This window comes from Dermacentor albipictus, chromosome 9, assembly GCF_038994185.2.
Source record: "Dermacentor albipictus isolate Rhodes 1998 colony chromosome 9, USDA_Dalb.pri_finalv2, whole genome shotgun sequence".
Taxonomy (NCBI): domain Eukaryota; kingdom Metazoa; phylum Arthropoda; class Arachnida; order Ixodida; family Ixodidae; genus Dermacentor; species Dermacentor albipictus.
Window position 1 is genome coordinate 72977288 of NC_091829.1, and position 72089 is coordinate 73049376.

The window sequence follows — 72089 nt, forward strand, 5'->3', positions numbered from 1 at the left end:
CCTGGTAAACACCTTTGGAGCGCCAAATGCGGAATCCGATATTTGCTATATTCATTTAGAAAGGTGAATTGCCAGACATACCACTCAGGTTTACGACAGTACTAAAGAATACCTACACATCTGAAAATTCCACACTTGAAGAACGTTCAAACGCTTGCCTCAATTGAGCAGCAACATAATCAGTGCTGAACGAGCTTACTTATGCAAAGATGACTCTTCGTTCATGCGATTGGTTCGTATATTAACTCCCCGTGGACCACAAAAGTCGAAACTTATTTTTCGAATCTAGAAGATCCAATAATCTGCGCCATAGAAAATGCGACAGAGGTTTAAGGAGCACTTTTACTGTACTTATGTAATTTTTTCGAGGATCAGTACTCAAACATTTTTGGAGAATCATCTTACGGGGTGCCTCACCAGGCAGGGGCATGGCAAATTGAGAAGGAAGAAGCTGAGATCTCTAATTGCTTATTGCGCATACAAAATTTGGAGTGGCTGTACACCGCCAGAACAGCTTGAATTTGCATATGAGCCCCCGCATTTTTTTTTTATTGCGATAAGGTCTTGCCCCGATAACATCATTCTTGTTGTGTATATCTGTATTATATCTGTGCTGTGAGGTCTGTGTTCGGTATTATTTGCAGTACGGTTTTGTAAAATATATCATTACGTATCTAGCAGACATAGCTGGTTGCGACATTGTAGCGGAAGCAGGCTTCCAGTAGTGACGCGAGCGTTCCAATTGTAAGCGCGGACTTGTACACATTAGGTGGCGTGCACCTGCCTATCCACCACTAGGAGTACGGAGTATGGACACGTAGCAGCCAGTGGTAAATGCGAACAGTTCACTTTCAGACCTGAGCCGCTGTAAGGGTGACCCGAGCCCGAAGCCACCTAACCCCTTTCTCCGCCATGGTAAGGTTAAGTGGAAGGGAGCAGGTGCAGGGTGAGATAACAGCACTTGTGCACGCAATCTTTAGAGTGTCTGAAACTGACGCATTTGAAACTTTGCTCGCTCGTCACGCTAGAAATGGCAATGTTGGGTTTTACGCACAGAAAGCCCGTTTTTCTCATGAGGAACGCTAGAATGAAGGACTCGTATTGACTTCTTCAATTGGGGGTTGTTTAACGTGCACCTAAATTCAAGTACCCGAGCGTTTTTTTTCTTTGTCCTCTCTTCTCATTTTTTCTCTTTTTTTAAAATTTCGCTTACATAAAAATTTGGCCTCTGTAGCCGTGACTGAATGGATGACCTTGAGCTCAGCAGCGAAACGCCTTAAGCAGTAAGCTAGCGTGGCTGGTATCCCATTATTAGAAGTCTGTAATGATGAACTATAAAGTTAATGTAACCATCTCCAGATGGAACGCTCGCCATAGCACCCATGCATTGAAATCTCCAACTGCAAGGACGCCGCCATGTTGCTACTTTGCACCACCGCGCATGCGTGGACGACGGTATGCGATTCAGGTGAGACGGGCAATCAACACGACACTGAGCCTCCCTTCATCATGGTTCAAGTTGTTGAAGTTTATTCCAAATAGGAAAACTACACATGAAATTTTGTACAAATATTGTAAATGTATGGTTGGCACGATCTAATTCGGGCGCCTGCAACAACATCCATTAACGCAGGATCAAAATTAGAGAAATATTTTATAAATTGCCGTCCGATATTTTTCCCAAATACGCGGAATGAGCTTTACACATTATCAATAGGGGACGTGCTCGTGGAAGTGTTGGTTTTGGCATGATATACTGAATTTGTTAGACTGACACCAATTGGAAGCAGCAATTTTTTGGCGCTATTACGGTTGCCCCCCCTTACACAAATTTACTCTGGTGTGTTTAGCGGTAAAATCATTACGTTGTAGTGCCTTACTGCAACATCAAGCTCAGTAGTGCACAGACACAGTTACTCGATCAAGCGAAACGAGAAAGCTATAGCTCTGTTCGTAAGCAGAAAAGGAGATATCCGTATAAAGACGCGGGTTGCGGATATTTTAATTAAACAATATGTGATCGCCGTGTGCATTTGCCCAGAAACCTTTGAGATGTGAAGAAAAACTTACGTAGATTTCCCAGTGCACCTTTGAAGTTTGTCTAGCATACAGAGAGTACGGTTTTTGTAGGCTGATGGCTCCATGAACAGTCGTGCATTGTGAACGATTCGCTCTTTGCGTCGCTTTCAACAAAACCATCTGAACTGTCCGCCCAGCGTCGGCTGCGGCTTGTGCGGTGGCTTGTCCTGCACAGTGCTCTGCTGGTGTTGCCTGGTTGCAGCCGCGCGCGTAGCTCTGCGATCAGCTTCGGCAGCGGTTCGTACCTTGCGAGGAGGTGCCATAACCGGTAGCGAAGGGTAAACAGAGGTATCCAAACTACGCAGCGCATATGTCACATCCCTTGACCTGTGGCACCGTACGTTCCTGTTGTTGGTGTTGATAACATTGGTGGTTTATTGGCATCCCCTTCAAAACGGTGTGGTGATAAATAGCCACCTAGCCTGCTTGACTTAACCAGTACAAGATACATGCAGATGCAACTGTTGCACTGCGGGATACCTGGTGGAATATAGCGAAACCGCAGTGCAAGCTTTGCGCATATCAACGCTACGCTTCGCGCAGGTCACATCGCGTGTGAAATGGCATGATACGATGCTAATGATGATGATGAAAATTAATGACATTCCCTATGAAACGGGACAGCCACAGTCACCTAGCCTGCGTGACTTAATCAGGCATATCATACATGTTTTTCATTACATCAATATCTATACTCTGAATGATTTCCTTTTGTTCTTCAAGAGTTAACTATCTACCTTGTACCGCTACCTAAGCAATTTCTACGTGGCGTGCTACCTGGAGTAATAATATCCAACTGCAATCCCATGCAGTTGCATTGCATTGAAATGCATAGGGTGTACGCATAGACACTACGCGGCCCGCATCTCACGACGGGAGGAAATTGCCACGATACGATGCTAATGGCGGTAATTATTATGATGATGATTTATTGGCATCCGCTTTTCAACGTGGCAGTGAAATAGTCATGTCCCCGGGTTGATTTATTTACTTAGTATTACTTTATTTAGCACATACTGCAGACATTTCGGTCCAAGCAGAGGGGCAATAGAGTGCATACAAACAAAAGAGAACAAATTAGGAACAAGCAAATGCAAATTTATACATTTTTAGTCACACTGTGTCTGTAAACTGTCATTCCAGTCTGATATTGTTCCCGGAAAAAAAGAAAACTTAAACGTATCAGTTCGAGCGTAGTAGGGTGTTAGTGAGTCCGGATGATTGTGTCTTGTGTGCCGCGTTATTGCAGGCGTTACGTAAGTCGATGGTTTAATTTCAAGCCTGTAGTTTAGAAGAAGGGAAACGAATTCAAGCCTTAGCAGCTTTCGGCGTGATTCAAGAATGAGTATGGAATTTTCTGGCATAATTTTAGAGGGATTTTCCAGTCTTGCAAAGTTATGAAATATAAACCTAACTGCCTTTCTTTGAAATTTTTCGAGGCGCGCGATATTTGACGTAGTTTGAGGATCCCATGATATACATCCATATTCTAACTTTGGTCTAATAAATTTAAAATAACAGTAATGTCAAATTACCAGGGGCATTTTTCAGTTTGTGCCTCAGGAAACAGAATTTGCGGAAAGCAGAACAAATATCCTTAATATGCATGTTTCACGACAATGTGGAAGTCAAAGTAGCACCTAAGTATTTGTAATTGTTAGTCTCATGCAGAGCTGAAGAACCTAGGGTATAATAAAAGGTTAGTTGTTTTTTTACGAATAATACGAAGAAATACGGATTTATCAGGGTTAATAAACGTACCCCATTCATTACACTTCTTCAATATGTTATTTAAATTCTTTTCGTGGACAATCTGATCATTCTAACAGGTTATATCACTGTACAAAATACAATCATCGGCGAACAGTCTAATTTGCACACCTGGAGTTATCGTTTTAACAATGTCATTTATATACGTTAGAAACAGTAAAGGCCCCAAGACGCTACCTTGGGGCACTTCTGATGGGACTGGAAAAGTGGCCGAGCTATGTTCATCAATTCTAAGGTACTGAATGCCTTTGCTCAGGTAAGCTATAATCCAGTTTACGAAAATGTGAGGTATGCCAGTAATTCTGAGTTTGATGATTAATTTGTCGTGCGGAACCTTATCGAAAGCTTTCCTGAAATCTAAAAAAATATTACAGCCGTTTGGCCATTATTGTATAGAGAAAAAGCAAACGAATGAATCACTGCTACCAATTGCGTTACAGTCGAATAACCCTTTCTGAAGGCATGCTGAAACTCCGTGAGCAGATTGTTTTTAGCCAAGAATTATTTTATATAGTTTGCCATGATGTGTTCCAAGAGCTTGCAGCATTGTGATGTCAGAGAAATGCGACGATAATTTTGTAATCTTATTCGATCGCCTTTTTAAAATCTTTTAACCACTCGGGCCACTTTCCATTCATCGGGCAGTTGTGCCGACAGCACAGAAGCAGAAAAAAATTCATACAAGAAAGCTGACAATAAGTTCAGGATAACGTTTCGGAAAGATGTTTGGGATGTCGTCAGAGCCACAAGAAGCTTTGGTTTTCAGGTTTACCAACATGTTGCCAATTCGAGCATAAGAAATAGAATCCACATCAAATACCTCTTTCATTGGAAGCATAGTAATGCAACCATCTGACACTGCAAATACATTTTGAAATTGCTCATTAAAATGCTATGCTATGTCGTCGTCATTAGTTATTTATGTGACCGCAATTAATATCTGTGAAATCGGTTTCTTTCTTTTCCTTCATATGTTTACAGAATATTTTAGGATCCTTTTTGATCAAGTTAGGCAGAGAGTGGTTATAATAGTAACTCTTTGAAGCAGTCAGCTTCTGTTCGAGAGAGTTCTGCGGCTGTTTTATTTTGACAGGATACCCATGCTTTTTTTAACCTTTTTACCTTGCGTGTAATGTATGAATAAGATGGCGTGTCGTCCAAGGTGTATGTTTTCAAACTTTCTTATTTTTACTAGGGATGAATTTGTTCATGCAGTACTGGCACATAATTTTGACGTGATTCCACAGAGAACAGGCATCAGTACTGGTAAAAATCAACAAGACAGTTTTCCATGTGCTCTACGATGGACACAGCGTCGGCATGAGAATTATCTTTGTAGCTAAGCACTTGGGAACAGTTTTGCGCCATCTGTAGAACTGGTAAGGTAATGCTTACCAGGCGGTAGTCGGAAAGTCCTTCTTCAATACAAACAAAATATTCCAAAAATCCTGGCCAAGAAATACCAAGTCGAGAATGGAACTGGAAGTGCCCTGTACGCGTGTCGGCTCGCGTATACCACCTGCTTCAGGTTAAACCTAGCTTAATACTATAGACAATGTTGGTAAAGCTTGCTGAACGTGTTTTTACTATTAAGGCACTCCCATTCGATTTTGGTGCATTAAAATCACCCGCAAAAATGGTATCCTTTCTGTGCCTGTTCATTACATCCTCTAGCTTTTGTAAGTATTCGGGAGTAGCTTCCGGCGGTCTGTATATGGCGTAAACATTACAGCTGTTACCCCAAAAGCTTATCTTGACGCTCAATATTCAATCTCAGGGATATCTTCGAAGAGGTGGGCAGAAATTCCATTTTTGATCAGGATTGCAACACCACCACCCCTGGTACACCTGTCTTTTCGGAGCACTGTATAGGAAGCAGGAAATATATCGTCTCTTATTTCATCATGTAGCCAAGTCTCCGTCAAGACAGTAATATGAGGATCATGCTTCAGTAATAAAATTTCCAACGCATCAGTTTTATTTTCAATACTGCTGTCATTGACAATAATCAGTCTGGGCTGCTTATGTCACCCTTGGGGAGCACGTCAATCCTTTGAGTTTGAGGAATTGTTTAGTTCGTTCGTTTTGAGAGTCCGAAGGGAGCTTTGTGGAATTTGTACGCGTCTGTATAGGTATTAAACCCAACAAAAAGTATCGCTGCCAATCTTAAGCTTATCGTGGATCGACGAAGCTCTTTTTGGGAAGCAGCGTGTCTTCTTTACAGCTGTCCCAGAGGAGTTTTCTTTTTTTTTATTTTATAAGGGGAATAATCGTTCTGAATGTAGATGTCAGACGCTTTGAATTTCTTGCAGTTTGCAAAAATTGCCTTCTTTTCACTCTAATCCTGAAGGTAAATTACGACCTGTGGTTTCTTTTGTTTTTTCCTAGCCTATGTATTCGAACAATAGACTCACATTTCACACCCAGCATGCCTTGAAATACTTTCTTGAAATCTTTTCCTTCATTATAGATTCGGTTTCGTCGGCTAACTCCTTTATCCCGTAAATGATCACATTGGAACGCCTGCTATGGTCCTCCAAATTAGTCAATTTGTTTGTCTGGAAAGTCTTCACTTTCTCTAAAAATTTTAGCGTCGTTTCTACTTGACCGGCCTGAACTAGGTTTGCAGAAGAATCAGGGAGATTAGTTTGCACGTCCTCTAGAGTACGTTGTAAGCTGGCAAGCACATTGTTTATGTTGCATAACTGCACTTTCATTTCAGTTACATCTGTAAGGGTAGCTTTTTGGCCTTCAAGCAGTTGGCCTTACAGTTCCTTTTGTGTCGGTCCAGGATTTGTTTATATATCACCACAAAAAATTAACTTGCACACCTGTAAGCACTCATAAGCAAGGATAATATACCGTTGTGGGCATGGTAGGACGACAATGCAACGATGGTTACTGCAAATTCTGCTAAATGTCACAGAGGGGCCAACCTGCACAGCGAAGACCAAGTGCCTGGTCAGCATCGTTGTAGCTAGGGTCGGGTCCTCCGTGCCCACTGATCAGGTACACAATGTATATTTTTTCTCGCATTGCTGTATGCGTCAATTTTTCCTTAACTGTCTTGCGCCGCTCCTGCGCATGTGCTACATGGCGGAATACCTCGTGTAATAACGTAATGAAAAATGTGCACACATCGATGGTACGAGGCGCGCATGACATATCGCCTGTCTACTTCCTTGCAGGCTAGGCCGCATTTATAGGGCATTTTCCCGCTGCTCACTAGGCAGGGCTGGCTTGGCTCACTGGTAGAGTAGCTGACTCCCGCTCAGCAGTCCCGGGTTCTACACCGGCAGGAGCTGGAATTTCTTTTGTAATTCACTGTGATCGCTGCTACGGACACCGGACACCGCCGGAGGACACCATCACTAACCGGAACGGCTACTGGTACGAGCCCATGAGAGCTTCAGCTGTAAAAAAAAAAGAGTAATCGCTTGCAATCACTTCTCTGCAAAATATTTTGCTTGAGGTTACAAGTTACAGCCCTGCGAAAATATTTCATCAAAAACAAAAGGGTAATTGATTAATTTTAAATTACTTTTCTCCCTTTTTACAGGGTAGGCTGATATGCGATCGTCCCAATAGCAGCTGGCGAAAGTGTCCGTAGCCGCTTAAAACTGACGGCACACTAACACTGTAGTGTCTGTGAGCGCTTATACGTGGCATGGTTTTTCTGGTGCGTGTTTGTTTTTTGCTAATTCTTTGGCGAGCCTCTATCCAGTTTGCCCGCCCGATCGAAAGGACCCTTCCGTATTTGTTGATCTTCATCATTATCATCAAAAAATGAAACACGGTACGATAGTAATGATGTTGTTGATGATGAATATTGCCACTTTCTTGAAACGCGATGGTGACATCGTCACCTAGGCAGCTTGATTTATGCAGGTAGGCAATGTATATTTTTCTAGCATTTTTCCATACATCTATTTAAACCTATTTTTCCATTTAAACATTCTTTACTTACCTGTCACAATTGATCTACATATACGTACGTATTTGCCTCAACCTGTGCATCTCCAGCATTGCGTTCTACCTGGTGCAAAAATTCACGGCGTCTTTTCTGTAATGCCTATGATCACCTGAAGGCGAAAGCCCAAGGTGATCAGACACCATGACTTCCTTAAATCGCCTATTCTACTTCGTTTAGAAATCCCTCCTACTTCCCTTACTCAACCCCTAATTCGCATAGTTATCCGCCTAATTCACTTACACTACTTCGCATAATCATGCCGCTTATTTCGCTGAGTCGTCCTCTTAAAGCGCCTCGTCATCAATCTATATTATAATTCCCATGACTCGCCTGAGCAATCCCCTTAATTCTCATAGTGCACCCATCTTATTTGCCTTAAAATCCATTTTTCTCATCCATCTTGCATCCTTATGGGGCTATAGTCCAGTGATGATGATAGTGTTTGCACGTTTCTTTTAATCGGTGCGTTTATCTCCTCATGACCGCGCTTTACCTGCCTACGTACGTAAGCGGGCGAGCGTTGTTAAGCGCCCGGGCGCGTCAGAACGCGTTGGCCGCGGCCGCATCGGTCGGACTATAGACGCTGTTGATCTCGCCACATGATGTAGAGGCAGGCCCGTCAATACTCCGACGTTACAGGCGCGCGGGCGAGCGTCAATCGACGCCGGACGCGTCAGGACGCGTTGGTCGCGTCCGGTTATGTTGGCTGCGCCAAGGCGTCGAACCACCGGTCGAACACTGTTTTTCTTTTTAACGTGATGTAACGTGTGCGCGTGCTCCCGCTACGTCGGACTATATTTAGCCCTTAACCTGTGCGCGCGTTCACGCTACGTCGAACTCTATTTAGGTTTTTAAAAGAGCCTACATTTAATACGGATGCAATACACGAATCGTGTCGAGAAATATAAAAACTGTGTTCTCGCTATCTTGGGTTGGCACGGTCATTTGCGACGAACTGCGCCCACTGGAAGTCGAGCCTTCCGCGCAAACAGCGCACACTGAACACTTTCTCACAAACAAAGCTCCTATTTTTGCTTCGCATTCCCAACGAGGAAGATCCGGGATTGGCTTCTGCGCGTTGAGTTCAGGCAGCAAAGCCACATTGTAGGCCATTGAAAAGTACAGCATTCCGCTGGTTGCCTTTGACGCCACCATTTTGCGAAACTCTTTTGTCTCGCGCTGTCCCGAACAGACAGGAACCACGAAAGCAGCACGCAAGCCTCCCCACGTCCGCACGCAAGAATCAGTATGCGTGCGTACGCAGCGGTCGCGTACGCATCACGTACCGTTCGTGTTGCATTCTGCCCATGCGCACTTTTCACAACGTAGCGATCTTACGTACGCAACGCCGTCGCTTACGCAACGTGCGCAATACTAAAACTGTCTAGCATAACCAACTCTAGCGCCCATGCAATGAAATCTGCAACTGCAAGGCCGCTGCCAATGCGGCTACTCTGCGCCGCCCCGCATGCGCCGATGACGAGATGCAATTCAGATGAGACGCGCAATCAACGCGATACGGAGCCTCCCTTCATTATGGTGGCGCAATCTGGTTCAGGCGCCTGCAAAAACTTCTTTTGACGCAAGATCAAAATTAACTAAATTTCTTTTGTAAACGGCCATTCAATATTTCTCAAAAATACGCGGAATGAGCTTTACACGTAGTCCGTATGGACGTCCTCGTGTAAATTCTATAGCTTGTGTATCATATATTGAATATTGTTCGCCTGACAGCAATGGGAGGCAGGAACTTGCGGCGCCTTTGCGGTTGCCACATCGCGCTGATTTCTTCTAAAGTGTTTAGCGGTAAAATCATTACGAGTCATGCCTTAGTGCGCAATCAAGCTACGTAATGGACAGGCAAATATACTCCACTTTGCGAAGCGAGAAGTCTAGAAGTTCTCAATAGTAGAAAAGAAGCTCGCCATAGAAAGACACGGGCTGCGGGTATTTTACGTAAATTGTATTTGATCACTATACGCGTATACCCAGTTCCATTCGGGAACTGAAGAGAAACTTATGTGGACATTGCAGGGCACCTATGCAGTTTGTCTAACGTACCAAGAGCGTGCTTTTCGTTAGGCAGCTGGCTCCATTGACCGTTCTGACTTTCTTTGCGCCTTCTTACATACGAAAACTTATTCATTTTTCTAGGCTTACGCGTTGAATCACAGACAGGTAAATTCAACAAGAACTGGCAACAGGAAATACGTCGTCCCTACTGTTAAACGCGTCCTTTAGCTGACGCGAGCTTCTAAAAATAAAAACAACCTGAAAAAACTTTTGTGTGACGTACCAAGAGTGCACTTTTCTTTAGGCTGTGACTTCACTGACATTTCCAACTTGGTCTCCGCTTGATTCAATGCGAAAATTCATTGACATTTCTCGGCTTACCCGTTTAACCATAGGGAAAGAAATTAAACAATTGGTGAGAATTGGCAAAAATTTGGAACAGGAAACACGTCATGCCTACTGTTCATTCCATACGTTAGCTGACGCGAGCAGTGCAATAAAGAAAGAATTTGAAATGAATTTAGAGTGTGCTTTATTTTCAATTTATTCTTTCTCGCTAAAACTAAAATGTTTCGCCTATAAACGAATTTATATTTCGCGATTTCTTTTCATGCTTTAACTGGCAACATGTTAGCGGCACCACGTACGCGTCACAAGCTGCGTTAGCTCCAGAATCGCCACCAAAGCGAGTGATATCTGCTGCATATGTGAACTTCGCCTCTTCGGTGACCCACATATTTTGGATGTAGCCTTGTTTTTTAACATGTCGACGTATTCTTCCGTTCGTTGTACACTTCGACATGGCCCGAATACACTATTGAACAACAGCAAGGTGAGAAATTTCGTTTGACATCCTGCGACGCATTTCAACCAAGTATGCTTTTACGGTATGGAACCGAGGCTTGTGATACAGTGGGCGAAAGACAGCTCGGTTCTCATGGCATGGATGAGTTGATGACTCATACTAAGAGATGGTTGCGACGCTTTCTATGAGCCTCAACATTATTTTTGTTCTTTGCGGTACTTTTTAGGCAAGCTTGCCCCACTCGGCTTAGTAAGATGGTTAGTTTCGCGTGCACTAAACTTTACTGGGACAAGTCTTGGCACTACCTTTGACCTGGAACATCATCGTAAATAATTTCGTTAGTTTTTTAGAGACTGGAGGCACGCCCACCGCGCCTGGCGTTCTGACACAGTCAGTGACAAGTGGCTTTGTCGTGGGGAAAATTAAGCAAGCAGAAAGCAACTCTAGGGGAAACGCTTGTAATGACGCCCATGCATTGAAATCAGAAACTGCAAGGACACCGCCATGTTGCTACTTTGCGCGCCGAGCAGGCGTCGAGGACGAGATGCGATTCAGACGAGGCGAGCAGTGGACGAGACACGGAGCATCCCTTCATCATGCTGGCGTGATTTAGTTGACGCGGATACGAACGCATCCTTTCACGCAGGATCAAAATTAGCGAAATGTTTTATATGTGGCTGTCAGATGTTTCTCGAAAATACGCGGAATGAGCTTGCACATTGCCCCTAGGGAAGTGATGATGGAAATGCTAGTTTTCGTATTATTACTGAATATTGTAAGCCATACAAAAATTGGAGGCCGCAAATTTGTAGCCCCTTTGTGGTTGCCACCTTCTTTCGCGGAAATTTATTCGCTGTTTAGCGCTAAAATCATTACGACATCAGACCTTAGTGCGCTATGAAGCTACGTAATGGATACGCATATGTACTCTGAATCAAGCAAAACGAGAAGACTAGCATTTCTCGTTAGGAGATAAACAGACCTCCATATAAAGTTGAGGGCTGCGGATATATTCGTAAACATTGTGTGATCGATGTTTGCATTGGCAAGAAATCTTTGTAAACTGAAGCGAAATTTTTGTAGAGATGCCAGGGCTCCTTTGGAGTTTCTATAGCGTACCAAGAGGGCTGTTTCCACTTCGATATTTCGAATTCGTTAGATGCCTGTAAAATTTGCGGGAGACGTTCCTCTGGACATGCAGGTCGGCCACATCTTTGAGACACCAGGGTTGAGATAAATAAATATTAGATTTTACGTATCAAAACTACGATTTGATTTTGATGCACACCGCAGTGTGGCACACTGAAACATTTCCCACCTGGGGTTCTTTATCGTGCCCCTGAATTTAGGTACACGGGTTTTTCGCATTGCTCCCCCATTTAAATGCGGCGGCCATGAGCACGGTTGACAGTATAACAGATTTTTAGGAAAATATTTTGTCAATCACCTGAAACCAGATGCGTTTTCTTCTGTTCAGCTATTGAACACATTATGTTATGAGTTAAACAGATGCATACGCAGAGCATACTGGGAAATAATGGCGGCCGTCAACGTAGAGACGTCAGACCTATAGCAGACATTAAAGACCTGTAGGACAAATCAAATGGGCTGAAATTCGTTGGTGTCATAGCTTGGTTCTGAAGTGCCTGCAGACGTTCAATATGCGTAGAATGCGTATTGTCCCATGACGGCTATGAATATAAGCAAAATACGAAAGATCGTACGACGTGAGGTGGAAACTAAGTTCTTGTCCTTGGGATAATGTGGATGCCAAATGCAACCTTTTTCACAAGTAATCGGGCGTGTCCATGAAATTTTAGTTCAGTATCGAAGATGACACCGAGGAATGCCGCTTCGTCGAAACCTTTATGGCCTAATCACCAATGTACACAGAAGTGGGCATGTCCATTGAATGTCGTTGGGAATGCAACACCATAAATGTGGTTTTATTGGGATTAATTTGCAGATGACTATTTCAGCACCATAAATTATATTGTTTAACTCGGTGTTAAAGTTAGACTAGAGTGTGGCAACTGATGTACTGAATGTAAAGGTGGTCATGTCATCAACGTAAAGTATGCACTTGACTTTAGCAATAATACTGGGTATACAGCTCATTATTAAACATCAAAAATAAAAGTGGGCCTAAAACTGATCTCTTTGGGACTCCTACGTTAATTAGCTTGGATGAGGAGAGATGGCCGTTAGGCTGTAGCACATGAGACAGGTTACTCAAGTAGTCTCTTGCAAAGTTTAGTAGAGGACCAGATATACCAAATGATGGGATTTTAACAAGTAGTGTGCGATGGTTTATCGTGTAGAATGCCTTCGTCAGATCGATGAATACAAAACACACAATTAGACCTCTGTCAATAGCTTGCTTGATTTCTTCGATTAAAGTAATAAGTGCGAGTTCGGTTGAATATCCTTGTGGATGTCCGAATTGCTGAGGAAACAAAAGCGTAAAGTTATTTAGGTATCGCATTATATGGAATGTGGAAAAGCTTTTCAATCACTTTAACAAAAAAAGGAAAGCTACAACTTGGCCTGCGATTTCCTAGTGAAATGCGATCACAACTTGGAAAGACTCCTGCAGAGAACAGTTTGTTAATGATTAGTGCCAAAACTAAGGATATTTGATACGAAATTACTTTTACTTTACAAGGATAAATGTGGTCTAAGCCAGCGCTTGTGGTCTTCAATAATTTCATAACCTGGCGAACTTCATCTGCAGTCGTCGAATGCTGATAAAATGATGGCTACACCGAGGTAGATCAGATAAAGGACACGCCGGCTCCCGCGAATCGGTAGATGTGTAAAAATGGTAACTCTATATATACTGGGACAAAAATGCTCCCAGTATAGGCAATAAGGAGATACAGGTCTGTGTTATTGCTTTCTTGAAAGTTCCTATGTTGATGGTTTACGACGAAAAGGTGAGTGGCATGGTTAGCGGAAGCTCAACTACGATAGCGAATAAGCCGAGGTCGCAACAAATAGTGGCCGTATTTCTGCTTTAGAGAAGATAAATAATTGCACTTATTTCGTCGCACTCGACTTCACGGGGGCCCAAAGCAGCGTTGTTCTTAGCAGCCACAAGAGCAGCAGCGAACGATACTCGTGGGCGAAGTACACATTTAAGGAAAGTTCCTCAAGCGCGATTCACCCATGTTGTCGACTAAGGAATGTTTACCACAGATGCAGTGATAAGGTGCTTCTGCTCATATCTATATTGTGATGCCCCAGAAAATAAGAGAGAAGGTTTTTTGGGACTAGGGTCACGCAACGTGATTAGGACTGGCAAACCTCCGGAGAGGTCAAAGCAAGCTGCTGTGAACGATCCCCGCGCAAATTCCGACGCCGATATTTCTGTGCCGGCGCTGGCCGAGATTGTCGTCGCGTACGTTTTGAATCATGTTCGAGCAATGGACTGGAAGTGGAAGGTTCCACGCCTGCTGCATTTTTTTTATTTGATCTAAATTAGGTTTTACATCACGCGCACTAAAGCATCCTTGCGTTTTTGTGCCCCTACGTTGCACTAAATGTCTTGAAGGAAGGTATACCAAAATGCCCAGCAAAGTACTCGTGTTTAATGTAATTGACGACAAGCGCCACTCTAAAGCTCTACGCATCCTCCAGACAAATATTGGTGCTCTGGCTGCCTCACAAAATACGAAACGACGTCTACCGAGGCGAAAATGCAAGCCAAATGGACCCGCGCCGGCGCGCGTCTTGTAGGTTCGAACCGCCATTACTCGCAAGGCGCGGGGGCACGAGCTTTCACGCGCCGGCAGGCGTACGTGTAGTTTGACCTTAATATTTCCACGGCACGCTTCGAGTTGTACCCAGCGCGTGTTCAAAGCGAAAGCGTGCAAACCACTGGAAATGGAGGCATTTATCACAGTGACGCAATTTATTGTGATAGCATTTATATGAACACTCCTTGCGCAGTTTCGCCCTCGGCGTCGCCTTCACGTTCCGTATAAAGCCCATACCACACGTATGCTTGAGAACGTGTGGTATGGCGTGTGGTATGGCTTGCGAACGTGTGGTATTCCGTATAAAGCCCATACCACACGTATGCAAGGCGCGAGGCGTCGAACGCGCCTTGCGCGTTCGACGCCTCGCGAGGAATGGTGGCTTGCATCCACAGACACGCGCCCCCATGCACGCGACAACATGCGTTTACTGGGCGCCCTCACAGACGCCTTGTAAAATGCGACTTCGTAATTAGGTATCGACAGTGCTTCAAGATGATTCGATACCTTTCAACGAATTGTAACATATTTAAAGCGGTTAGATCGGAACGAAAAAGAAAGATCAAGCACTTTCTCGCATAATATAAATCTTCACTGAGAGTTGAATGTACCGCGCCGATGCTGCGTAGCCAGGCGCGCCGATGCGAGGCAACCCAAGAAAGAGATAAAACTTTATTATGTCCCTGATGGGGTCCAAGGGTGGCGGGGGTCGGGAGACTAACCCCCAGTCCCGTCCTTCCTGACACAACTCCCAGTCCTTGCTTTCTGGAGGCGTCTTCGGCCATTCGGACGGCCCTGAGCTGCTTCTCTGGGTCCAAGCTGAGCAGCAAAGTCTCCCACGGCTCTTCCGTAGCTATGATGGGTGTAGCGTTAGTGCGGTAGGTGTTGGTGGGCGAAGCTTTGGGGCATTGCCAGATAATGTGATCGAGGTCAGCGCTGGCCTCGCACGCTTTGCAGAGTGGGGAGTATGCATTGGGGTAAACGTGTTTGTACAGCACGGGTTTCGGGAAAGTTGTAGTCTGAAGTAGTTGCCTAGTGGTGGATTGAGATTTATTCAGTGTTTTCTGAGCTGGAGGGCAGCGTAACCACTCTCTGCGGTAGTGGAGGAGGATTTCTCTGAACGTGACCACTCGGTACCGCGCTTGAGTGCGATGCAGAACAGAGGGCTGGTCAGGATCGGAAGACTCAGGAGAAGGATGATGCGCCCGGTGGGCGAGAGCTCGGGCGGCATCGTGGGCGGCTTCGTTTCCAGCCAGACCCGAGTGACCGGGGACCCAGATGATGTGGAAGTGGCATTGCCTTGAGGGAGGAGTGCCAAATAATATCTTCTGCGCTTGGGGTGCTATCAGTCCTCTTGTGTAGTTGGGAATGACCGTTTTTGAATCGCTCTACCAGAGGCTGTTGACCCAGGTCGTGTCCCGTATCTACGCGTACGAGCCGTGCCGCACTGCATGTGCACGCGTGAGCGCACGGACGCGAACTTGCACGTGTCCTCAAGGTTATGTGCTCAAGGTTATCTCGGCTTAAAGGCACACTAAAGATAAATACTAAATCAAGTTACTGTGATAGATTAGGGCTCGATAATATCTAAGGCTTCAATATTATCGCGAACGGAGCTTTAATAATCGAGAAATATAGGTAATTGCCGGGCATGATTAGAGGCTTCCCCGGGGCCTTCAAGTACTTGGACAAGACGAAATCACTGCTCAGTTAAATTCTGTCCCTCGTATCCAAACACTCGTTGAAAAAAAAATATATTACTGTATTGTATCTTAAGACGAAATAAAACGCCACTTGTCCAGTTGTATTTCATTTTTCGAAAAAAAAATTGTACGCATTGAAATATCCTGGACAACGACACGGGTGGTCGAAAGGTTTCGTTTTTACTCAACTGCGCGCCACCCACGCTTTAGCGTTTCAGTAGTTTCGGTATGGCGTAGTGCTGCACTGCTTTTGCTCACTCGCGAAACTCGCACAAACTGCAAGTAACAGAGAAATCAACTCCCATGTGATGTTGCGGGATGCCCGGTGGTCTGCGCCACCAGACCAAGAAGCAGCTACACCGGCGAATCCACTTGGCTCGGTATACAGCCATCTGTCGGGCGCCGTTTTACTCATTGACGGCAGCGAACGGTGGTGATGGAGTATGCAATGTCACCACTCACCTCGTTTAGTTAGCGGGAGATCTGAATTCAGAAGAAGGTATTGGGACGCTTCAGATGCAATTGTCTCGTAAATTAACTGTTTTCTTGGTGGCAAACAAGCCTTTAGAGGTTTCTACATTGGTATTTGAACACTCCACATCGACTTTGCATTCAGCTATTGTGTCCCTTTAAAGTCGAAACGCGATAACACTGTCGCCGGGCGTGGTAATTGTATGTGCGAGTGAAAGCAGGCGAGGAAAGACGGCGATCGCGGCTCAATCTGTCGCGCTTGATGGAAGGAATCGAAGAGCAAACGCGCAGTCTTCCTTCGCTCGAAAGGCCGTGGGAAGATAGATGGAAGGGAGAGGCGGGGGTCGCCATTGTGCTCCGGCAGCAACTGCGCATTTCTCGACCGGCCGCACGCGGAACTGACGATCGCTCTTCAGTTTCGCCCGTCATATATGGAAAGGGAAAATGGGGAGGGGCGGCTGCGTCTTCGCCAACAAGTTCGCACTTTGCATAGCCGCGCGCATTGGCGCGCGCCGTGTCTTGCAAGGGATCTGTGGACGGCTCATACCTTTGTGCACGCTGTGTTCTCGCCGCCCTTGCGTTGAAGCGACAGACCGCGGAAAGGGCACTTCGCTCGCCGCAGCTCCCGCGCTTGCGGACAGCAGCGTCAAGGTAAGTAGTTACCCGGTAGCTTAGCTTCCATAGGAGCCCATACGTTCCAAACATGGCAGTTCATCTGCGGTTCATGGAGCTTAGCGCTATCTGTATGTGGAGGGAACACTTCCGGCGGAAGAAAACATATAGCGACGCCATATCCGTTAAAAGCAGAAGCGACGTCATTTTGTTTTAGAAGGCATGAAATTTGGTTTGTTGGTCTGCCTTTGGAGCTATATATACAAATGTGCCGCCATTCGACTTGATGGGCGTTTCGAGCTTTCAGCGCAGAAAGCGATGCAGGAATAGGCCAGCCGCACGGTTGCCGAAATCGCACCCCTTCACGGAGCATAGTTTCTTTGGAGGCCGACGAAAGCTTTAGGTCGTCGGCCAGCGCAGTCGCACGAAAATAACCACACAATTATGTGGCGATCGTAACTCACTACTTTTGACTGAACAGGGGCGCTATTCTGGACATTCCGCCATTTTCTTCGGAGCGTGACGTAGGCGCGACGCAAAAAAAATGGCGCTGGTGGCCCGGTTTTGCTTACGTAACGTGACGCCAACTTGACGTTTCGCCTAAGAAACTGAAATGAAGGCACTGAATGTAGCGTTATCGGTAAAGCAAGACAGTTTTCCTCCGCAGTAAAAATAAAGCAGCTATCTCAAAGCGTATGATTATTCTGTCGAAAACGCTTCTCGCTTCCGTCGTCTGCTGCGTACAAGCCGTCGTCTACTTCAGTAGCTCGGATGCGTGTCCCTGGAAAATGGAATGAGTCATCGCATGTTCGTGCCAACGCGCTTGTTTTCTTTCTTGAGACAACATACGCGAACTGCCAGTGGTGATGCGCGCACGTTCTAGGCCACGTTATCGCTATTTCGTGAAACGCAAGTGACTCAGCCCGACTCGGCTGGCTTAGAAACGGCCGAATATCACCGATAGCGTTGCGCGCGCCAGAGATATCCACTAGAGCGACGCAAGCGCCGGCGCTGCCATCTCTTGTTCATTTCGCTGGTTACTCGCACCGCGGGAGGAAACTTCAAGGCGCCGCCTTGCGTACATTTCTTTTTGTAAGTTAGAAAAAGGCCGTTGTCATAACTTTTGATTGTGCGAAAAGGCATTAACCTCGATTAGAATACAAATGCAGCAGTGAAAAGTGGACAACATTGCTGAAAGTTTGCTATATTCAACCAATATTATTTCGTATTTACGCGTTCTTTTAAAAAACGATGGCCCAAAACAGAAATGCCAACACCACTCGAGAGCGATGCAAATACTATGAGCACGTGTTATGAACAAAAGATTTTCGTGGCGCCAAACGACGGGGAAAATGTGGCGATACGCATTCCTCTCGGCTGCCATTGCATATGGCTGCCCATTAGCATAATTCGCGCGGCTCGTCGCAGCAAAAATTATGGAGGAAAATCTCAGCAATGGCGGCCCTGTGCAACGTCACGCATCGTCAAAATGACGTTTACGAAACAGCCCTTCCTGTGACGCTCCTCATGAGATATTCCTTCAGCCAATCAGCAAGCTGGCATGGCGCATATCTTGAATCGCCACCACATATTCGCGCAATTGCAGATGCATTGCACTGGCTTCTGCACGCTACCGCTCACATTCTTTTTGAAGCGCTAACATCACAATATATCTGCCAAGGACCAAAAAAATGTATTAGTCCATAACATTTGCAGCTCCACGTCACGTTTCGTCATCTTGATGAAAACGCAAAATTGCATTTTGCAATACTTCCGCTTCCCGGCACAAATTTCAAAACACGTGACCTTTCGACAGCCAATCAGAGAGTAAACATGGCGGCTAATGGCGGCCGTGCAGCCGCCATGCGTGTCCAGAATAGAGCCCCAGGTCAAGAAGCGATAAAGCTACCCGCATCACCAAGTTCAGACAAACGCCGGAAAGCATAAAGGCCCAACGTGTGAGGGGGGCGTATTTCAATAGGTGAACTTTACGAGCGCGCCTTTCTGCACATTCCAAGGCGCGCAATGCATTGCGAGTGATAATGGCGTCAACGCCCCCTGCAACGATGGGCGCTGAAACGAAATGTGTTTATTAATAGTATTAAAACTAAAGGAACTTGCATTTTCTTAATTTGTCACGAACATAATATTGACCACGAATTTTATTTTCGTTGAATGTATCTGCGTCTCCCTTGAATTAAAAAGAACCCTTTTTTTCTTTCCCAATGTTTGTTCCCTCAAAACATTGTCGCGTTTCAATCGCTGCTCCCATAACCACCTTTGCTGATGTCGGTGACCATTTGTACTGAACTTCATTTTGCCCTAAGCTTCGCGACCCATTTGGATCGACCGTGGCGACGTTCTGACAGCGAGTGTCCGCCCTAAACGAGTGGGATGTTTGCTTACGCACGCTGACCTGACACCGCGCTTGCTATCAAGCAATGTTTCCGATATGCGCGGCAGAGAAAACAACTATCCTTACTTCGTATAGCTGATCAAATAACTTGCTATTTTAATCAACGCTTTGGCTTTCGGGAGAAACTGCGACTTCTTTAATCGTATTTTGTGCCTCAACTCGTATCGGAAAGCAAAGCACATGGCTCTCACTGTCTATGATAATTTTCGCTAAGTCGGTGTAAGTGCCCTCGTTCTGTTTTCAGCCGTTGCTGATGTGTTTTCTCGACGGCGACCCAATCCATTCAGAAATCTTACGGATTAACAACACGTGCAATGCTAGCAGATAATTTTTCACGTCATCAGACGTTCACCTCATCTCCGCACACCTGCAGGCGGTGGAGGGTAGTTTCGCTTCAGGAATAGTTGTTGTTTTCTAATCAATGTTGGTATGCACTTGCCCTCAGTTTTTTCTTGTGGAGTAAATGTCTGCGAAGGTACATTGCTCTAATTAAATAGGCAAGCATAGGCAAGCGCGTTAGAAAAAAGCAGCTTTCATTTCTGGAGTATAAGGAGCATAATGCACTTTGACAAATAACTTTGCGAACTGAGCGATATAGAATTTTCATCAGAAAGCTGCAAGTAACATATCCAATAGTTGCAGAAACATGCCTTCAAAAGAACAAGGATAATATTATCCAGTTAGGACACTTTGTCAGCGAGATTCCAAGTAATGCGAAAGATTGCGAAGTTTGCCGCCAGTTGCAAAAGTAGCTCGATATCCAAAAGAAGTGAAATTTTTGAAAGCTTAGATTGAGCAACGGGACCAAGTCGATTGCACCACTGGTTAATAAATATAAATAGTTCGCCCAGTGATAAGGCCCCTAAATGTTACCGGCAGCAATGTCCGACCTAATGCATATAGGGGCCAAACATTTACCATACAGCTGTTGTAAAAATTAAATACAAAGGTCATAGGCAGTTTTCGAGTGTCAAATAAGAAATTTACTTTTTCACACGGTGTTTCTGTTTATAATGGAAGCGCAGAAATTTACCTACAAACCCAGAAATCCCATGCTTGAAAAGTGTTCTGATGTTTGCCACAATTTTTTGGCACCTTATATAAGTGTGCAACGAGCTTACGTATGGAAAGATGACTCTTCGTTCAAGCAATTATTTCGTACATTAATTCTATATATACCATAAAAGCATTTACATATACTATTAATCGAGAAGGCCAATTATCCCTGACCTATCAAAACGGGACAGCAGTTTATCAAACACTTTCGCGACACTATTGAAAATTTGGCGTGGATCGGTGTACCTAAGCGAATCGGGCATCACGCTGGGGCATACATACAAGCGAGGCGCCTGGATCACGCAGTGCTAATTGTGTATGCAAAATATCAGCAGCTGCATCGAGCCAAAGGGGCTGGGACTTGAAACAGAGCTTGCGCGTCCTTCTTCTTAGGGAGCCCCGCTCTGCGCCAAAGAGTCAAGCTCACTAGCAAAAATGCTGGTGCGTAAAATGCACTGCCTGCTGCATCAGTGATTTTGACACGTGACCTATGGAAATCAACCGATGTAGAAAGTTAAGGAACATAAATTTACGTGCGTCCTGCAAGAAAAGAATGAATAGAATGGAAAAAAAGGAAGCCGATGGTAATGATGTTAACATGACGGGGTCTCCAACTACAGCCTATTTGAGCAGCCAAAGCTGGAATGTCGCGGAAGCAAGGGTGCTCATAGCAGTGGGGCACACAATGGACATCGTTGTGCTAGAGGAATGGAAACGTGCCATGGGGGCTTGCCGTGACACTTCTGGATGCCAGTCTACGCAAAGAGAGATATCGTCAATGTTTGCGCTGAAACTGGCCTTCTGACAACGCAGCAACGCAATATTTCAAATTTTCTCATTTCTTGTAATGAACCGTTTTGAAATACAGTTACAGTAAGGCGCTCCCATTGTAGCTTCCTGGGCCTGGTGGTCTGTGACCAAAATTTGGCGAGGGGCCTCAAGCATTTTAGGTAGCATTGTAAGCTATGCAAAATATTGCATAGCTATGCAAAAAACATTGCAGGCATATTTAATCTGAAAAATTTGCTGAACATTGAAACTTTATATCCGTTAAGAGCAAAGCGCAGGTGGAAAACTGTGAAGATTTATTCCTGTTATCGTAGAAATCATATCTTGTGATCTTTTTTTTTTTTGAATTCGTGACGCAATCATCAACGAATGGCCATTATATAAAAAGAACTGTCAGGTGGATATATTCGAGACAAGTTAAAATCAGCGCCCATGCTTATAGAATTGGCTTAGTGCCACATCAACCTACGTAATCATTTCAGCGAGCCGTAATTGGCTGTTTTCTCCCAACGCATACGTTAATGACACTGCGCAATGTGGTATAAAGGAAATTTTAACAAATATAACCAATTTAGGTCTTGTTTTATGAAGGCATAGGGCTTAGCTTTCCAATCGCTCGACGTCACTTTCTCCAAGTTTAGTTGTATCAAGCCTTCTTTTGGTATACACTTTTTATCTGATAGTTCTTTTCAATTCAAAGCCCGCCTTCACATCTTTCTATGCATTTCATAAAGATGACATTCTATTTCGGTCCTCAGATTGCGGTAGTTATTGACATTGCTCAAAAAAAGGACAACGAAATGAGATTCCTGAGAAAACGACATAGTTTCGTTCTCTGCGCGCGCGATTGCGGGATGTGGTAACAGGGAGACGAAATCAAAGTACATCTCTTGCCACACGGCACGAAGTAAAAGAAAAGCATGCGGACATTTGGCTTGCGTGTTTCATTAGTAAACAATTAAATTATGGTTTAACTAGTTTAACGTCGGAGTAGAGGACTCCGGATATTTCCACCACCTGGGTTTCTTTCACGTGCATCAAAATCTAAGTACACTGTTTTTTTCGCATTTCGCCCCCTTCGAAATGCGGCCGCCGCGGCTGGGGTCCGATACGGCGACCTCGTGCTCAGGGGCCGAACACCATGCATGGCCACTGATCAACCACGGCCGGTGCGTTTCATTATTTACCTTAACTCTAAGTCATGCATTTAAAGTGCATAGTAAACGAATAAATGGTGTCAGCTTGGCTTATTATTCTAGTCACGTGTCACTATGACTGACGTCACAGCGCTGCCACGTACGTTGGCGCACTTGCGCGATTTACGTCGACCCTGTCGCTGGGAGGCTGGCGCCAGCCAGGAGCACGGCAAACGGCGTTTGGTTTGAAATTTAAGGTCATTGCACGAGGAGTAGGAATGCAGTACTTAGCAGACACCATTTTTAGCGTGGCAGGTATGCAGTGCGCTTGTTACCTCAAAATGGCCAGACCTTGGGGGGGGGGGGGGGGGTGTCCTTGAAAGCACTATAGGGCGTAGTAATAGTTGTCCCAGGAAAGCGTACTGAATTCTGCAGCCCCTCGTTTATGAAACACATTTAAAGCGGTCCCGCGATTCTGGAATGCGTAATTTACTGCAAACGCTGTGGCACTATAGGGCGTAGTAATAGTTGTCCCAGGAAAGCGTACTGAATTCTGCAGCCCCTCGTTTATGAAACACATTTAAAGCGGTCCCGCGATTCTGGAATGCGTAATTTACTGCAAACGCTGTGGTTAAATCCGACGCTTTTGATTTCATCTACGCATTACCCATGGCCAGCCTCTTCTTTTCGAGATATAATCAACTGTTTTCGGGTTTTTGGTATTTTTCGGAATATAGGCACTGGCAGTACAAAAGATGCGTAAAATTAAAATGAGGGACAAAGTGTGGGACCACCTTTCTATACAAATGTAATCACAGCTGCACATTTAAAATCTTCGCCACGCATTAAACATCTGATGAGCCCCATTTTCGCCACATGCAAGATCGTAGTGACGTCTAAATTTCACAAGGCACTCGGAAACATGGTTGATAAACACCCTAAACGTGTTCGAGAACATCCTTTTTATGTGAGGCCTTTGTAATGTACTCAATAATGCAATCTTTTGTGGAATGTGTTGTCATGTATAGGACGGAGGCAAGCTTGGCGTAGGAGAAGCGAGCGTTCCGATTGTAGGATAGAACACTTGCACCTTTGTCTCGCTTTATTTCTTTCCAAACTCTGGGAGCTGCCACTCCCGTGTTGCGGCAATGGACGAAGAAGCCCTCGAAGACCATCCTGCAGCCAAGTCATCACGTGGGGTCACGTCCAGGAATCGCGGAAATGCGTCGAGTGACACGGACAGCGAGGCAACCAAGTTGTACTCGGACAGCGTCGACTCCTCGGACGACGATTTCACGCTTGCCATGAGCCGAACGATAAAAAGAAGGCTGCTACGGAGGTCATCGTCGCCAAGTGTCTCCACCATGAAGAGAACACCACAGCGCTGGCCGTACACTATGCTCCTCATGCCTGTGGACCCAGTGTCAAATCTGCGACTCCTAAACAGGCAAGTCCTTTCTGCGCTTCTTGAGGGAATCGCGCCAAACGAGATATAGGACGTGAGAATAAACGCACGGAAGAATGTCCTTGCAGTAGATGTTCTACACCGTTGTGCACTGCAAAGCCTGCGACAAATAACGGAGATCGACAAAGTGCAAGTGCGATCCATGATATCTACTGGCGGCAATGGCACTATCGGCGTCATTTATGATGTCGATATTTCTATACCAACCGACGACTTACCAGTATTAATAAAGCCAACTACAGAAGGCACTCTCATCACGCACATCACAAGACTTGGCAACACCCGTCGCCTGAAGCTGTGGTTTGATGGAGACAGCCTCCCCTCACACGTCAAAGTTGGTCACGTCCACCATCCAGTCCGCCAATACGTACGAAAGCCACTGCAATGCTACAAATGCTGCAAGATGGGGCACGTAAAAGGTGTCTGTAGGAATAACCTCGTGTGTCCATGGTGCGCCGAATCTCATTCAGCAGATGCCTGCCACGCAACTGTGTTAAAGTGCCCTAACTTCCATGGTACCCATGAGGCCTCATGCATTGATTGCCCGCGGGTGAGGAACGAGCGACCAGTACTCAAACGTATGGTACGGGACCATTTAACACACAGAGAGGCTGCCGCTACTCTCAGGCGACGACGACATCGGCACCGAAGAGCAGCACGATGAGTTACGTTTACTGAAAGATATACGGCATCTTTCAGCAAAGCGGCTACCGTGTCAACGCCAACTTCCACAAAGACCGACAGTGCGAAAACGAAGACTGGGGCAACACTCTCACCTCCTGAAGAGTGGCCTACACTTCCACGAGCACAACCTGCCTCGGAGTCACATCAAATTGCGCCGCCATCAGTGACCTCACGAACCGCGGATGGGACGACGACTGAGGATCGCCAAGTCATAGTGATGCTGAAGTCACTTACGGACGCCATGCGCATTCTACTGAGCAGCATGAAAACCCCGTCGGCAAAGAGTGCACTGCAGGTGCTGGACACCTTGAGTCCGGTGCTTGCGGCCCTAGAGTAAAACCACGGCCCGAGAGATGCCGTCGTTTCTGGAGGAAGTCAAGAATGCATCTGTTTTTCAGTGGAACGCCAGAGGGCTAAAGTCACGCATGTCCGACTGTAGACAGTTTGTCATTTGCACACCAGTTCCCCATTATCGTGATTTGCGAGCCCAACCTGTCAGCTCCCATCAGACTTTCCGGGTATGAGAGCTTCATGTCCTCTACCCACGGTGAGTGCAGCAAGGTTGTTGTGTTTATATGCCGTGACTCGACTTATATAAATCACCCAGTGCCTCCTGACGAATCAAATCAATACGTTTGCTTAGCAGTGAAGAAGAAAAAGCTCACGTTCACAATTCTTGGAGCCTATTTATCTCCAGCAAGCCGTCTAGATTGTGTGCGCCTACGGGGAATTTTAACATCGACTCCAAAGCCGTGGGTGCTCACTGGTGACTTTAACGCCCACCATTACCTATGGGGAAGCTCCAAAGTTAACTCTAGAGTCAGAACGTTGGTGTCCTTTGCCTCTGAACGTGAATTTTGCTTGGCAAATGATGGAAGCCCTACTTATCTGCGTGGATCAGCGTATAGCAGCTGCTTGGACCTAACCTTCGTTTCACGTTCGCTTTCGAGAAGAGTGCCCTGGTTTTCGGATTTAGAAACACGGGGTAGCGACCACATCCCAACCTATTTGAAGATCGAAGGTTTGACTAGCGCCACGGCCTCCAGAACCGTCCAGTGCACCGATTGGCCTAAATACAAGATAATAATGGAAGACTGTTGTCGTGACGGCACCTCCTATACCCTACTGGGCGCGATAAAGGATGCCATACAAACAACCACGCATTTGCTGTCGACGAGTTCTTCCCGCACCAATTTCGACATCAAACTAGCAAAACTTCGAGCAATTCGCTGTCGTGCCGAGCAAAGATATAGACGCACGAAGTCCAATCATGATTTGAGATTGGCTAGACGAACACAAAAGAAAATACAGCGTCACATGAACAAGCTGGCTTCACGACAATGGGTATCCTTTTGCGAGTCCCTGGATCCGCGAAAACCATTGTCGCTTATATGGAGGACTGTTCGTGGCCTTCGCAGAACCTTTGGTCAGCACCACCCGTTTAAATCTCTGGCACTTTATCTACAATGTAGAGATATTGAGGTCGCTAAATATTTCTGCAGAAAGATTGCTGGCGAGGCAAATTCCAATGAAGCTGGTACAGGAACGCTCGACCACCCGCTGTTCTCACGTGATCCCCGCATGAAATGCCCTGTTTCTATGGAGGAACTAGAAGCTGCGCTGGCTTTGTGCAGGCGTTCTTCAGCGCCAGGACCTGACGGCATTACATACCGTGCCTTGTGTAACCTAGGAGATCAAGCTCGGAAGGCACTGTTGCTCCTCTACAACGACTCCAGGCAGACGGGTACCGTTCCGCAAGAGTGGAAGTCAACTCGCCTCATTCCACTTCTCAAAGCTGGCAAGTCGCCTCTGGACATTTCCTCATACCGTCCGATCGCACTTGCCAGCTGTGTCAGAAAAACAATGGAAAGAATGACTTTAACACGTTTGGAATGGTACTTTGAGTACTATGAAATCTATCTACACGCTATGGCCGGATTCAGACGGGGCTGTACGTCAACAGACAGCATTGTTGACTTGATAACATTTGTGCAACACCAAAAGGCCTGTAAGCGGCTATCTGCTCCTCTGTTTATTATAGATGTTAAAGGAGCTTATGATAATGTCACCCATGAAGCTATCCTTAGCACGTTAGAAGCCGTCGGACTGGGTGGTAAGATGTATATGTGGGTGCGCAAATACTTACAGAGGAGACCATTCTACGCGCACACAGAAAATGGCCCGACGTCCGAGCATTACGGTAGCCGAGGCGTCCCTCAAGGATGAGTGCTTAGCCTGACTCTTTTCAATCTCACCCTCAGTGGATTAGTTTACAACCTGCCAAGCACCGTACGACTTTCCATCTATGCCGACGACATCTGCATTTGGGCATCAGGTGTGACACGACTTCAGCTTCGTGCTCGGCTTCAGAAGGCAGCCACAATGACATCTTGCTACCTTCGTGAACAAGGACTTGAAATTTCATGCGGAAAGTGCGCTATGGTGGCATTCACGAGGAAGCCAATGTCTTGTTACGGCGTATCTATTACCGGCCAACTTATACCATACAGCAGAAGTCACAGGTTCTTGGAAGTCGTAATTGACAGAGACCTGTCTTGGACTCCGCACATCAATTGCGTGAAAAAGCGGCTGACTGTTATATGTCACCTGTTCAGGTTCCTTGCAGGAAAAAGTTGGGGAGTATCTATACACGCTATGTTACAGTTTTACATGGCGTGGTTCGTTGGATTCCTGCGATACAGCCTGCCTGCAATATCCAACACCTGCAAGACTAAGTTGCGTACGATTCAGAGTATTCAAGCCCAAGCCCTTAAGATATGTCTTGGCTTACCGCGCAGTGCATCAATGGCTGAAACTATTGCCCCTGCGCAGGATTACCCGATCACGACGCACCTTACCGTTGAGACAATGCGTATGCATCTCAGGCATTATGCTAGGACCCCTTCCCACCACTTGGCGAGCCTCACTGCTGCAAGGCCCAGCTCGGCATTTAGCGGTATTGTCAGTGCACATCGTGCGTCGTTTACTTCAGGGTACGCACCTGCGGCCAAGCCAGCGTTTCCTCCGTGGTGTTTGAGCCGTCTACAAGTACATATCATGATTCCGGGACTACAGAAGAAGACAGATCTACCGGCCCCTGCTCTAACACAGCTGAGCTTACTTCTTCTGCATGAAAAGTACAGCAACCACGTGCACATCTATACCGATGGATCGACTACGTCGGGCAGTTCTTCTGGTGCCGTGGTTATACCAACGCGAGGAATGACACTGCGGTTCAAGACATCGCATGTCACGACCTCAACGGCGGCAGAACTAACGGCCCTGCGTCGAGCACTGGAATTCATTGATTCTGAAAGACCTAGAAAATGGGCTGTGTTCTGCGATTCAAAACCGGCATTACAGTGCACGCAGTCCGTTCTCCGACACGGATGTCATGACCAATTTACATACGAAGTCGTGAAACTTTACTACGATGTCCAACAAAAAGGCCATGAGGTCGTTTTGCGATGGGTACCTGGCCGCTGTGGAATCAGTGGCAATGATTCCACCGATAACGCTGCTCGCACAGCACATCAAGAAGAGCACAGCGTTCCAATTCCGCTTTCGAGGACTGACGCTGCAAGGCAGCTTGGACCCCTGGCACGCAGTCTCACACTGACCGAGTGGAACTCGCCAAACTTACGACTTACGCGACTGCATCGACTAAACCCCTCCCTGCAACTCCGACCTCCACTCGGACTTCCTCGACGTCAAGCTGCGCTTCTCTGTCGCCTTTGGTTAGGAGTTGCCTTCACAAAGGCATACTCTACATTAATGGGAGTGACTGACAGCGCAGCATGCGAGGTCTGTGGCACCGAAGAAAACATCGACCACCTGCTGTGCCACTGTCCAAGATATGCCCCAGAGAGACAAGAACTTGTCAAAGCTTTCCAAAAACTGGACAATCGGCCACTTTCTGTGCAAGTGCTGCTGGAACACCGCCCCCATCGCCCGTCGGCCCATAGAGCGGTGAAGGCGATTTTGTGTTTCTTAAGGACGACGGGTTTGTGCGACCATCTGTGACATTTAATGCGAATTCTGTAAGAACACACGCGTCAGCGAACTCGCCGCAACTTCCTTCTTTCCTTCTCTCCTCTCTCTCCCTGTGATCTTTGTTTTCCACTTTCCCATTCCCAGGGTAGCCAACCGGACGGTATTCTGGTTAACCTCCCTGGCTTCTACTTTTCTCTTCCCTCCTCCTCCCGATTGTAAGCCCGAACTTCCACAAAATAGGTGGTACGCTGCACCTGCCTATGCTTTCCTTTGACTGAACAGTCTGAGCACGTTGCATCCAGTGGTAAATGCGACCAGTTTCACTTTGAGACCACAGCCGGTGTAAGGGCCACCCCGGCCCGAAGCCTTCAAACCACAACCTCCTCGACCGCAGTAAGGTGAAGGGAGAGGGAGCAGGCAAGGGCAGGATAAGAGGACTAGCCCACGCAATATATATCGGCTGAAACCGACGCGTTTGAAGCTTTGCTTGCTCATAATGTTGGGTTTTATGCGCTGAAAGCCTGCTTTGCTTATGAGGCACGCCATAATGAGGGACCCAGAGTGATTTTACGAATTTTGGTTTCTTTACCGTGCACCTAAATCCAAGTACGCGTTTTTTTTTCTTTCTTTTTACGTCTTGTCTTTCCATTTCGCTCCCGTCGACATTCGCCCGCCGTGGGCGCGATTGAATGGACGACCGTGAGCTCAGAAGTGAAACACCTTGCGCACTAAGCTGCCGCGGCTGGCATCACACAGAAAACAGGCTCCAACGTTCACCTATGCACGTACGTCATTCAACGATACTCCGCGGCTTCCGGTTTACGGCAGCGCCATGTTGGGGAACCTATAGGCCTATGCCAGCCTATGCGCGCGCCTGTTGATAAGGTGCCCCAAGATGGCGGAAGGTAGTGCGGAAGCCGACGACAGCTGCCGATGTGACGACACATGCATACTATGTATAGAGTTAATATAACGAACTCCAGCGCCCGTTCAGCAAAATCGGCAACTCCAAGGACGCCAACATGCGGCCACCTTGCGCCACCGCGCATGCGCCGACGACGAGATGCGATTCAGACCAGACGCGCAATGAACGCGATACGGAGCCTCCCTTCATTAGAGAGTTTTAGCAGAGCATTGCTTACACTCCGCTCCGCGCACATTTGGCTGCATAGAAAGCATTGACTTCGCTTATCTAACAAGCCCGTCTCATAGAAACGCCAGTTACGTGCTCTCTGCTGCGCTGTAAGACGACGAAGACGGCAATTAGACGCACCCTGACGCTTCACAAAATAGAGTTCCTCACGGAACTTTGGCAGCGTTCTATGTTCCGCTGCTGCAGTGAGCATTGTGCGCAGGCGCGTCTGTGTTCCCGGTAGCGTTTTGCTCAGTGGCTATGTGCCAATTCTAATAGTACGCCGGTCTCGGTCTCAGCGGAGCGGACCGTAAACGTTCTGCTAAAGCTCTCTAGTATGGTGGCGTGATCTATTTCAGAGGCCTGCAAAGGCATCATGTAAGGCATTGTAAAAGTAACTAAATGTTTTATAAGTGGCCATCCTATATTTCTCAAAAATACACGGTATGAACTTTACATATTTTCCGTATGGGCGGGTCGTGTAAAGGCTTGTTTTCGCATAATTTATTGTGAGTTTGACAGAAATTGGAGGGAAGAACTTGGCGTCGCCATTGCGATTGCCACTTCGCGAAGATGTAATAAATACACTGTGTTCACCGGTAAAATCATGATGTTATGCCTTAGTGCGCTGTCAAGCTACGTAGTGAAAGAGTATCCATATTCCATATACCAAAACGAGAAGACTTGCATTCTTCACTAGGAGAAAAGGATGTCACCATATGAAGACATTTGCGGCGGATATTTTTCGTAAATACAGTTTTATCAGCATTTCCATAAGCACAGTTGCGTTTTAGACGGGACGAGAAACTTAGGTAGAGATTGCAGGGCAACTATGGAGTTTGTTTAATATACCAAAAGTGCGCTTTTCGTTTGGCAACTGGCTCCATTGGCTGTGTACTTCCGTGACTACGAATTCAAAAGATTATTTACCATAGATAAACAAATTAAGCAAAAGGCTCACTCGCCAAAAATTGGCAACACGTCCCGCCTAGTGTTTGTTCCATTGGCAGTCTTGCAGGGTGATTTTGAATTCAAAAGCTTATTTACCATAGAGAAACAAGTTGAGCAAAACGCATACTCGCCGAAAATTGGCAACACGTCCCGCCTAGTGTTTGTTCCATCCGTTAGCTCACGCGAGCATCGAAAAACAAAAGAAATGTGAAATAATTTTGTGTGACGTGCCAAGACGGCGCTTCTCTTTAGGCTTGGCTCCATTGACAGTTCCATCTTGGTTTCTGCTTGGTTAAGTACTAAGATTCCTGCATTCCTCTCGCCTTACCCGTTTAACCATAGAGAAATAAATTCATCAAGAAGGGAGGGACACTCAGCAAAAATTGACAACCGGAACTACGTCACGCGTTGTGTTCATCACCTCTGTTAGCTGACGCTAGCATCGAAAAAAGAACGTAAAATGAATGGAAACGGCGTTTTATGTTTATCTTACTATTCCTCGCTAAAACTAAACAGTTTACCCATAAATGGAGTTACTGGCAACAAGATACACGTCATGTCTAGTGTCAGTCCCATCAGTTCACTGACGCGAGCATTGGCGAAAAAATGTAAAATGAGTTTAGACATCGGTTTTTTTTTTATTATTTCGGGCTAAAACTAAAAAAAAGCGTTTCCCTATAATTAAACATATACTGGGCGATTTATTTTTAAGCCTTCATCATCATCATCTGCCTAGTTACGCCCACTGCAGGGCAAAGGCCTCTCCCATACTTCTCCAAATACCCCTGTCATGTACTAATTGTGGTCATGTCGTCCCTGCAAACTCCTTAATCTCATACGCCCACCTAACTTTCTGCCGCCCCCTGCTACGCTTCCATTACATTGGAATCCAGTATGTAACCCTTATTGACCATCGGTTATCTTGCCTCCTCATTACATGTCCTGCCCATGCCCATTTCTTTATTTTGATTTCAACGAGGATGTCATTTGCTCGCGTTTGTTCATTCACCCAATCTGCTTTGTTCTTATCCCTTAACGTTACACCCATCATTCTTCTTTCCATAGCTCGTTGCGTCGTCCTCAATTTAAGTAGAACCCTTTTCGTAAGCCTCCAGGTTTCTGCCACATACGTGAGTACTGGTAAGACACAGCTGTTGTATACTTTTCTCTTGAGGGATAATGGCAACCTGCTGTTCATGATCTGAGAATGTCTGCCAAACGCACCCCAGCCCATTCTTATTTTTCTGATGAGTTCACTCTCATGATCCGGATCCGCGGTCACTACTTGCCTTAAGTAGATGTATTTCCTCACCACTTCCAGTGCCTCACTACCTATTGTAAACTGCTGTTCTTTACCGAGACTGTTAGACATTACTTTAGTTTTCTGCAGATTAATTTTTTGACCCACCCTTTTGCTTTGCATCTCCAGATCAGTGAGCATGCATTGCAATTGGTTCCCCGAGTTACTAAGCAACGCAAAATCATCAGCGAATCGCAAGTTACTAAGGTGTTCTCCTTTAACTCTTATCCCCAATTCTTCCCAATCCAGATCTCTGAATACCTCCCACAAACTCGCTGTGAATAGCATTGGAGAGATATCTCCCTGCCTGACTCCTTTCTTTATTGGGATTCTGTTGCTTTCTTTATGGAGGGCTATGGTGGCTATTGAGCAGCTATAGATATCTTTCAGTATTTTTATATACGGCTCGTCTACCCCCTGATTCCGTAATGCCTCCATGACTGCTGAGGTTTCGACTGAATCAAACGCTTTCTCGTAATCAATGCAAGCTATATATACCGGTTGGTGATATTCCGCACATTTCTCTATCAGCTGATTGATAGTGTGAATATGGCCTATTGTTGAGTAGCCTTTACGGAATCCTGCCTGGTCCTTTGGTGAACAGAAGTCTAAGTTGTTGCTGAGGCTATTTGCGATTACCTTAGTAAATGCTTTGTAGGCAACATACAGTAAGCTGATCGGTCTATAATTTTTCAAGTCTTTGGCGACCCCTTTCTTGTGGATTCGGATTATGTTAGCGTTCTTCCAAGATTCCGGTACGCTCGTGGTCATGAGGCATTGTGTATATAGGGTGGCCAGTTTTTCTAGAACAATCGTCCCACCATCCTGCGTGAAATCTGCTGTTATGTTATCCTCCCCAGCTGCCTTCCCTCTTTGCATAGCTCCCAAGGCTTTCTTTACATCTTCCGGCGTTACTTGTGGGATTTCAAATTCCTCTAAACCTGTACTGCATAACACTGGTACTGTGTGAATCTCTATAAAACTTCTCTGCCACTTGAACTATCTCATCCATGTCAGCAATGATATTGTCGGCTTTGTCTGTTAAAGCATACATCTGATTCTTGCCAATTCATAGTTTGTTCTTCATTGCTTTTAGGCTTCCTTCGTTCCTGAGACCATGTTCTACTCTATCCATATTATATTTCTTTAAGGCAGCTGTCTTACGCTTGTTGATTAACTTCGAAAGTTCTGCCTGTTCTATTCTATCTGTAGGGTTAGAGGCTTTCATACATTGGCGTTTCTTGATGAGATCTTTCGTCTCCTGCGATAGCTTACGGGTATCGTGTCTGATTGAGTTACCACTGGCTTCTATTGCACACTCCTTAATGATGCCCGTAAGATTGTCGTTCATTGTTTCAACACTAAGGTCCTCTTTCTGAGCTAAAGCCGAATACCTGCTCTGGAGCTTGATCCGGAATTCCTCTATTTTCTCTCTTATCGCTAACTAATTGATCGGCTTCGTATGCACCAGTTACTTCCGTTCCCCCTTAAATTCAGGGTAATTCGAGGCCACTGCAGCGCACCTTGCCGAGCACGTCCACATCTTGTATTACGCCAGGGTTAGCGCAGCGTATAAAATCTATTTTATTTCTAGTCACGTCATTCAGGCTCCTCCACGTCTCCTTTCGGCTATCCCGCTTGAGGAAGGTGGTATTCATTATCCACATATTATTCTGTTCTGCTTAGTCTACTAATATCTCTCCCCTTCTATTCCTAGTGCCTATGCCATATTGTCCCACTGACTTGTCACCAGCCTGCTTCTTGCCTACCTTGGCATTGAAGCCGCCCATCAGTACAGTGTATTCTGTTTGACTTTACTCATCGCCGATTCCACATCTTCACCGAAGCTTTCAACTTCCTGGTCATCATGACTGCATGTAGGGGCGTAGACTACATACGGACTATACCTCTACGACCTTAAATTTGTACCGGTTATTCAGTTTCACAGCAAGACCTGCCACCCTCTCGTTATTGCTGTAGGATTCCTGTATTTTACCAGCTATATTCTTATTAATCAGGACTCCGACTCCTAGTTCTCGTGTCTCCTCTCCGCTAAGCCCCGGTAGCACAGGACGTGCCGGCTTTTTAGCACTGTTTATGCTGTATTTGTCCTCCTAACTTCACTGAGGCCTATTATATCCCATTTGCCGCCCTCTGATTCCTCCAATAGCTCTGCTAGGCCCACCTCACTAGGTAACGTCCTAGCGTTAAACATTGCGAGGTTCAGATTCCAATGGCGGCCTGTCCGGATCCAGGGATTCTTAGCACCCTTTGCTGCATCACAGGTCTGACGACAGCCGTGGTCAGTGGCTTCGCAGCTGTTGGGGACTGTGCGCCGGGGTTTGTTGCTGTATTCGTATAGGAGGTCATGGCCAAGTACTGCACCAGGGTGGCCAATCCTGCTCTGGTGAGGGAGTGCGTTACTGGTTCTGGTCACAGGAATCAGACCGCACTCCAGGCCTGTTTATGCAATTTATCAACACGCGTTTTTTTAAAGATCCGATGGAAAATTGTGTGGGTGCGGGAATCGAACCACGTTCCTCTTGCACACGAGGCGGATGCTCTACCTCTACGCCACCGCTGCACCTTACCTGACTTTACCTGGCAACAAGCTAGCGGCACGACATAGGCGTCATATGCATGCGTTATGCACTGGACATATCACCGAAGCCAGCATGTCCGGCTACGTGCGCCTTTTCGCCGAACCGCAGCTTTAGGATGTAGCCGGTTTCTTATGCATCTGGCGTACTCTTGCTTTCGTTGTACACCTGTACACGGCGCCAACGCATTTTTGAGCTACAGCATGGGGTGAAATTTGGCTTTACGGTCTGTGACGCATTTCAACCAATTTGGGCTTTCATCGCGTGGAACCGAGATTTGTGGCTCAGTAAGCGAAAAACAGCTCGGCTGTCTTGTAGTCAATAAGGTCAATGACTTCACTTGCCCTACTTTTTCGGCGCTATATATAAGCATGGAACGAGCTTACGCTCGCAAAGTTGACTCTTGGTTGAAGTAATTGGTTCGTATATTGATCCTCTATATGCCACAAAAGCCGCAGCATATACTGTGAATCGAGAAGACGCAATTATCCGTGGCCGCGCAAAACGCTACAGCTGTTTGTGAAACACTTTTACGCCACTTTCGAAATATTGGAGAGGATCGGTATTTCTAACCGTGTGGAGCATTTTCATAAAGGGTGCCTCACCAGGCTGGGGCAAAGAGACAAGCGTGTGCCTAGATCACGCTGTGCTAATTGTGCATGGAGAATATCAAGTGGATGCACGGAGCCAGAATGGCTGCAATTTGAAGCAGAGCCCGGGCGTCCTTTTTCTTAAGCAGCCCCGCTCTCTGGCAGCGACTGAAACTCGCTGCCGAAAAATGCTTTTGCGTAAGACGCATTGCCTACAGCGTCCGTGATTTTGGCACGTGATCTATGTAAATCAGCTGACGCAAAACGGAAATACCACATTTTTACCTGCGTCAATGAGCAAAACACCTAATTGAAGGGGAAAAAAAAAGGGAGCGAGGGTATTGATGTGAACATGACGGGTTCTCTAACTACAGCATATGTGAACGGGCACAGAGGGAATCAGGTGAATGAAGCGAAAAAGGTGCGCATAAGAACGGGGAACACAATGGTGAAGGTTGGGTCAGAGGAAGCGAAAGGTGGCACGGCTGGTGGCTGTGACAATTGCGGACGCTAGTCTACGCTGGGAAATTGTAAACGTTTGCGATGAAGCTGGACTTCTGAAAGCACGGCAACGCCTCATTTCATTTTTTGTCATTTATTGGTACGAACCCCTTTGAAATACATTTAGAGTAAAACCCTCCTGTCGCGGTTCCCTATAGTTGACGGTCTATAACCTAAATTGGCCAAGGGGCCTAAAGTTTTTAAGTAGTAGCTTTAGCTATGCAAAATATAGAGAACCAGAGCTTGTAGTTGCGAGAAAGATATTGCTGACAGATTTCGTAATTTCTTTTATGAAAGTTGAAACTCCTTCGGGGAGGTGGAAAGTGCGGTTACGAAAATTTGAAAATTTATTGCCAGTGTGGTGGGAATGTCATCGTCTGAAAAATTGATGATTTCGTCACGCAATTGTTCAACGGACTGTCATTTTTAAGCGACTGTCAGGTGGTTATACGCTATGATATATGGATATGCTATGCTATATACTATATATAGTCAGCGATATATGCGCAACGAATAACCATAACCATAAGAACTATATTGTATATATATAATCAGCGCGTAAGCTTAGAGAATTTACATAGTGTCTCACCAGCCTACATATTCGTTTCAACAAGCCGTACGTGACTATTTTCTCCCAAAGCATACAGTGCTGACGTTGCGCGGTTTGTTATGAACAAAACTTTAAACTAATATATCCAATCTAGGATCTTGTTTTAAGAAGACATGAAGCGTAGCATAGCTATCTCTCGACGTCACTTTTTTCCAAGTTTAAATATAGATGACACACGCCCCTGAGGTTTCCTTGTATCAAGTGTTTATTTTGTAGAGATCGAGTTGAACTGTGGATAGGGCATTTCGATCCCAAGTACGCCTTCAAATCAATTCCTACACCTCAAAGAGGTGGTCTGAGATTTTGGCCCTCGAGATTGTACAAGTTATGGATATTACCCACTGAAGAACAAAGAAATAAAATTCCTCTAGACGTTTCTGTGCATAGTGCCTGTCGGAAGCAATAAGCTTGCGGACGCTGTGGAAAGAGCCGTTTTGCACGTTAGCGCCATCCCACGGACTGCTTATGGAAAACTTGATACATACTCACTCCTTCCTCATGTTACACGATGTATGTATGTATGTATGTATGTATGTATGTATGTATGTATGTATGTATGTATGTATGTATGTATGTATGTATGTATGTATGTATGTATGTATGTATGTATGTATGTATGTATGTATGTATGTATGTATGTATGTATGTATGTATGTATGTATGTATGTATGTATGTATGTATGTATGTATGTATGTATGTATGTATGTATGTATGTATGTATGTATGTATGTATGTATGTATGTATGTATGTATGTATGTATGTATGTATGTATGTATGTATGTATGTATGTATGTATGTATGTATGTATGTATGTATGTATGGCGGCCATGGTATGGTGGACATGGAACGGGGTGTGACGGTGGGCGCCCGTGGTTGCGCATGGTTCTTAGTGTGCTTGAGCGCCTTCCCTGGCGCGTGCGGTTTCTTGGATGTAATCTGCGCAGGGTGCATAGTTGGGCGAGCCGAGATGGTTTGGCGCTTTGCGTCGCTGTCTCGCAGCGTGCCTAGTGTTGGCGATCGCGTAATATCACGTGTCGTATAGGCATTCAAGCAAGCAGCAGCTTCCAAGCGTTTGGCTCATGTTGCCGACGTGGTTCATGAAAGCGTTGCTTATGTTTGCATTCACGGGTGTGACATCGTGCTTGCTAATTTATTAATACGTGAAGGTTTACTGTGACTTATGTAGCACTCTAATACTTTGTTATCACAATGAAAGCCTTCGCTTTGCGGACGAACGTGTGAACTTCTATTTTTACATACACTGATATTTAAGCAAGCACATCTAAATTAGATAGCACAAGCCATATATGCGCTATTTTTTGGACTACGCTCACGGGCCACCTAGCAAATGTATTTTACGTTGGAAGTGGTTACGTGTCATCTAAGGAGCATTCTGCCGCAACAATTCTTGAAATTCGTTCAATAATAGCGGAGATAGAAATGTTTCAAATAACGTGAAACCATGATTGCAGTAGGCGAACGTCACCGCCAAAATACACACTCTCTTCACTAGCAGTGACTAGCGTCCGCAAGCAAAATTAATTCCCTGCGTTCTCTCATAGCGCAGCCGTAGGATTGCGTGACGAATTCGTCTAGGGCCGCGCTTTTGTTCTTTTCTTTTTTTTGCCGTGTTTTTTCTGAGTGGTGCGCTTCTATGGACGGTCTCCCGCATGAGCTGTTGTGTCTGCCTCGTTTCGCGCAGCGCGTGGTTTCGCGCCTTTCAACACGGTTGAAAACGACATAGTTTCGATCTCCGTGCGCTCTTGCGTGACGTAGGAACAAGCAGACTAAACCAAAGCACATCCTTCTTGCCATGTGGTGCGACGTAAAAGAAAAACATGCAGACATTCGGTTTGTGTGCATCACTGTTTTCAAAACATCTAAGTCGTCTGTTTAAGCAACCTAATAAGCAAATAAATGATATCGGCTTGAATTATTTGTGAAGTCACGTGTCACTATGAGCGACGTCACAGCGCTGCATTGTACGTAGGCGCACTTACGCGACATATGTCGACTCTCTAGGTGGGTGGGCGACGCCTGTGAGGAGAACGCCAAGCAGCGTTTGGTTTTGAAATTTAAGCCTTTTACGCGGCGGGTAGCGATGCGATGCACTTGTCAGCTCAAGATGGCCAGACCTGATTAGGGACCCGGCCTTAAAGTCAATGTAATCTCTATGGCAGTAATATTTGTCCCCGGAATGCTTAGCAAATTCTGCAGCCCCTTGTTCATGAAACAGACTTGAAACTCGCCAGCGCTGCTTCAACACGTAATTTATGACAAAAGCTCTGGCTACATCTTTCGCTTTTGATTTCGTCTGCGCATTACCCGTAGCATGCGCCTTCTTCAAGCAATATAGTCAATGCCTTAATTTAGTTCAGCAATGAATTAGAGTTGTTGCAGAAACCGCGCCTAAAAGTGCGTGGGAGCAGTTTTCATTCCGAATGTGATCACGATTACAAACTTAAGATTATCGCAAACAAATAAATATACAGTGAGGGCTATCTTCACCACATGCAAACTCGGAGTGACGTAGAAGTTTCCGAAGGCGCTGGAAAAGAAGGATGATAAACGCCGTATATCGTATTATTTATACTTAAATAAGGAATTTCCCTGACGGCATGCTTATTAACCTGTATGTCTATATATTATATGTGTGCTTTGATGCCTGTGTTGGATATGAATTGAAGTAGTGTTTTGTGGAGTTCTCGTCTCGTCCTTGTTCAAATGTGCGCTGGAACTATGTTTCACAATGCTAATCATAACCAACTAGCCCAGCTGTCCATACTTAGCATTACGTATGCTGCGGTCATAAGTGGATGCGACAGTGTAGCGGAGGCAATAGGAGACGCGAGCGTTGCGATTGTAAGCCTGGACTTGTGCATAATAGGTGGTACACAGCATATCCCTATCCATCACTAGCACTGAGCAATCGGAACACGTAGCACCCCGTGGGAAATGCGAACATTCCGTTTGAGACCACAGCAACTGTAAGGGTCACCCCAGCCCGAAGCCTCCTAAGCAAAACTTTCTCCGCCATGGTAAAATTAAGAGGAAAGGAGCAGACGCAGGTAGGGATAACAGCACTTGGCCGTGCAATTTTTATAATCGCTGAAACTGACCCATTTGAAACTTTCCCGCTCATCACGCAAGAAATTGTAATGTTGGGTTTTACGCGCCAAATGCGCGCTTTGATTATGAGGAACGCTAAACTGAGTTCCTTGGAGTGACTTCTTTAATTGGGGTTGTTTAACGTGCACCTAAATTCAAATACACGAGCGCTTTCTTTTTCTTTCTTCTCCCTTTTCATCGTTTTTTTTTTTTTGCATTTCGCTCCCATCCAGAGTTGGTCGCTGCGGCCGCGATTGATTGGACGACCTTGAACACAGCATCGAAACGCCTTAAACACTTTGCTAACGGGGCTGGTATCACACTAAACCGGCAATGATAAACTATACAGTCATTGTAACCAACAGTAGAGCAAACGCTCGCCATAGCGCATATGCATTGGAATCTGCAACTGCAAGGACGCCGCCATGTTGCTACCTTGCCCTGCCGCGCATGCGCCGTCGACCAGATTCGATTCAGACGAGACGCGCAATGAACACGATACGGAGTCTCCCTTCATCACGGTGGCGCAATCTAGTTCGGGAGCCTTCAAACACATCCTTTATTGCAGGATCGAATTTAGCAAGATGTTTTATAAATTGTCGTCCAATATTTTTCGAAAATGCGCGGAACGAGTTTTGCACATTGTCGTTACGGACACTATAGTGGAAATGCTAGTTTTCGCATCATGCATTTATTATTGATGGCCTCCCAAAAAATGAGAGGCAGTAATTTTGCGGCGCCTTTGCGGTTGCGACGTTTTTTTTTGCGCAGATTTACTCTAATGTGTTTAGCGGTAAAATCTTTACGATGTCTTGCCTTAGTGCGCTATCAAGCTATATAGCGGACAGGCGTATGTACTCAGTCAAACAAAACGAGAAGACTAGCATTTTTTGTTAGCAGAAAAGAGAGAGAGAGAGAGAGAGAATTTAGTAATAGGAAACACGGGGAGGTCGACGTGAGCTAGTGCGCTCTAGTCAGCTACTCTGCACTGGGGAAGAGGGAAGGGGAGTGAAAGTGCTGGGATAGATGATGATGATAAGAGAAGTATTGAGTGCTGATGCATATGAGACAGTTGCCTGGCTAGAACCGCTCGTCGAGCTTCGTGTCCTGCTGAAACACTTTACACTTTACACTCAACTCACTTTACTGACACTTTACTGCAACTGACAATGCAACTCAGTTGCAATGTCAGGCCATGGGCCGAGTATAGCTTCCTCCGACAGTGGTTGCCTGCGAACGCTGGCTAGGAAACTTGCTTTCTTTCGTTCCAGCATATATGCTGGGCAATCGCATAGTATGTGTTCCAGTGTTTCATGCATCTGAGAGTGTTCACAATCAGGGCTGTTTGATTGGCCGATGAGATGCGCGTAGCGACGAGTGAAAGCAACGCCCAGCCGAATCATTTGTAGCAACGAGGCTTTGCTCCGCATAACTTTCGGAGGCAAACATAATTTAGCGTCTGCGTTGATCATAGGTAGGCGTCTGTGAATGCTGTCATTGTGGGCTCTGTATACCTTTGTAGGCTGCATGAGTGACTTGATCATGGCGTTGTTGTCTGGTTGCGAGTAGGCAATCCATACTCCATTAAAGAAAGACAAGGCTGACGTTGACTCACTGTCAGTGAGTTCATTGCCAATCACACCACTATGACCAGGTACCCATTGTAATGTGATCACATGGCCACTTAACTCGGCACTGTGATAAAGTTCGGCGATTTCTAGCATGAACAGGCAGTATGGTCCTTTCTTTAAAAAGCATTTCAGCGCCTGTAGCGCTGATTTGGCATCGCAGGATCCCGTCCATTGATGAGGTGTCTGCGTTCTCATAAAACGGAGAGCTTCCCGTATTCACGGAAGTTCCGCAGCCGTAGATGTAGATTTGTGGTCTAATTGAAATCGCCGAGTGATTCCAAGTTTTTCGATGACAAATGTGGCCGTTGTGGCAGATGACATGACCGGATCATCGGTATATAGTTGTAGAGTTTCACTATATAATGTAGATATATGGAAGAGGGGGAGTTGTTTCAGGCCAATCGAGGAAACATGGGATTTATTCATGATTCCGGGTATCTGAAGCCTCACTAGTGGTCTTGGCAATGCCCATGGAAGTGTCGCGGGGAAGTTTGCAGCCTGGAACCTTGCAGGTATAATGCTTGCATGACATGCAATTGCTTTATAAAAACCACAGTCAAGGTTGGTTCTTGGAGGCATTGGCAAAGGGTGGTCAGAGTATCTGGTCAGGAGGCTAAGATTGGTTCGTACAGGTTCACAAGACCTGTATATGCCGATTTGACAAGACCATGTTTGCACTATTGTTCCCGTAGTTGACGTGCAGCGTGGAAAGCCAAGGCATATCCACAGTGCTTGTGCCTGAAGGCTCTCTAGCGTCCGTATGCAAGATGACTCCATGTTAGATAGCAAGGCATGCTGTAGCGCATGTAGCCCACAAAAAGTGCCTGGTACACTTAGAGCAAACTTCGTTCAGAGGGGCCCCATCTCAGTCCACATATTACACGAAGAACGTGTATGAGGCTGGTCAGTTTAGCCTTTATCGCAGAAACTCGTTTGGTCCAAAAAAAGATTGCGGTCTATTATCACGCCAAGAAATCTCTGGTGGGGGACTGAAGGGAGCACCGTTCCGTCCACAACGATTGGATACTGTGACATTGATTTGGCGTGAATGCCAACACTGCTCACTGATTTGCTGAGACTTGTAGGCCTCTACGGCGCAGGTACTTCGACGTGATGGTAGCCGCACATTGAAGCCTTGCACGCACTTGTGGACGCGTGACGCCAGATGACCAGATACACTTATCATCCGCGTACGTGCTGGTATGCGTTCTTTCAGGTAGCTGACCAGTATGACATTGAACAGTATTGGGCAACAGACACCACCCTGCGGAACAACCCTGCGAACGTCATGTCTATAAGTCTCGCCATCCGAAGTGGACTTATAAATGGTGCCGCCACTGTCGTAACTGTGCAGCCATGCATACATCCGGCCACCAACTCCAATATCCTCAAGAGCCCGAATAATCGAATGGTGGAAGATGTTGTCGTAGGCACCTTTAACGTCCAGAAATTTTGCACATACCCCACGACGGTATCTTTTTACCTGTAGTAGAAGAGAAGATTCTATGTCGATCACACCATCAATGGAAGATCGGCCTCTTCTTTATCAATTGATAAAATCAGGAAGGCCGCGACTTTTCTCGAGTAGCCATTGCAGTCTGCTCAGTACCATCCACTCCATCACTTTACCGACACAGCTTGCCAAGGCTATATTGGCCGATAACGTGAGAGATCATGTGAGCATTTTCTGGGTTATAGCAAAGCTACAAGACGACTGCAATTCCAGTGGCCAGGCACAGTTGCTGTCTACCACGTAGAGTTGTAGAGCGTCAGGAGAATTTCTCGAGCTCCTACTCCAAGATGACAAATAGCGGAGTATGTAATTCAATCTGGTCCTAGACAAGGTGATCGGTTGGAAGTAGATATCACAGCATCGAGCTCGTGCACAATAAAAGGCGCATCGAGCCGGCTATCTCTAGATGGTAGAAAAGAGAGTCGTGATTGCATTGGTATGCCATTAGAGAAAATCAGATGTAATTTTCAGAGGTCATCGGCTACCTCAACTTTACGCCGGCCTTGCCGTATGGCCGCAGCCCTGAACGGGTGCACTGTGTTGGAAGGAATCGAAGGCTTCGCACAATTTTCTAAATTCCAGAGAGAGGTTTTCTCGGATCGAGAGAGCCACAGAATTATCTCCAGCCTCGTTTGTCGAGCTTCTCAAGGTGGCGCAAGACATGACGCAAGAGCCCGGTGTGATGCGGCGTCTAATGGTGATTTGGTACTTCTGTACTTCTCTTCTGCTCGAGGTCGTATCGCGTGATGTCGCTCGTACTGGTCGTCAATAGGCGATGTAGGTGAAGGTATGCTGAGGTGTTTTGTTGTGTCGCGTAATATTGTCGCGATGACATATTCAATATTGGATGGAGATTGGATGACTCGGCTTGCGGTGTTCACAGATTCTTGAAATAATGGCCAATTGGTAGAATGCACAGTGTGCGGAGCTGGGGGATGCAACCATTTCATCTGAATGTGTATTGGTAGATTGTGACTTCCATGGGTGGCAAGGTCAGTACACCATCGTGTACCAGACAGCAGGCTCTTTGAAACAAACTAAATGTCAAGAGAACTGCTGCAGTTAGAGCCTCGTAGGCAACTTGGCGAGCCATCATTGATCACCATCAAGCCTTGACTAAGCACAAGATCAGCCAAGGCCCTACCGCGGGCGTTCGTGGAATCAGAGCCCCACAAGGGACGGTGGGCATTAAAGCCGCCGATGACTGTGTGGGGACTCGCACAAGTTTGCAGCATAGACAGCAAATATGAACTGTCTATGCTAGATGCTGGGGGTATATATCCTCCAATTACTGAGAATGCGCGCCCCGTGTTCTTCAGTTTTAAGCAAACCAACTCGGTGGAAGCATGTGGACGAATGTCCTTACGAAGGCATGTTAAATTCCAATGAAGAAAATTGAGCATTTTGCTTAAACCATCGTCATTCATTGACCACAGTGCCACATAACCAGATATGCGTATTAAAGACGCCATGTTTGGTTCACATATTACAGCCACGGGAAACTTGTATTTGAACACCCTTCCATTGCCGAAAGTCTGCGAGGCGGCCTCGTAGTCCTCTGGCATTCCACTGCAATATCGCAGATATTCATTATTGGTTTTCAAAAGATAACGCCATGATGGCTTATTTTAGAGATGCGAGGAGCGGTTCCTAAGCAACTAGAACATGTAGCGTGGTCTTAGCGACCGGCGTCTGCAGTCCGCAGAGAAGTGAACGCATCGTAGTTATAAGGTGCTTCAACATACTTCGTAGATTTTCATTTTCTTTACCATTCTCAACCACCTTTGCAGACGCATCTTCGTATAAAGGAGATCCTCGTATAAAGACATGAGCAGCGGATGTGTTACGTCAATACTATTTGATAGCTGTTTGCATTTGCCCAGAAACCTTCTGGAACATTAGAGAAGCTTATGTAGAGATGCCAGGGCAACTGGGAAGTTTGTCTAGCATACCAAGAGAGAGCTTTTCGTTAGCCTGCTGGCTCCAATGACATTCGTCCTCTGCAATCCATTCGCTTTTCTGGGCGTAACTGTGAAACCTTAGAAATAGTGTGCTTTCGGTAAATACTGAACTTAATTGATTCTTCTGGGCTTAACTATTTCACCAAAAACTTCAACACCGGCAATAGTTCCAGTTCAGATGATGTATGTGAAATTTGTTGGAGATACTCCTCTGGACGTTGGGCACGTCGGCCACATCTTCAAAACAGCAGGCCTTAAATATAGGGTTTTACGTGCCAAAACTACGATCCGATTTTCAGGCACACGGGAAATTTCGGCCACCAGGTGCTCTTTAACATGCACCTAACTCTAAGTACAACGGGTGTTTTAGCATTTCACTCCCATAAAATGCAGCGGCGGGGGCAGCGCAGATTTTTACAGATTATTTTTTAAATCACCTGAAGCCAGATACTTTTCCTGCTCCTCAGCTATTGGCCACATTGTGTTATGAGTTACATAGCTGAATACGCAGAGCATGCTGGGAAATAATGGCAAGCGACAAAGTTGACGACCGGGAGGTCGAGGTTAACAAGAGATGTTGCCTGTCGTTAGGTTCAGAAGTTAGGTTCGCTGTAAACGAGTGTTTAATGATTGGAAAGTGGTGACGGATTGTTGGCGGCACAGGCTTCAGTTTTCACGAGCCACCAACACAGTTTTAGCTAATGTCGATCGCGCTGAGGCGATGAGGTTAGAACCAGCACATTCGCCGAGTTTGTGCGCTTGCTACTCGCAGACGCCACCCTACCCACAAGCCATTAGATGAAAGAAGATTGCTTCTGTATAGTTGAGTTTTTTTACCATGAGGATTGGAAATCAAACATTCTTCATTTCGTGAAGCGGACAACCAAAAAAGTGAGAAATTACGAGACTGCATGTTCTAAAAATTGGTAGGTTGCTGTTCTCGAAGGCTGCCAATTATACTCCCCGGCCCTCCCCTAATAAATGTGAGGACGTAGATGGATGTGCTTGTGCACATTGTTAAGAAGCCTGAGTATTTATCTTCCCACCTTCACTGCTTGCTCTATATCAAAGGGGCAACAAGTGGTGGTCACAGCTACTGTAATATTGCAAAACTGCAATGCAAACATTGTCCGTACCGACGCTTCGCTGCGCGAGTGTCCCATCGTGTGTGAAATGGCAAGATACGATGCTAATGATGATGATGAAGATTTAATAACATTCCGTATGAAACAACACAGAGACACTCACCTAGCTTGCTTGAAATATTCAGGTATATCGTACATGCTTTTCATTCCATCAATATCTATACTCCTCCGTCATTTGCTTTTATTCTTCAGGGATTCACTATCTACCTTGTACCGCTACCTAAGCAACTGCTACATGGCGTTCTACCTCATGTAGTAATCCAGTGAAAAATGTGCGCACATCGAGGCTACGTGGCGCGCATGTTGTATCGCGTCTCTCCTTGCGGCCTAGGACGCATTTAAAGGACATTTTTCCGCTGCGCGCTAGGCATCGCTGGCTTGGCTCAATGCCCGAGTAGCTGACTCATGCGCACTAGTCCCGAGTTTTATCCGGCGGGAAGTGAATAGTTCTTTTTTATCATTACCGGTGATAGCTGCTACGGGCACCGCACACCATCACCAGCCATCTCAAATTTACCCTATCTTGCGCTAGCTCAATGCAACTTGCGCCCATAAATTTCCTAATTTCATCATTCAACATGATGTTCTGCCGTCATTGACAGCGCATCCCATCTTTTATTACCAATTTTGTAATTCTAATGATCCACCGGTTATTTACCCAGGGAAATACAAGACCTACCCAGCTTAATTTCTTCCCCCCCCCCCTCCTCTGATGTAATCGAGGTTCGCTCTCTCATCCATACCTTTATCTTCCTGTCTCCAAACGTTACGCCCAAGTTTTTTTGCTCCATTCTTCCTTTGGCAGTCCTTACCTTGGTCTCGAGCTTTGTTAATATCCAAGTTTCGGCCACATGTGTTGGTGTTGGTAGAATGTATATATTGGTACACTTATCGTTTTGACGAAAGTGCTAAGCTATAATCAGGAATTAGGTAACGCCTGCCGTAATCACTGGAGCCCATATTTATTCTTCTGTAACTTTCCTTCTCATGATCTAGATGCTCTGTGAGTATTTGACCTAAGTAAACCTACTATTCCGCATATCCTGGAGTGTGACTGGCGATCACGAAATCTTGCTTCCTTGCCAGGCTACTGAACATTACCTTTGTCTTGATATTAAACTTTGCCTTTACTCTTATGATTTCTATGCTAAGGACCTCAGTCACTTGTTGCAATTTATTCGCAGTGTTACTTAACAGTACATATGCAAATATAGATTGCTTCGAAATGTAAGGCACTGAAGGCCTATTAAGGCAAAATATGTGAACCTAGAATGGAATTCACTGATGACAACAATGCTCCTTAATGCACAATTTGAGCGCCACTCTTTAAATGTTTCGAATTCAAGCGGTTGTATCACTGATTGTTGAGAAAAAGAGCACGAACACGGGAGCGCGCGTCTGGCTTCGAAGCACAACGAAGCGCTTTGTTTCCATATTTCGTATCAGTGGACGTGCTCGCCGAGCGCTCGCTGCATGCCGTAGTAATGAGGTCATCGGCACACTACGGCGTGCATGACTGTTGCCCCATGTCGTAGTCCCGCGTGGCACTCTGCTTTCATCCTCACCCTTTCGCCATGCTCTCCTCCTTCGCTTTCTGCCTCATGCTTTTGCTCTAACTTTTGTTCTTTCCATCCTCGCGCTCTCTTCGCTGCTACCGTGTTTCAACCCCCGCTTTGCTCCGCGTTCGCTCTTTCGTCCTTTGCGGTGCTCGTTCGCTCGGTGAGGCCGAGGGACGCCGACGACCCCGACGCTCAGTTCAGGAACGCACACCTGAAGGCCGACCCACATTCAGCGTTTTAACGCCATTTTCTGCCGATGCATCTTTCGGCGTCTCCGCACGAACGCACGCCTATACACATGAGTGGCACGCGGACCAGCGCTGATTGGCCCGCACTCATCGAGCCGCTTCTGGCGGCGGCTGCGAGATCTGGTGTCACTTGAGCACGCCACCCTCTGCATCGACGCCAAGCGACGCCGGGTGACGAAACGCCGCAAAAATGCTTAATGTGGAGCGGCGTTAAAGAGTGGCGTTCTAAAACGGCTGACGCCACGAGCATGAAGATCAGACAGATCCACGCACCACCCATCATTCTCATACCGGCCGAATGATCGCAATACCAGAGTTCAGTTTAGTTATTCCGGCGAAAGCCTTATGTCTCATCGGTCAGTTTCCCATGAGCGTAAAAGCGCTGACGACACGAAAGGTACGAAAAGGCTACGAGCCCTCTACATTTTATGGGAGTTGAACCAACAACCTTTGGCGTTAATTAGGGCTGGGAATGCACGACGTTTGGCTGGAGTCTAACCATGATCCTTTGTGAGGGTCGAACCCATGAACATTGGTGTTAATAAATGCGAAGTTAATTCAGGCACAGTTAATTAAAACATAGCTAAGGCGCTCGAACCAATGCTCTAGGGGGTAAGTAACAACTTCGTCCGTTATAATTAGGAGGCATGACTAAGCGAAGTACCCGAAACGAAATAAGGGAGTGATTAAGCGAATGAGGAGGATGAGTAAATGAAACAAGTAGATTGTGTAGGTTATGTGTCCGTCTTTCATGTATCGGCACTTGGCCTTTCTCCTTCGTTTTGGGGGTAACACAAGAGACCCTGTGAATTTTATTGTATCAAACCCTATGGCCAAAACTATCGTTAGAATTTACTGGTGATTGGCGCACTCAACATCGGGGCATTTCCGTCCCATCATTGACTGGAAAATTATTTGCAGAAGATGCTATTGCTTTCATTACTCGGAAATGAAAATTCTGTGAGTATACCGCTTCCCAAAAAGCTACAGATACTCGGAGAATTGTCTGCTGATGCGTAAGCATTGTTTGGCTTGGCTGTGAGTTCGTTTTTACTTCGTTCACTCCATAATTCATATAGGCCCAACCTCAAATTTCAAGTAGGCCCAATCTCAAATTTAACTTGGCCCACTTCCCAAATTTCTGTTGGCTCGTTCCTAAATTTCAGCTGGTCCATTCCCAAATTGCAGTTGCCCCAGGTTGAAAGTTCAATTTGGCCCACCCCACATTTCAAGTTTACTCACCCAGGAAAGTCAAGTTGGCCCACTTGCAAATTTCAATTTGTCCCCAAGGGCAAGAGGAAGAAGAAGAAGACGGACGCAAGCGCTAGGGTTCCATCTCGGCTCCTGCTCTCTTGAATGATTTCGGCAAGATTTTCGCCTCTAATCTCCATCATGTTGTTACCAACGCATGTCTAAAGGGAAGAGGATCACATCGATATTGGACTTGTTTCGGTGGGTGGCCTCTTTTCCATTTTATGAACGTTTTTGTGCTCGGACCACGCCGCCGCCTTTCTGGCCCTAACGACAAGCCTAGCCCGGCGTAGCGCCGATCGGCGCAATCAAGTGTCGCTGGACCAACAATTCTGAGATCTGAGTGACTATGCAGATGACGGTTGACGGGGAGGATCTTCCTCTTGAAGAATTTTCACCAGAATTTGGATGGCAGTCGGCAGTTTCGAAGCGTATGTCCGCCAAGGCGGACTCTGCCAAGCGCCCTAGCGGCGGCGTATGGGGGAATAAGCCTAACGCCGGCGCCTCATTCAGCACTCAGGAAAATGGAAATGAGCTCAAGAGCAAAATCATCAGGGCATCACGGATGCCTCCCATGCCCAAGGAACATGCCAAAATTATCATACGACCCCGCGGAGGGCTGAATATTGCCAAGACAGGACCGACCGTGATCGGTAAAGCGTTCGTGCAAGCGGCGGGTCTTACCCCTACGCAGATAAGCTCGGACTTCATTTGCCCTAACATACAGCAAAACATTCTGGTGGCCAGCACGCCCAACCGAGACAACGCTTCAAAATACACAAGAATCAGAGCAATTCATGTGGCTGGAAAAATGTTTGAAGTAAGTGCATACGAGGCCGCCCCCCACACCACGTGCAAAGGGGTAATCAGACACATCGACCTCAACGACAGTCCCTCGGACCTGGAACGTAACATCGTCAACGAGAGAAACCCACTGGCCTTGGCGGTCAAGAGAATTAAGAACACAGGCACAATCATCATTGCTTTCGACGGACTCAAGGTTCTGAACTTCGTGCGCTATGGCCCAGTCCTTGTGAAATGCTTTCTTTATCGCAAACAAGTTTATATTTGCTACGCGTGCGGCAAACTCGGCCATCGTGCCGACGTTTGTCCGACTCCCGAAGAGTCCACCTGCAGAGGATGTGGGGCAGTCAACCCGGACGATCAACACCAGTGCACGCCAAAGTGTGGGTTGTGCGGGGGCCCACACCCTTCGGCGGACAAAACGTGCAAGGAGAGATTCCAGATCCCGTACGTCGTCAGAAGGAGACGATGGGAGAGTGCGACGGTGGAAGCTTCGACCAATGGGGCTTCGTCAACACCACATAGCAGCGAAAGCAAGAAACACTTCGAGCAACCTCCACCGCAAGAGCCTAGGGGGCGCTCCCGATCCAGGGGACGCTCTCGCTCCAGAGAGAGCCCCCAGAGTCGCTCTCGATCCAGAGGCCGCTCTTGCTCCAGAACCAGGACCAGATCACGCTCCAGGGGTCGCTCCGGATCCCGGCGCCGAGTCAGCCAAGTCCGGTTCAAGTCCTGCTCGAGGTCCTGTTCCAGGGATCGCCGACCCGAGTGCTACCCGACCTGGGCCGACCGAGTTCGAGGAACGCCGGAAAAGGTAACGCGGGGCTCACCGCCAGAGCATGATAGAGGTAACAACAGACTAGCACAACTTGAGCGCGAAAACGAGATGATGAAGAACACAATAGCTCGACTGATGACAGAAATTGCTGAGATTAAGAAGGGCGGTCAACCCGTCATGGCTGACAAGCAGCCAGCCACTCCCCAGCTAATGGAAATCCCCATGGTTGAGAAGAGCGATACGGATAAGCAACCGGCCGCTCCCCAGCCAATGGAAGTCCCCATGGTTGAGAAGATCGATACAGAGAGACCCGCTAAAAAGAGGGCAATCGCTAACGAGCAAGAAAGAGCACCAGGCAGGGCCAAATCGGAGATTCGCGAGTTGCTCTCCGCTCTCAGTGACAGCATTAAGCAGATAAATGAAAAGTTCTCGCTCTTCCAAAGCAACATGGCTTCCATGGAGGAGCGCACTAATCAGCGGATCAGCAAAATTGAATCCTTCTTAGAAAACGTTGTAGCACCTGTGCTGGCACCTACAGCTCCTACACCCCCAACAACAGCATCGACTAGTAAGAGCTCGGGGGCGATCGGCTCTCCGATGGTTAGCACAGCAACTCAAGAGCAACACGATGGCCACTCAAACTAGCTCATTCAAGATGTGGCAATGGAATTGCAGGGGTTACCTTCCCAAGAGGGCTCCCCTGCAACAATATATTCGCTCGCATGCAGAGAAGCCAAATGTTATCATTTTACAAGAAACATTAACATCTAACGTCACGCTGTCTGGCTACAGGCCCGTAGCAAAGCACGAAGAAGGACGGGGGATCGCCGTACTGGTTAGCAACAAGCTGACCCACATCACTCACGACCTTAAGATGACCGCAACTAAAGTTGAATACATGATGATAGAGATCATCCCTTGCCCAACGAACCGCCAAAGTATATTCATCCTGAATGTCTACAGTAGTCCCAAAGCTCAACGACAGCGCTTCAAAGCCCTAATCACCAAGGCCACGCAACTAGTGCGCGACTCCCCTTTGATCATAGCTGGTGACTTCAACGCGCCGTACCACACCTGGGGCTACTTATATAACACTAAAAAGGGGGAGGACCTCTGGCGTGAGGCTCTAAACCTTAACTTGATGCTAGTCATGGACCCAGCGTTCCCCACCAGATGCGGAACATCGTCGAGCCGCGACACGACACCGGATCTCACCTTTGTCAGGAGCATTGCAGCGGTCAAGTGGACAAACCTCGGGGTAGACTTTGGTAGCGACCATTATATCTTGGCCACGCACCTCCAAGTCGACCAGAAGAGACAGCGCATGTTCCAGTACACAGACTGGGACAAATTTCGCAAAATAAGGGAAGAGCGAATGGAGAGTGAGGACAAGCCTAGCCTTGAACAATGGGTTGCACAGGTTAGACACGACATCAAAGCTACCACCAAAGAGGTTTGTACCGACCTCCCGGTGGAAAAGATGGACAGCCGTCTCGCTCACCTATTGGAGGCCAAGCAATCCCTCCTCGCCAGGTGGAAAGGACAACGGCTCAACCGCAGGCTCAGAAAAAGGATATCGGAAATCAACCGAACTATAGAGGAACACTGCAGGGCCCTCTGTACACAGCAATGGGATGAGGTGTGCAACTCGATCGACGGGCAGATGCGCAACGGTGGCACCTGGAACCTCCTAAAGCATCTCCTCGACGAGACGAACACTAGAACCAACCAACGCAACACACTGGCGCGCACCCTACACACAGCCAAGCGAGAATATTCGAACAAGGAAATTTTATCGAAACTCGTACAGAAGTACCTATCAGTCGCATCGTGCCCTACACCACCTTCCCCTGACTACGAAGGCTCCGAGAACCCTGAGCTCGACGCAGAATTCGGGATTGAGGAGATCAGGCAGGCGCTCCACGCCCTCAACGGCAGATCGGCTCCGGGTCCGGACAAGATCACAAACAAAGCTCTACGGAATCTGGACGAGAAGTCCATCGAATACCTAACGGACATCATTAACCAAGCGTGGAGCAATGGTAAAGTCCCAGGAATGTGGAAATCTGCCAACACCATTCTCATCCCCAAGCCAGGCAAGCCGCCCAGCCTCGATAACCTCCGCCATATTTCGCTCACATCGTGCGTGGGGAAAGTTGCTGAGCACGCAATCCTAAACAGGCTTTCACGCTACCTGGAGGACCACGACATTTACCCACACAACATGATCGGCTTCAGGGTCGGACTCTCGACGCAGGACGCGATGAAGCTCATCAAACATCACATTATTGACTGTAATACGCGGGACACGAGAGCCATACTAGGTCTAGATCTCGAAAAGGCATTTGATAACATTCTTCACTCGTGCGTTTTAAACACAATCTCCAGCCTAAACCTGGGGAAGCACTTTCATTCCTACACGAGATCTTTCCTGTCAGGCAAAGAAGCCACCCTTAAGATCGGGGACCTGACTTCAAACATGATTAAGCTGGGGTCTAAAGGGACGCCACAAGGGTCAGTCATATCCCCAACCCTCTTTAACCTAGTCATGATCGGTCTATCCCGGACACTCTCTGCTATTGACGGTATCAGTCATACCATATACGCAGACGACGTTACCATCTGGTGTACTGGAGGTAGTGACGGACAGGTAGAGACGGCCCTGCAAGAGGCGGTTGATGCTACCGAGAGATACCTTGAATCCACGGCCTTCGGTGCTCACCGCACAAGTCGGAACTGCTACTTTATCGACCCAAGCGCAGAGGCCCGAAACCAAAGGGATGGAAGCCACTCGCCGAATGCGACATAAAACTGCGCACAAAAGACGGAGGCTATATTCCGAGGGTGGATGCTATCCGGATTCTCGGCATGATGGTAGAGTCGAGTGGTTCAAACAACCAGACAGTGCTGCGGCTCACTAAGAAGACGGACAATGCCATCAGACTAATCAGAAGAGTGGCCAACCGGCAGCAAGGCCTCGGAGAAGATAACCTCGTGAGATTGGTACACGCGTTCGTAATGTGTCATTTCACTTACGTCGCGGCCATGCACAACTGGCAAAGATCGGAAAGGGATAAACTCAATGCATTAATCAGGAAGGCAATCAAGAGAGCTCTCGGCCTCCCCGTATACACTCCCACGGAACGCTTACTTCAACTTGGCATGCATAACACGCTAGAGGAAATAGCGGAAGCACAGGAGAGGGCCCAGTTCATCAGGCTATCTACCACACAAGCTGGAAGGCACATCTTACAGGAGCTGGGCGTTCCTTCCAGAGTAATCAAAACAAAGTTCTGCAGCATCCCTCGAGAGCAGCGGGACCGCATCACCGTCGCGCCTATCCCACGAAACGTCCATCCAGAACACAACGTGGGAAGACGTCGGGCGCGCGCGAAGGCTCTCCTGGAAAAGGCTCGTGAACGGGCTTCGCAGAACAGTTTCGTAGACGCAGCGCGCTACGCCGACGGACAGGCCTTCGCTGTAGCACGGCCGCCTCGATCACGCGCGCACGGCGGGGCTTGCTCCGGCCGTCCCATTCAGCGCGCACCCCATTGGAGAGGTGTAATCGGAGAAGTTTCCTCGCGCGCCGCGGAGCGGCGCTGTTCTCCCACTCCTGCCGACGGCGCGGCGGCATGGCACATGCTTGGAGAAGCGAATACATCGGAGAGTGCACGTGTAACGTCTCGCGTCAGCTTCGCTCTAAAATGTGTTGACAGCCAGAGGAAACCGCAAGGAAATCAAGGTACGTCTCTGTATATCCTCAAATCAGGTTTGCACAGTGCACGCGTTGTTTCTTGTAGTATAATACGATCGAGACGCACCTAAGGCTGCGTTGATGCATGACTTGATGTGCCGCATTGCACGTGTCTTGAAATATCTATTATGGCGAGTGAGCTGCCGCTGTGCCTAAGCGCAGCCCCTGCAACGCTCGTCTTCCTTTCTTTTTGTTTGCGGGCTTTTCTTTCAACGTGGCCCCTGACTGTCTTCTCGATCTGTCTTTTGAGGTCCATTTTCTTTAGTCTCGTGCTGGACAAATTATATACTCGGGGCCCTTCCACGCATGGCTTTTATTTTTTTACATTGTGTAGCTTCAAGCGAACTTGAGTGGTGTTGGGAGTAGGCTTCCCAGTCCTCAAGTGTTGCTGCTGAAGGGGCTCTGCTGCTATCAGCCATGTGTTATGTATTATCGCGTTGCTCGAGTCACTTCGATTCAGACAAAACATTATTTTGATAATCAAGGACTTTGACCTAATAGACTATTTCCTGTATTTTCAGGGACATGCCACATTGCTGCGTGCTATGCTGCAAATCCAGCACAAAAAAAAAGCTTGGCTTAAGCTTCCACGAATTCCCAGCTGATGAAACTCTCCGACACGCATGGCTGAAAGCTATATCGAGGAAAGATTTTACTCCGAATGATAAGTCCGCCAGCAGTGTCGTCTGCTCTTTGCACTTCTTGGGCAATGACTACCGTTCTGAATCCGCAAAGATCCGGCGTCTGAAGCGGGCTGCAGTACCCAGTGTTTTTCCTGGATACCCGAGCTATATGCAGCCGCAGACAGCAAAAAAACGGCGAAAGTTGGAGCGCGAGCAACCACCTTGCGCAGTTTCTAAAACAAATGATGCTCTCAGTCCAATGAACTGCATTAGTGAGAAAAATTGGAAAACAACCGAGAGCCATGAAGAAAGCAGCCATCTGCTCTTACCTGCTGTAAATAGCCAAACACTGAATTTTGTTCTTCAGTCTAATCCTCAAGACCTTGAAAATCATCTTCCAGCTACTTCAACGGTTGAATGTGCTACTCAAACAAGTGATGATATTGTCCCCCATAAACATTCAGATGTAAGAGAATTAAACCGGTTGAGGGTGCAGCTTTCCAGGAAAAATAAAGCAATTCGAAAACTTCGCACACAGAATGAAAGGTTGAAGAAAAACGTCAATGATTTTAAGTCCAATACAGTGCAATCTGCATTGAGAAAGTGCTTGCAAAAAGTGGGCACAGCAAAGTTTTGTCTGGAAGACTGTATAGTTGAGCAGCTAGCAAACGCTTCAAGGCAGCGTCCTTCCTGGTCACCGGATTTTGTGAAGGAGTGTGTAGTCCTATACTACCTATCGCCAAAGACCTACCGTTACATACGTAACCGAGGCCTTCTGAAGCTACCCTCAAAAAATACTTTGCTCCGGTATGTTGGGAAGTCTAACAATAAAAGTGGAGTCACACCGCTGATGAAACAGCGTCTCTTGCAAGAAGTCAAGCAGCTAAAAGAGCAAGCAAAGATGTGTTCAGTAATTATTGACGAAATGGCCATAAGCTCAAGATACATATATGACCGCAAGATGGACTGCTTCTTTGGTCATGAAACAACAAAGCCTGACACCATCAGCCAAGAAAATGTAAGCAATGTTGTAGTTGCTAATAAGGTGCTGTGCTTTGTGGCTGCAGGGCTGTCAACGTCTTACAAAATTCCCTGCGGCTTCTTCTTCACGAACCGGCTAAGTGGTAAAATGCTGCACAAACTGACAAAGCATGTGATCGAAGAAGTCGAAAAGTGTGGTCTTCATGTGGTACGAATCGTTACAGACAACCACAAAATTAATGTAACTATGATGCGCCATTTTGGAAATGGATCGCTGAAGCCAGCTGTCATTCACCCATGTGACCCAAGCAGGCCACTATTTTTGTCCTTCGACCAATGTCACATCATAAAAAATGTGCGAAATCTCTTTCTTGAACGCGAAATGACTGATGGAAGCCTTCCAATAACGGGATTATTCATAAAGAAGCTCTATGAACTCCAGAAGAATGAGATTGTGAAGCCTGTTCGTTTTCTCACTCAAAAGCACGTGGAGCCGAGCAATTTCGAGAAAATGAATGTTGGGAGAGCAGTGCAGCTTTTCTCGGATGAGGTGATTGCTGCGGTTTCCTTTCTTATGGAGTTCCCTACTTATCACCCAAGAGCTGAGCCCTTCAGAAATGCTGGCGCAACTGTGAAGTTCATGAAGGCAATCCAAAAGTGGTTTGATATCCATAATGTGGCCAACAAAAGAGCCCACGTGCACTTAAACAAGCCCGACAAGATGCATTTCTTCTGTGCGACAGATGGACGCTTGAATTGGCTTGAGGACGAATTCCCGCAGTACCTTGAGAGTCTCCACATTGCCTGCAAATCAAGTGGGAAAAAATTCCTAAGCCCAGAAACTTACGAGGCACTGCTGCTCACAAGCAAGTTTACCGTTCTTTGTATTAAGTACTTGCTGGAGAGTGGGTTCTTTTATGTCCTCACGAGAAATCTGTCAAGTGATCCGGTTGAGGTCCTGTTCAGTGCTTTGCGTCAAATTGCGGGTTGCAATGACTGTCTAGACGCTAGAGCTGTCACCTTCGGCCTTGAAAAGTTACTCCGGACTGGCATCCTGTGTGCATCGCAGGCATCAAATGTTCAAAATGGTCAGAGTGTTATGAGGTAAGCACACAAGTTTTGCTGCAAGTTAAGTGTATTTCACTGTATATCAAGTTCTTGCGGTTTAATTTCACTTGTTCACTAATGCTAGTCTGTGCTGAACATGCAAGAAAATTTTCTTGGCATTTTTTCCTTCTGATGTCATTTCTGTCGTATTCATTTTTTTTTCTCCAGCATGTACAGTGCTTCTACATCAACCCAATTGAGCAGAGTTGATCCAGCTGTGCCGAGCGGGAAATCTTCAGGACTGGACACATCGAGCATTCCTCAGAACACCTCGGCTAAAACCAGTAGTGCACTACTCAGGTATGCACATCCGCTGCAGCACCATTTATTTGATGTCAGTTTTTCAAAAAGGACGCGCGCTTCCTTTGGTTCTTTTACATCTGTACGCCACATACAGTGGTAACCAACTTCTTGTTCTTGCACTGTTTTGTTTTTCAGCTTGTCTGAACCACCCGATATTGCGGATGATCAAAGCAGTGTGTCAGCAGCAACTAGCGATTTCCTACCTAGGTATGCATAAGCCCCAGCTCCGTTTAAAAAAATGTGTTTTTCAAGCTAGTGCTGTTTCCCCATGCTTTTGCACCTTTTTCATGCCGGTCACTAATATATAGTTTCTGTACCGTTTTCTTTTCTAGCATTTGTGAACCACCGAGTTTCGTGGATGATGTCAACAGTTTGCTGGCGCCCTTGAAAGTGATGCCCTGTAAGTAGGCAGACTTCATGTATTGCGCATGCAGTTATAGCCTTTCGAGCTTATTACTTTTTCAAGCCGGGATTGGAGCTCCATATTCCGTAATTAGTCCTGATATATCAGCACTTTGTTCTTACTTTTTCTTTTTCAGTGCAGCGGCCACATTCAACAGTGGAAACCGCTGCAGTAGCATACGTCGCCGGTTTTGTCGTGAAAGCGATAGAAGAACAAAGGATGTGCAGCGCCTGCCCGAGACTGAATGATTCGGGGCCATCAATATCACCAGTGATGGGACTTATTAACCACCGAACTAGAGGGGGTTTGGTGTTCCCAAAGCCCGAGTTTGTAGCTGTTCTAGTAAAAGTAAAGAAGGCCATCGACATCGCAGTGTCACGTATTGGCACAAACGATGTCTGCAAGAAGATCACGGCAATGATTTTGCCGCATCTGGAGAGTTGCCCTCTATTTATATGCGAGGCACGAGAAGACCATGCCTCGGTCACATCGTCAATAGTGGCAAAGAAATTCATAAAGCCCCTCCTATCAAACATTGCTGCTCTTGTTACGGACAGAGTGGCCTATCGCAAGAAATTAATCACTAAGCCGCTCAGTCTAAAGGTTTTGCGCGTTTAAACAGCTCGAGCGCGCGCGAGCTGACAACTTTTTATTGTAAATAAATTCCTGCACACACTGACCTTGTTATGCTGGTAATTTTTACCACGAATATAGCCATGATATTCAAGTATACAGACTAATCAGAGCGACAGGACGTTGCTCTCCGCGGCTGTCGACTCTGGTGAGCAGATTCTCTCATATAGGAGGAACAGTGATGAGCTCGCCTAAGGAATATAAAATTGACAGCTCAGCGTGCAACATCGCCTGCCCATTTTCTTCATAGTACAATTGCCATTTTCCTTCGAGGCTGTTTTTTGACCGGTAAAGACGTTCTGACCGAGCTTGTACGTCATGCACAAACGTTCATGAATTTACAGGGGGAAAAAATTACTACTGCGTTGCCTCGTGAGACGTGGCACTTCTTTTATAAAGAAGTAATGCCTTTCCATGCTTTCATTGGCCTGCTGCACCCAAAACCCGCAGATATGATTGTTTTCCGGGGAGCACTCGTTTCGCATGGCATCATGAGTGCCCGCTTCGGGCAACATGCGGCCGCAGCGTCTGGAGCTGAGTAAGAAAATAAATACCTAGCCGCAGGAGGCATTGGTGTTCTTGTGTAAATTTGTATTCATCGCGGTTTTACGCCACTCTTCATCACGCAGTACGTCCAAGGCGCCGCAAATCGCTCCGTGCGAAGCCATAGCAGGGGAGGCGAGGGGTTGGGCACGCGCGCCGCGGTGCGGCGAAAAGAGCGGCCACGCCCCTCTCCGCAATTACGCCCTCTCAGTCCGAATGGAACGGCCGGAGCAAGTGCGCGCGTGATCGAGGCGGCCGTGGCTGTAGTTAGCGTAAATCATGAAAGCCAAATAACGAACGCTATCTCGATTCGGACGACGTCCTCTGAAATCGCAGAGCAGGCTGCAATAGCGATGGCCTTATTGGACAACAAGAGGACATCAATCTACAGTGACTCCATATCAGCTGTTAGGGCCTTTGCCAAAGGAACCATATCCGAGCTGGCCCTAGGGATATTAGGAAGCACAGAAATCAAGCCACACACATTGATCTGGTTTCCAGCTCACATGGGACAGATCGAGGGTGCCCCGCCCAACCTCAACGAGTCGGCACACGGAGCTGTGCGAGGGATCATCAACCGCGTAGCTACCGGGCAGCGTGACGCCGGGGGTACTGACAATCGGGACTCTCCTTCCTCGTACACCGAAATCACCAAGCACTTTTTCTTGGCTCGGAGGGTCTACCCCCTCCCACATTGCAAACTCAATAGACCTCAGGCTTTGACACTAAGGCTTCTACAGACGTGAGCATACCCAAACCCCCTACTTCTTCACAAGATGTACCCCGAAATTCAGACGACAAATGCATGTGCACTATGCAATGACTTGGCGAACTTACCTCACATGCTCTGGCGATGCCCCGCGTTACGCAGTGATGAAAGTAACACTTCTTCACGCTGGGATGCTGTCCTACACAGCCCCAACCTCGAAGACCAGTTATGGGCTGTCCAACGGGCCCGCGACGCAGCGGAGAGGTTCGGCCTCTCTGTCCCGACGTGGGAGCGGCCCGCTGCGCGCTAGGGCGCGCCCTAAAGGACCCTAATAAAGTTTTTCATCCATCCATCCATCCATCCCAAGGGCAAATTTCACATTCACCCACTCTCAAATTTTCCTTGCTTTATCCATACTATAAACTGTCCCACGCGTTTTCTTAGGACTTTATATCTACGGGTATCTTTCTTATTTGCTCCAAATTGGTCTACATTGCTAAACGCTGCCAGTAATATATATTCACACTATCACAATGTCTAAATGCCTTAAAGTTGTAAATTACGCGTTTTCGTCGAGATACGGGGCAGTACACTTGTCGCGTGACCAGGCTGGGGAGCTCGCCAAAAAAGCTTATGCATTAAAAAGCTGCTAAGGGACGACGAACGGAGGCCTGAATTCGCCGAGTAAATGCAAGCGGAACGCAGCGTTTACAGAAGCGCATTTTCAACGAAAGCGAAAGCTTCCGCGATGAAGGTTCGCGCTGAAAACGCACGCACCGAGAGCATTCCGTCTGCAACAACAGCAAGAAGCATCTGAGGAGGACGCGTTGGAATGCAGGCGAGGATGTCGGCGGGCAAATTGTAGGACAGCAAAAAACAACACGGAAATATTTTTGTTTTCATTTGCCAAAACCGGACTTGCGGTACAAACGAGCTGACTGCGGATATCATCAGTGTGCGTGGTATATTATGGAGTGGCTCGACACCTAAATTGCGGCAGTCTTGGTTTCAAGAGTGGGGTATAAGGAAGGTGTTCCAATATTTTTCACCCTGGTATAAGATTCATCGGGAATGGCTGAGCAGAATGCTACGCACTGTATGGCAATTCACCAGTGGCGAGTTTTTCTCCACTTTCCCCTATGGCTCATGCGAACTTCGTATTTCGTCGGGGGATGGTCGCGTCCATGGTGGTCATACACGCGCCACTTATGTGTTTTTCTTACTGCGTTTGACAATGGCAGTTTCGCTTCTCTCAGCAAATAATAATGTAATTTAAGGTGACTGCACGCTGGCTCCTGTGACTACACGTAAATGTTACGCAGCGTTCACGGGCTCGTGCGTGGAAAAGTTTTAAATTGTTTTTACGGCCTCCAACAATGTATAACTTATTTCCTAACTAGAGTTATTAGCATTGGTCAAAAGAATGGTCAGCGTGTCAATAAACCCGTCGAAAGCACGACGAGTCCACTTTGGAGGGTGGTCTCCCGCACAAGCGGTTGCGTTTGTTTCTTTTCGCGCAGCTGGCGAGAACATCTACTTCACGACAACACTTCATCTGTGCCATATTCACGAGCAACGAGGCACCTGTAAGATGATGAAAGAGCATAATCGTGGCGATGGAACACGGTGTAAAATGACATAGATTCGTTCTCCGCGCGCGCGACTGCATGACGTGGGAACAAGCAGATGAAACGGAAGTACATATTTCTTGCCTTACGCCACGAAGTAAAAAAACAAAACAAAACAAAACAAATCATGCGCACATTCTGTTTTTGTGTTTCAACATTTCTCTAAACCCTAAGTGGTCTATGCAAACAACATATTAAACGCGTAAATGATGTCGCCTTGAATAATTTTTGAACTCACGTGTCACTATGGGCTACGTCACAGCGCTGCCACGTACATAGGTGCATTGTCCCGATATACGTCGTCTTTCTGAGTGGGAGGGCGGTGCCCGTGAAGACAACGGCAAACGGCGCTTGCTTTGACATTTAAACACTTTGCGCGGCGTGTAATGATGCAATACTGAGCAGACGCGATCGTTAGCTCGAGTGGTATCTAGTGCGCTTATCAGCTCAAGCTGGCCAGACCTGGTGAGTGCCCGGCCTTGAAGCCAATATAATCACGCTTGCAGTAATACTTCTCCCTGGAAAGCGTACTTAATTGTGCAGCCCCCCGTACGTGAAACACACTTATTGCGCTCCCACGCTGCTGGCATTCATATTTAACTACGAACGCTGTGGGTAAATTTGACGCTTTTGATTTCGCCTGTGCATCACCCACAACCCAACCCCTCTTTTAAAGCAATTTAGTCATGTGCATTGTTTAGTTCAACAATAAATCTAAGTAATGGTACAAAACCATGCATAAACATTGAAAAGACGGAGAGTTGGTGGGACCAGTTTTCTTTACGAATGTAATCCCTGCTACAAACTTCAAATTTTCGCCATGCATTAAACATAAGACGAGCCCCATTTTCGCCACATTCAAACTCGGTGTGACCTCGAAGTTTTCCACTACTCTCGGTATCGTGGCTGATAGGCGCATTGCAATGCGTTCGAATGCTTCTTTATTTTATATATATTTTATCTACGATAACAACTTGCTTTGAATGCATAATTATTGGTGTGTGATCTGTATTACATGTCTTGTGTGTGGCCTCTATTTTGTATGTAGTAGTGTTTTGTGGGATCTGTCATCACGTATGTAACGGTCATAGCTCATTGCGTCACTGGAAAGGGAGGCTGGCTTGCAGTAGGAGAGGTGGGCGTTCCGATTGTAAGCTTGGACTTGTACAGATTAGGTGGTACGCATCTGCCTATCCATCACTGGGACTGAGCAGTCTGGGGAGGTAGCACCCAGTGGTAACTGTGACCAGTGTAACTTTGAGATCACAGCCGCTGTAAGGGCCACCCCGGCCCGAAGCCTCCTAAGCAAAACCTCCTCCGCCCTAGTAAGGCTAAGGGTAAGATGCACACACACAGTGGGATAAGAGCACGTGCTCAGGTAATTGTTATTATTGCTGAGACTAACGCATTTGAAACTTTGCTCGCTCATCAGTCTGGAAATTGGTAAGTTGGGTTTTATGTGCTCAAAGCCAGCTTTTGGTTATGTAGCACTCTATAATGAGGGCTTCGGTTTGGCTTTCCCAATCTAGGGTTAACCTGTACCTAAATCCAAGTACACGAGTGTTTTTTCTTTCCTTTTTCTGTTTCTTTTTTGTTGCTACTTGTTGCTTTTTGTTGTATTTTGTTGCTACCGCGGCTGGTATCACAGTAAAAAAAGGCTGCAATGTTCAGCTGCAGAGTTAATATAACCTACTCTAGAAGAAACGCTCGCCATACCGCCCATGCAGTGAAATCGGGACCTGCAAGGGCGCGGCCATGTTGCAACTTTGCGACACCGCGCAGGCGCAGACGAGGAGACTCGATTCAGAAGAGACGCGTAATGAACGCGCAACGGAGCCTCCCGTGGTGGTGTAATCTTGTTCAGGCGCCTCAACGCAAGGTATCTTGCTTTGAGGCACAATCTTGTTCAGCCCTTAACGCAAGGTAAAAATGAGCTAAGCGTTTTATAAATGGCCAAACGATATTTCTCGAGAATGCATGGAATGAGCTCTGCAAGTTGTCCACAAGGACGTGCTCATGTAAATTCTAGTTTTCACCTGATATGTTGAATATTGTTAGCCTGACGCAAATGTCAGGTAGCAACTCGGCGGCGCCATTGCCGTTGCCACTGTTTTTCGCGCTCTTGAAGTCCATTGTGTTTAGCGATAAAAGAATTAGGATGTTATGACTTGGTGTGGTATCAAGCTATGCATTGGATGGACAATATTATATACTCCATAGAGCAAAACCAGAAGGCTAGATATTATACAGCACTAAGGAAGATCTCGATATAAAGACGCAAGCTCCGGATATTTCACGTGATTATTATTTGATTAGAAATTGTTTATACCCTGTATCCTTCGGGAACGAATAAAAGCTTTTGCAGAGATTGCAGGGCAACCATGGAGATTTTTGCCCTACAAAGAGCGCACTTTTCGTTACAATGTGGCTCCATAGACGATAGTTACCGCTGCTAACGCTGGTTAAATATACAAATTCATGTATTCTTCTGGGCTTAACCGTTTAGCTATAAAATCAGCGCGCTTTTCTTTACACTGTATATCGGGTCTTTCATTTTCCTTCAATGCTATTCTTTATTCCTTCTTCTGGCCTTAACCGTTCCGTTCCGCCATAGTAGAGCACGTTTTGCTACAGTACGGGCTCCACTGACATTGTACTAGGTCAAACTTTCGTTGAATACTGGACATCACAAAAATCATAGTATGGGATCTTTCGGGCCAAAACCCCTATCTGATTATGAGGCATGCTGTAGTAGGGTACTCCGGAAATTTGCACCACCTCGGGTTTTATAACCTATACCTAAGTACACGGGTGTTTTCGCATTTCGCCCCCGTCGAAATGCGGCCGCCATGGCCGGTATTCGATCCCGCGACCTCGTGCTGAGCAACCCAACACAATACTGAACGCCATTGATACTTCCGTGCTTAACTTACTGAGCATAGAGGTTAACTGTGAAATTCTGTGAAAAAGTCTGTGAAATTCCCTGGAGTCGTTGCTTTCGACATGCACATCAGCCAAATCTTTAAAACAGTGGTGTTGAGATAAATAAATATGGTGTTTTAAGTTCCGAATGCATGTTCCGATTATGAGGCTCGCCCTACTGGGGGACACCGGAAATCTGGACCACCAGGTGTTCTTTAACATGCACCTAAATCTAACTACAAAGGGTGTTTTCGCATTTCACTCCCAAGAAATGCAGCGGCTGTGAGCAGGGTTGAGAGTAAAGCAGATATTTTTAGAAATTATTTCGTGACGTAATAGTTCTGCAGAAACCCGCAAGGTGGAGAAAAGTAATTAACAAAGGGAAAATCAAACATCCACGCATCCTTAGTAATTGCGATTTATTACATCTCACGGCAGCTGTGAGATGACGAAGGAGCATGATCGCGGCGCTGGAATAGGCTAGAAAACGTCACAGTTTAGTTGTCTGCGCGCGCAACGGCCTTACGTTGGAACAAGCAGACGAAACGGTAGCACATCTCTTACCACACGGCACGAAGTGAAATAAAATCATGCGGACATTCGACTTGTATGCTTCATGATTTCTCTTAACTCTTAGTCATCTATTGAAAAAACATAGTAAGCAAATAAATGATTTCGACTTGAATATTATTTGAAGTCACGTGTGACTACGAGCGACGTCACAGCGCTGCCGTGTACGTAGGCACCCTTGCGCAATATACGTCGACTCTCTCGCTTGGAGGGCGGCGCCCGCGAGGAGGACGGCAAACGGCGTTTTGTTTAACATTTAGGCTCTTAGCGCGACGCATAAGAACGCGCCTGGTATGCAGTGCGCTTCTTAGCTCAGTATGGTCAGACCTGGTGAATGGCCAGTCCTTGAAGGCAATATAATATCGGGGGTAGTAATAGTTGTCCCCCGAAATCCTGCTCAATTCTGTAGTCCCCTTCATGAAACACATTTAAAAGGCTCCCGCGCTGATCGAATACGTAATTTAATACAAAAGCTGTGGTTAAATCTGACATTTCTGATTTCGTCTACGCATTACCCACGGCATGCCTCTTCTTTTCAAGCAATATGATCAAGTGCCTTGTTTATATCAACGATTAATTTCGGTAATGCTACAAATCATGCGTAAAATTTGAAAAGAGGCACAGTCTGTGCGACCAGTTTTCTTTACAAATGTAACCACAGCTACAAACTGAAAATTTTCGCCATGCAGGAAACATCAAATGAGCCTTATTTTTGCCACATGCAAACTCGGCGTTACGTGGAAATTTCCCAAAGCACTAGGAGACATGGTTGATAAACACCGTGTAATGTGTTCTCGCACTTCATTTTTATATGTTTCTTTATTTCGATAACGAATTGCCCTTGTAGCCTGTGTAGTGTAATAATTGAAGCAGTGCGTTTTGTGGAATCTGTTATCAAGCACCCAGTGGTCATAGCTGGTTGTGTCACTGTAGCGGAGGCAAGCATGCAGTGGCATACGTGAGCGTTCCGATTGTAGGCCTGCACTTCTACATATTACGTGGTATGCTAATGCCTATCCGTTACTGGGAGCGAGCAGTCTGGACATGCAGCACCTCATGGTAAATGCAACCAGTTCTACTTTGAGATCACAGCTGGCGTAAGGGTCGTCCCGGTCCGAAGCCTTTTACCCCAACTTCCTCCGCCCTAGAAAGGTGAAGGGGGACGGATCAGAAAGTGAGATTGGAGCAGAGTTTGGGAAAAGTGCACTTGCCCACGCAATACATATAGTGGCTGAAACTGACGCTTTTGAATCTTTGCTCGCTCGTAACGCTAGAAATTGTACTGTTCGGTTTTACGCGCCGAAAGCCCGCTTTGAATATGAGGCATGCCATAATGAGGCACTCAGAGTGGGTTTACTAATTTCGGGTTATTTAAGGTGCACCTAAATCCAGGTACAAGCTCGTGTTTTTGTTTCTTTTTTATTTTTTGTCTTCTTTTTCCATTTCGCCTCCGTCGAAATTCGATCGCCGTGGCCGCTATTGAATGTACGACCTTGAACTCAGCAGTGAAAAGCTTGACGCTCTAAGAGAGCGCGGCCTGTATCACACACAAAACAGGCTCCAACGCTCACCTATCGAGTCAACAAAAACAACTCTTGCGGCCATGCCAAGGTAAATATACCAGGTAGCGAAGCTTCCTCAGCTGCCCATACGTTCAATATATGGAGGTTGATCGCTCCATCTGTATGTGGAGGGAACAATTCCGGCAGGAGAAAAAATAATGTGACGCCATATCCGTTAAAAACAGAAGTGACATCATTTTGGTTTGGAAGGCGCGAAACATTTGTTCGCCTGCCTTTAAAGCTATATATTCGAATGCTCCGCCATTCGGCTTGATGGGCGCATCGAGAATTCAGCGTGGAAAGCGATGCAGGAATAAGCCAACCGTACGATATTCGAAATCGCACCCCTGCAGCGAACATACTTTCTTTGGAGGCCGACGAAAGCTTTATGTTGGAGTGCTATATTTGATGAATTTACCCCGCGTCACCAAATTCCGACAAACTTCGAAAAGCAAGAAAGCACAACGTGGGAGGGGGGCGTATTTCAAGAGGTGAACTTTACGAGCGCTCCTTTCTACACGCTTCAAGAGGTACATTGCACTAAGAGTTATCGCGGCGTCAACGCCCCCGTAACGGTGGACGCTGAAAAGAAATGAATTTTTAGTAATAAAAACACTAAATCAACTACTCTTTCCTTAACTCCTCACGAATGTGTAAAATTGACCAAGAATTATATTATTCGTTATTGAATGTAACTGTGTCTCGCTTGAATTAAAAAACGCTTTTATATTTCCCAATGTTTCTTCTCTACAAACGCAGTTGCGATTCAGTGGCTGCTCCAAAAACCCCCCTTGCTGATGTCGGTGACAATTTTTACTGAACTGCTTTCGCTCGAAGCTTCGCAACCTATTTGGATCGACCTTGCCCGTGCATTTAAATCTACAACTGCACGGACGCCGCCATGCGGTTACATTGCACAGCCGCGCATGCGCCGACGACGTGATGCGATTCAGGCATGACGCGCAATCAACGCGATGCTGAGCCCCTCTTCATTAAGGTGGCGGGATTCAGCTCAGAGGCCTGCAAACGCAAAATTTAAGGAACGATAAAAATAAACGAAATGATTCATAAATGGTTGTCCAATATTTCTCCAAAAGATGCAGGAGCTTTACTTATTGTCCGCATGAACGTGCTCGTGTAAATGCTAGTTTTCGCATCATGTATTGAATATTGTGAGCATGCAGAAATGGGAAGTAGCAACTAGGCGGCAACTTTCCCTGTTGTCACTTCGCGCAGATTTACTGTAATGTGTCTAGCGGTGAAATTATTACGATGTCATGCCTTATTGCGTCAATAAGCTAGTGGACGGGCAAATATACTCCGTAATGCGACACGATAAGTTTAGCATTTTTCAATAAAAGATAAGAGGTCTCCATATAAAGACGCGAGCTGTGGATGTTTTACGTAAATACTTTTTGATCATCATTCGCATAAGCGCAGTTCATTTCGGGAACTGAAGAAGAAACTTGTGTGGAGATCCCAGTGCACCCATGGAGATTGTGTTGCGTACCATGAGTGCGCTTTTCATTTGGATGCTGGCTCCATGGACAGTATTTATGCGTCGCCTTGGCTTTACATACTAAAGCTTCCTCTGTGTAATCATAGAGAAAGAAATTCAAGAAGAACTGACAAGACGAAACCCGCAATGACTAGTCGTAAACCTATGCGTTAGCTCACGCAAGCATCGGGACAAAAAGCGTCTGAAAGAAATTTTGTGTTACGTACCAAGAGTGCGCTTTTCTTTACCCTTTCGCTCCATTCACAGTTCCATCTTTGTCTCCGCTTGGTTCAATATAATATTAATTCAGTCGTCGCCTTACTCGTTTAACCATAGGGAAAGAAATTAAACAAAAGGGGACACTCCACAAGAATTGCCAAGAGGAAACACGTCACGCCTAGTTTTCATCCCACAAGTTAGCTGACGGCAGCAGCGAAAAAAACAAAAAGAATGTGAAATCAATTCGAGTTTTATTCTTTCTCGCTTTAACTGAGAAGGTATTATTTTATTTTTATTTAAATTTATTTTCTAAATTTTTATTTTAGTCTTTCTCGCTAAAACCAAAAAGCTTTGCCTCTAAGTGAACTTACTGACAACCGGAAACACGTCGCACCCAGTGTCGATCCTATCCGTTAACTGACGTGAGCACCGAAAAAAATAAACAATGTGAAATATAATTTATAACCGCTTTTTATTTATTTATTCCTTCCCGCTAAAACTAAAACCTTTTCCATAAAAATGAACTTGTACTTTGGGATTTATTTTTATTGCGTTGCCTGGCAACAACCTAGCGGCACGACATACGCGTCACACGCATGCGTTATGCGCCAGACACGCCACAGAAGCAAGTGAGGCGGCTGCATATGTAAAGTTCGCCTCTTCTGCGGCCCGCATCTTTTGGATGTAGCCTATTTCTTATGCTGCCGACGTTTTCTTGCATTCGTTGAGCTCTTAGACACGGCGCTAATGCACTATTGAACTGCAGGAAGGTGAGAAATTTTTTTTGACAATCTGCGACGCATTTCAACCAATTTAGGCTCTTATAACACGGAACCGAGACTTGTTACGCAGTAAGCGAAAGACAGCTCGGCTGTCTTGGCGTAGATAGTTTTAGCTAATGACTAATACTGAGAGATGGTTGCGCCGCTTTCTATGAGCCTTAACATTATTTTACCTTTTTCCGGTATTTTTTGGGCAGGCTCCCCGCGCCCGGTTTAGTGACGTAAGTTTCGCATGCACTGGGTCTTACCGGGACAAGCTTTAGCGATTTCACTGACCTCGAACATTATTGTAAATATTGTCGTTATTATTTCAAGAGACTTTCGAGGCACGCACACCGCCGGTGTCGTTGTGACACAGTCAGCGAAAGCCGGCTTGGTCGCGGTGAGAAAGTAAGTTAAGCTCATGACACTTTCTGTGGCCCCAACATATACCCTGTTTAGGTACTCACGCTTGCGAAAACGCGACCACCAATTGCCAGGAATGATAACACTGGAGTATGTTGCTTGCGCCGGCAAAACGCTGAAAATATAACGCCAAGGAGCTGAAAAGCTAAGAACTTAAAAATTCTGTCTTCTGAAAAACTGAAAACAGGCATTGCACCCTCGCATTTGTCTGGAGTGCAAATAGAAGGAATGCTGCCAGCGTCTACCATGGTCTTCTACCTAAGAGCCTGTGTTGTGGCCACCTCTGTCTGCCATCGCATCGGCTGAGGCCAAGTTGTTTTCTAAAAGCGCCGTCGCACGTGTATTTGTGCTCTTAAAGCGCATAAAATTATGTCCGGGAATGGGGAATGTTTGCAAATCAGATGTTTTCATATTTTATGTTATTGTTCGGGATGAGTTGGGTATTTTCTACGCCATGTGTAGGCAGGCGCGAACCTATTAGGTTTGTAATGCAGTCCACTCATGACTTTCACAAGCTTCTCCCCTACACGCAGTATTTCTAAAAGGTTTGCAGGCCAAAACGACACGTGCTTGTAAATTTTTCAGCAGCTGCCGTTCAGTGGAGCTTCGTACGAGAACTACTGCTGCTTACCTGGTGTCACCACGTTAGATGACTGGAGAAAAACCCCGGAACGGGCATTTAAATAGAGCAAAAAAACATTTCCTCATTTAGAATGCGTCTTGCGTCTGCTTCACGAAATTACACGTGGCACTGATTCGATAGACGCATGTAAAGTTCGTTCGCAATCATATCAACTAAATAAAACCATTCCGTACTAAGAAACGGCGCGATCGAAAAGCACAAGCAAAAAAAAAAAGAATGCCAGGTGTTGCGTCCTCCAGGGTAGCGTATCGTACTGCTGCCGAGAAGTAGCGGCGCCTGCCTATCGCAGCTTGACCGACATTGCTTATTGGGTAGCGTGGCGTTGTCGGCGGGCTGCAGGCATCCGGTAGACCATGGCGACCAAGCAAGGGCGAGACGATTTGCTAGTGCGAAACTTGCATGGTTTATTCAAAGGTAGATGAAAGAAAATGAGAAAAGCATGAAGTATCTAAAAGTACATTTCGGAGCCCCTTAAATAGGCTCTCTACAAGTGTGAGCGGGATCTTGCTTCCGTCGATGTGACGTGACAGGCACAGAGAGAGGGCCCCTCCTCCTCTGGCATTACCGAGCAAGGAAAGGAAAAGTCACGCCTCATTTCGACGAAGCCTGGTAGAAGGCCGGGTGGTAGAAGGCCTTTTGCGCGCAAGGTGCGTGACGTTAACCATCGCAGAAGTCAAGCCGAATTTCGACAAATCCTGGTAGAAGGTCGGGTGAAATTCCTATCGCCACGTGGTGTCAGACGCCAACGCTAACACAGGTTAATTTGCGTTGCCGGTGCAAGGAAAGCTAGCTAGCGTTCAAAACGCACACGCTGAATATACAGGCGCCCCCTTTTACAGCGAAAAGGTTAAGCCCAGAAGAGTCAGCATAAGACTGTGCCATTTGGGCCAGAGCACTGCCCAGTCCCGCTCAAAACCCTAATGGCTTTGGTGGGCTGACAAAATATTTTACTGTATGACTTATTATCTAATAAACAAACAAAGAAAGAAAAAAGATCGAGCTTAATAACACTGTGACTTTTCTCTGGCCTTCGTTCCTAAACCATGCCAGGACTGGAACCAGCTTCCTGCTTCGTCAGACATCATTAGAGACACTGATCATTTCCGCAGGTCACTCGCCAGCATATTCTGAATACCCTCTCTCATTGTGCCAATATGTGCTCAGTTTACGCATTCTTTTGTTTCTTTTTCTGCCTTCGTACGTCTAAAGGCACCATTTACCTTCCGCATAGATTTTCTTTTGTGACAGCATTGTTTCTTTGCTCGTAGTGTTTTCGTCCTTTATTTTTCATTTTCATTTCTCCCATATATTTATAATGAGAGCCCCTCGATCCCCACTATAATGTATTGTATGCCCTTCGGGTACAATAAATAAATAATAAATCCTATAGTGACCAAGCCAACTGTGACAAGTGCTGTTAAAGTGGTAGTTGCTCAAGATTAGGCAGTATCTATGTGAAAAAAATAAACGAAATTTAGGTAATTGCGCTTCTGAAAAGTCCCGCGCGAGGTGCTGCAGAAGCGTAGGAGTGGGTCAAGCTGGCATCATCCTAGAGAACAAAAGTGCCGGATGCCGTAATGTGCGCGCGTTCTGAAATCAGTCCAGAGAAGTTGCAGGCGAAGCAGTTAGGTGCGTCCGACCTGGTTTCAATTGGATTGGCTTGGGCACTTCGATGCCGATGGTACGTCCCGAAGGGCTTGTGTTCATTGAGGTGCCAATGTTAGCACTAGAGTGCGTGTAACATTTCTACAGAAGGCCTCCAATTGGACCTAGCGGGCTTACAGCCCGAAAGTATGCCAACTCTAAATGGAGGCATTTATCATTGGGACGCATTCTATTGAGATAAAAATTATATGCACACTCTAGGCGCAGCTTTTCTGTCGCCGGTGCCGTGTTGTTCCCTGTAAAGTACATAGACGATAACATCCTCGCGGCGCGTGGTATATGCTGTATGTGCGAGTGAAAGCACGCGAAGGAAGTCGGCGATCGCAGCTCAATCCTGCGACCGCGATGGTATAATGCGAGGGAGAGAGAAAGAGAGTGGGAGAGAGGGGGCGACGTTGTGCTCCGGCGGCCACCGCGTATTTCGCGACTGCAGGCGCAAGGGAACTGGCCATCGCGGCTCAATCTCGCGCGCGCCAGGTGTGGAGGAAAGCGGGGAGGCGGCGCACTAGGGACTCGGGAGCAGCTTCGACTCCGCCAACAACTGCGTACTTTGCGCGGCCGCGCCCGTTCGCGCGCACAGTATCTTGTAAGGAACCTGCAGAAAGCTCATACCTATGTGCGCGGTATGTTCTCGCCGCTCTTGCGTTCAAAGGTCAAAGGTCAAAGACCGCACAAAGGTCACTTGGTTCCCTGCTACTGCCGCTTGCTTACATCAGCGTTTTGACAGCGCGTCCG

The 72089-nt window shown here is 46.5% G+C and overlaps 1 protein-coding gene across 1 annotated transcript; it reads left to right on the forward strand.

Annotated features, from left to right (window-relative positions):
• Positions 1–17072: 17072 nt before the first annotated feature.
• Positions 17073–58254, forward strand: LOC139049823 (uncharacterized). The gene is made up of 5 exons (XM_070525640.1): positions 17073–17223; positions 57038–57169; positions 57308–57379; positions 57505–57572; positions 57712–58254. The coding sequence occupies exons 2-5, from the start codon at positions 57039–57041 to the stop codon at positions 58191–58193; spliced, it is 753 nt and encodes a 250-aa protein (XP_070381741.1). The 5' UTR covers positions 17073–17223; position 57038; the 3' UTR covers positions 58194–58254.
• Positions 58255–72089: the final 13835 nt, after the last annotated feature.

What these genes read in the sequence shown, in the direction of transcription:
- LOC139049823 (XM_070525640.1), top strand. Translation starts at nt 57,039, where the DNA reads ATGTACAGTGCTTCTACATCAACCCAATTGAGCAGAGTTGATCCAGCT. An exon ending in ACCAGTAGTGCACTACTCAG is followed by an intron (nt 57,170 to 57,307) that starts GTATGCACATCC and finishes TTTGTTTTTCAG; the next exon opens with CTTGTCTGAACCACCCGATA. An exon ending in ACTAGCGATTTCCTACCTAG is followed by an intron (nt 57,380 to 57,504) that starts GTATGCATAAGC and finishes TTTCTTTTCTAG; the next exon opens with CATTTGTGAACCACCGAGTT.